The 72089-nt window shown below is 36.1% G+C and overlaps 2 long non-coding RNA genes across 2 annotated transcripts; both read left to right on the top strand.

The window, feature by feature from the left end:
- Positions 1–30470: 30470 nt before the first annotated feature.
- Positions 30471–33367, top strand: LOC143673136 (uncharacterized). Its single transcript, XR_013170199.1, has 3 exons — positions 30471–30682; positions 32811–32875; positions 33275–33367. It is a non-coding gene; the product is annotated as an uncharacterized LOC143673136 (long non-coding RNA).
- A 1386-nt stretch (positions 33368–34753) lies between these two features.
- On the top strand, positions 34754–40624 carry LOC143673135 (uncharacterized). Its single transcript, XR_013170198.1, has 3 exons — positions 34754–34873; positions 37654–37699; positions 40148–40624. It is a non-coding gene; the product is annotated as an uncharacterized LOC143673135 (long non-coding RNA).
- Positions 40625–72089: the final 31465 nt, after the last annotated feature.

The following is a 72089-nucleotide window of genomic DNA, read 5'->3' as shown; positions in this document are numbered from 1 at the left end:
GATATTCTTTGGCAGAATGTAATGAATTTGGGCTTGAACACAATAGGAGATACTTCATATGCAAAGAAAATTGAACATGGAGATGGGAAGGGAAGAGCCAGACATTGAAGCCAGAGAAGGGAGAGAGATCAACATGTGACAGAGGAATTCCATCACCACAATTCTACCAATCATGACAGAAAGCATGGACTTGCTGACACTTTGATTTTAGTCTTCCAACCTTCAAAACTGTGAGACAGTAAATGCATGTTGATTAAGACCGTATTTGTCATGGCAGCTCTGTTAAACTAAGACTGCTAGTATTAATGAAATTTTTGGATGTAAAACCTCTTTTTCTCATTGTGACTTGGAGACAATTGCATGGGTTATTGGGAACAAAATATATAAAGATGTAAGTTGTGACAATAACATATAGAGGGGTTGATTGTGCTATGTAAGACTACTATCAGTAATAGAGGACTTAATGCTATAAACCACCTAGATCTAGGAGAACTATACAGAGCATGTCACAAAACAGGAACAAGTATCCATCCTTTTCAAGCTCACATGGGATATTCTCAAGATTAGACCATATACCTAGTTACAAAATAAGTCTATAAAATTTTTAAAGACTGAAACACACAAAGTATATTCCCAAACAATAATGAAATGAGCCATAATTCAGTAACAGAAGGAAAACTAGAAAATTCACAAAAGTGTGGAAATTAAATACACCCATTTAACAAAATGTGGATGAAAAACCAATTACAAGGGATATTACAAAAGATATTGAGATGAATGAAGATGATAATACAACCTGCTAACTTTGTGGGATGAAAAGAAAGCAGTGTTCTAGCAAATTATATCTTGAAATCCCTACTTTAATAAAGAAAAATGATTCCCAATTAAGTATCTAACTTTACATGTTATGCATTGTATAGATCTATAAAAAGGAGAGCAGACTAAGCACAAAGTTCTGAGAAAGGGGAAAATATAAAGATTAAAGTGGATAAGCACAGAATGCAGAAGAGAAAACAAAAGACAAAATCAACAAAACCAAAACATGGTTCTTTGAAACATCAATAAAATTGCCAAGACTTTACCTCAACTGAAAAACACCAGTAACAAAAATGAGAAATTAAACTGAGGGATTGAATGAGGATCCTATAAATAATTGTAATCAAACAAGTTAAATAGTGTGAATGGCAAAAATTCCTAGAAATAAACAAATTAAAAAAGTTGACTCAGGAAGATATAAAATTTTAACAGGAGTATAATAAGCCAAGAATTTGAATCAGAAACCAAAAAACCTTCCCATGAAGAAAAAAATCAAGACGTCTTCACTGTTGAAATCAATAAAACACTTAAAGAACTGGCACCAATACTTTTCAAACTCTTCCATAAAACAGAATAGAAGCTGTATTATATCCATACAATGGAATACCATTCAGCCAGAAATAGGAAAGAAGTAATCACATCATATAACAATGAACAAATAAACAAACATGCTAAGTTAATGAAGGCAGACCTAAAAGTTCACATATCTTAATGACTATTTATATGCAATAGCCTGTGTAGGTAAATCCATTGAGGCAGAAAGAAGATTAATGTTTAATTGGGTTTGATAGTGGTAGATATGGGGTTTCCTTTGAGGATTACAAAAATGTTTTGGTAATAGATAAAGTGAATACACAACACTGTGAATATAGCAAATGCCACTGACTGTATACTTCAAAATAGTTCATTTGATGTTATCTGGATTCAACTCCATCAAAAAAAGGGATAGTCACAAGTCAAGGAAATCCAATTTACTTTGGAAACATAGAACATATTTTAATGTATCATGTTAAAATGAACATTAACAGATTAAAATTTCAATTAACTTTTGTTTGTCATATTCACATCATGCAAAAAACCCCACCAGAGAAAAAAAATGAAAAATACCAAATGAAGAATAAAGCTCTAGAATTCATTTCAAATGTTAAACTTGTGAATGAAATGACTATAAACTTATGTACTACAACCATGCTATGTGCTAGAATTTTCACTTAATTTCTACTTATCAAAAACAATTGCAGACAATAAAAAATGAAACACAGAAAGAAAAGAAAAATAAAGATAAAACAAAAAAATGCAAAATGCAATTATAAAATTATCATCCCATTTTGATAGAACAGACAACATTCATAACTTGATCAAGGGAGTGCTATTTGGCTTTTAAACTACTACATCCATCCTCCCTTCTTTATCTCAGAAACCTGTTTTATTTTGTTCACATCATTTTACGTTCTGAAATGTCCTTATTTATTCATCTTTATGCCAGTTTGAAAGTATTATACATCCCAGAAAAGCCGTGTTTTAATCCTGATCTAATCTTGTGGGAACAATCATTTCTTCTAATAGAATTCAATACTGTAGGGCACAAGCTTTGATTAAATAATCTTCAGAGAGCTGAAACATGCCTAATTGTGGGTGTCACCTTTTTATTAGATGGAGATGTAACTCTGTCCATTCAGGGTGGTTTTGATTAGTTTACTGAAGTCCTTTAAAAGAGGAAACATATTGCAGAGACAGAAATGACAGAAACCTCAGAGTTGACAGAGAAAGCAGATGTAGATGCTTGGAGAACAGTTGCTTCAGAGAATAGAGACAAATGTTTGGAGATTCTTGGAACCTAGCAGATGTTGCCATGAGATGTTAAGCAAGACAAAATCTGGAGAAAGCCAAGAGAAGCCAAGAGATTAAAACCAGCCCCAGAGCAACAGTAAGGAATCCATGCATGTAGTGACTGAAAACAACAGAGCCCAGGAGCAAGGGACAGCAGTCACCAGCTACATGATGTCCCAGCCAGCAGGTATTCCAGACAATTTGGCCTTTCTTGAGTGAAGCTACCTTCTTGTTGGCACCTTAATTTGGGCATTTTCATAGACTTAGAACTGTAAACTTGTAACTTATTAAATTCCCCTTTTGAAAAGCTGTTCCACTTTTGGTATATTGCATTCCAGCAGCTTGCAAACTAACACAATCTTCTGATTATTGATATTTCAAAATTTATTTGAGGGAATTCTGGCATGTTGTCTATAGGGTATCTAGTCAGTGTCTTCATCTCCTTTCTCTATCTCCAGGAATAAAATGATTCCTTACATGATAATCAAGTCAGAAGCACTTATGAAGGAATTAAGGAATTTATGAATCTCTTTCCTGCCCTTCAAAATGGCCTTATATCCATATTATCCAACATCATATACGGGTTCTAATTTTGCAATATTCTGGCAAAGCCTATCAAGATGAAGAGTGTGCATCCACAGAATGAAGCCCTAACTGGGTTTATTATATTTGTAATCAGGGTGTGACCCCTGGAATATAGCCCTTCTTAGATTTATTAACTGTTTTAAAGTAGAATGCAAAATAGAGGTTTATGTATAATGAAAATAAGCTGGAAAGTGGGGAAACTAGAGAGAAGAGCAAAGTGCTTTCCTCTGAAATCTTTTTGAGAAATTGGTTGACCTGTGTCTTAAAATTTGGGGGATCATCTGAGTTCTCCAAACAGTGAGCTGTGAGCATACCACATTCACCTATACTTTATAAGCCCTGCTTATATTCAGACATTTGTTGTATCAAAGCAACTTTTACCTCATTTTCTACATTTCCTATTTTTAATGAGTCCTTTTTCCATTTGAGCTTTGAATCTTTCAGTAATTTAACTGTCCCCTCCAAGATTCTATGCCTATACTGTGCAATACTGTAAGCCCTAGATTTGAATTAGTGTTAAATTTGCATTGATTTAAAAAAACAAACAAAACTAAAAGCTCAGCTCCTCAGAAACATGTTTTAACAGTTCCCTCCAAGATTCTAGATATGTGCTGGGAAATACCGTAAGTACTAGCCTCAATTTGCTGTTAAATTTACATTGATGTTATCACAATCAATTCAATCTAAAATTTAACCTCCTCAATACTGCCAGTCAAATTTTAAGATCTCATTATGCACATGTGGGAAGTGGTTTCTGTGATGGACTGTGCAGAGATATATGAAAGGATGGAATACTGTCTTTACTGCAAAGAGCACTATTTTGGCAAGTTGTCTGCATATTAGTATTTCCTTCAATTTTTTTGTACATAAATAATTTATTTTCTCCTTCTCTCTTAATTGCCATCTATGTGTTTCTTCAAATGATATTTTCATTGTATTTGTTTTAACTTCATAAAGTGAGTATGCATATTGTTTACCCAGTATTTTCCACAAAATAAGGCAAAACTTGTCCTATAGTATTGGTTTAATTGTATTCACCTTTCAGATATACTGCTTTCATGTATAAATTTCTTCTATACTTGTGGATTCCATTCTATCTTTAATATTACTACATTTTTGGATATATCAGATGCTGAACATCAATAAGGGTTTTGCTTTGATATAGGATTGTTCTAATTTGCTAGCTGCCAGAAAGCAATATACCAGAAAATCAATGGTTTTTAGAAAGGAGAATTTAATAAGTTGCATGCTCACAGCTTTTAGGCTGAGAAAATGTCCCAATTAAAACAAACTTATAGAAATGTTCAATCTAAGGCATCCTGGGAAAGATACTTTGATTCAAGAAGACCAATGAACTTCAGAGTTTTTTTCTCAAATAGAAAGGCAGATGGTGAACACAGTCAGGGTTTCTTTCTTGTCTGGAAGGGCACATGGTGAACATGGCATGATCTGCTAACTTCCTCTCTAGCTCCATGGAAGGCATTTTTCTTCTTCATTTCCAAAAGTCACTGGCAAGTGAACTCTGCTTCATGGTTCTGTGGCATTCTGTCATCCTTCTCTGCTCTCTATGAATCTCCAGGTTACTGCCAAATGTTTCCTCTTTTATAGGATTCCAGTAAAGTAATCAAGACCCACCTGTAATGGGTGGAGACATGTCTCCACCTAATCCAGTTTAACACTCACTCTTGAGTGAGCCACATCTCTATGGAGATAATCTAATTAAAATTTCCAACATAAAGTACTACATAAGGATTAGAAGAAATGTCTGCCTTTACAAAATAAGATTGGATTAAAACATGGCCTTTCTAGGTTACATGTATCTTTTCAAACTGGCACAATGATCCAGTATGAGAGTGTAGATTCATAATTTATAAATTGAGTTATTACTTCATTCGGGTTAAAGAGATTTTTTTTTCTACAGGATTTGCCTTTATTTTTTGAGCTGTGCTTTGCTAGAATGTAAGCAGAAAGGAAGAAAGAATTTTTTTGTTCAATTGTCCATTCTTTTCCCTTTAATACCTGGGCCAACACCAAGCCCATTGCTGCTACTTAGATTTCAGAGGAACCACTTAATAACATCTCTTTAAAACATTGCATTATTGAGTAAAAGGAAGACAAATGACTGGTGTGTGGATAGTTGTTTTTTTTACTAACAGATCAATTGGTAACATGTTTTGGTGTGGAAACAAAGAGATGCCTAACACTGAAGTGCAGCACTAAGCAGATCTGCCCAGAGAGAAGAAGAGCTGGGAAATGAAAAGCTTGCTTTCACATGAAAATGAATGCTTTTATGTATTAAAGTGTTGTTGAGGATGTATAACATCTACTTTTGTTGGCTCTTTAAGAGATTCAGATGGAGAGCCTGAGCAGAGCACTCACACATACTAAGGACACTAAGGACTTAAATCACTACATTTACTCTGTGGATAATTTGTATAATTTTTTTGTAGAAAATATTTTTGAATGAATGGACACTTGAATGATTTACAAGCATTAAAATGTTTGTTACATCTCCTCAAGATGAAGAGGGTAGGTATGTTCTTTGTAATATATTTCATCTCCCTCTCATCACATAGCTTCTATTGACTCCAAACTGCAGCCCACTATGAAATGTGTTCACTTTGACTTCCTTCACTTAATATATGTCTTCATCACAGTCTACATTTTTATTCATCTATGGCTAAATCCTACATGAAAGAATTCCTGTCCATCTCTTACTGTTATATTTTGAAAGAATGTATGTGTTTATATTATGAACTATGTTTAGGTTAACTGTCAGTTTTGTAGACATTCTCCAGTATTTCATCAAGTTGGGGAGACTTTTCCCACTATTGGACTTGTTTCTTTTTTTTGTACTAACCCTAAATATTTGTATTTGAATTACAAATAGTGAGAAGGAAATTTATTTTAAAATTGTTATGTTTTTATTTGTTTATTCATACTTAGAGTGAGCATTCCAAAACTCTAAAATGAAATTTCTTAATTTCTATTGAATTACACCATAAAATTATTTTTCATACTGTGCACTTTTTCTTTACTAATGACATTAATTTCTTCTGTTTTAGAAACAATAAAAAATAAGTGGGTCAAAGAAGGAATTGCAAGAGAAATCAGTAAATATTTCAAGACAAATGAAAATGATAACATAACACATCAAAACTTATGGAATGTAATGAAGGCAGTGCTAGGAAGGAAAATTGTGGTTCTAAACACCCACAATAAAAGTAGGAAAGAACTAAAATAAACACCTAATTAAATACCTTGAATAAACTAGAGAAATGATAGCAAACTAATCTCAAAGCAAGCAGAAGGAAAGAAGCAAAGATTAGGGCAGAAGGAAATGAAATAGAGAACCAAAAACAATAGAGACTCAATAAAAGCAAAAGTTGATTCTTTGAGAGGATCATTAAAATTAACAAACTTCACTAGACTGAAAAATAAAAAACAGAGAAGATGCAAACAAAGAACTCAGAAATGAGAGGGATGACATTATTACTGACCCTACAGAAATTAAAAGGAGCATATTAGAACAACTGTATGCCAAAGAATTAGTCACCTTAGATAAAATGGAGAAATTCCTAAAATTATATGAAACTTACCATGACTCTAGAAGAAACAGAAGACCTCAACAGACCAGTTACAAGAAAAGAAATTGAGTCAATCATCAAAATCCTCCCTACTAAGTAAAGCCCAGGACCAGATGGCTTCATAGGTGGATGCAACCAATCATTCCATGAAGTACTTAGTATCAATTGAGTGCAAACTCTTTAAAAAATGAAGAACACTAACAAATTTATTCTACTATTCCAGTATCATCCTAAGACCAAAGCCAGGTAAATATGCTACAAGAAAAAAAGAAGTATAAACCAATTTATCTAATGAATATAGATTCAGATATCCTCAACAACATACTTTCTAGTCAAATCCAACAGTATATTGAAAGAATTAGATACCACAACCAAGTGGGTTTCATCTGAGAAATAAAAGGTTTGGCTCAATACAAGAAAAACTATATAATGCATGTAAAATTTGAAGGCAAAAATTCACATGATCATTGTGATGTGCAAAAAGCATTTGACAAAACTGAATATGCCTCAGTATAATACTTCCAAAAATAAGAATAAAAAAGCTCTTCGACATGATAAAGGACATATATGGTACACCCACAAAAACATCATATATAATCATGAAAAACTGAAAGCTTTCCCTCTAATGTTTAACAGTGCAATGATGATCACATCCACTACTATTATTCAACATCGTGCTTAAAGTTCTACTAGAGATATTAGGAAATGAAAGAGATCCATATTGTAAAAGGAGAATTAAAACATTCACTCTTTGCAGATAATATGATTGCATTTATATACATTTTTAAAAAATCAACAAAATTACCAGAGCTAATAAATGAGTTCATCAAAGTGATGAGATATGAGAGCATCATGCAAATAGCAGTAGTGTGTTTATACACTAATAGTGAGCATTCTGAAGAGGAAATCAAGACTAAAAATACTCCATTTACAATGGCAACTAAAAGAATCAATATCATGAAATAAATTAACCAAATATATAAAGGACCTGTACTTGGAAAACAACAAAATACTGTTAAAAGGAATCAAAGAAGAACTAAACAAATTGAGGGGCATTCTATGTTCATGCATTAGAAGATTAAATATTGTTAAGAAGTCACTTCTACCAAATTGATTTATAAATTCAAGGTAACCCTGATCAAAATATTAACAGCTGATGTTGAAGAAGAAGAAAAGGAAATTATCCAATTCATTTGGAAGATTAAGAGGTACAGAATAGACAAAAGCATCTTGAAAAAGAGGAAAGAATTTAGGGGACCCACACTTCCTAACTTTAAAGCTCATTACAAAATTCAATGTTGAAAATAGCCTGGACCTGACATAAAGATAAACATATTGATCAATGGAAGCAAAGGAAAGTTCAGAATTAGACCTGCACATTTTTGAACAATTGATTTCTGACAAGTCTGACAAGTCCACTCTACTAGGACAGAAGAATCTCTTCAAAAAATGTTGGAAAAACTAGGAGACATCTATATCCAAACAAAGAAAGAGGATGACTATCTCACAACTGATACAAAAATTACTTCAAAATGGATAAAAGACCAAAATGAAAGTGACAGGACCATGAAGTTCCTGGAAGAAAATGTAGGCAGAGCTTGTGGTGGATAAAGCTTTATTAGACCTTATAACCCAAACACAAGCAATGAAAGAAAGAATACATAAATGGAACCTCCTTAAAATTGAATAGTTTTGTGCTTCCAAGGACTTTGCCAAGAATGTGAAAAGTCAGCATACTCAATGGAAAAAATATTTGGAAATCACAAATCCAGTAAGAATTTATGATCCAGGTTATACAAAGATATCATACAACTCAATGTTAAAATGTCAAATCCAACAAAAAAATGAGCAAAAGATGTCAATGGACATTTTTCAAAAGAGGAAATATTAATGGCTAAAATGCACACAAGGATATGTTCAGCATTACTACCTATTAGGAAAAGGTAAATCAAAATTATGAGCTATCCTTTCACACTTACTAGAATGGCCAATATTTAAATAAAGCAAGAAAAATACAAGTGTTGGATAGGATATGAAGAAATAGGAACGCTCATTTACTGCTGGTAGGGATGGAAAATTGTGCAGCTGCTGTGGAAGACAGTTTTGCCATTCCTCGGGAAGCTAAATAAAAAACTGCCATATGATGCAGTGATACCATTAATGTGTATTTACCCCAAAGTACTGAAAGCAGGGACATGAACAGACAATTGCACACTGGTGCTAATAGCAGCACTATTCACAACTGCCAGAAGATGGAAACAACTCATGCTTATCAACTGATGAGGGATAAACAATAAACATGATTGAGTATCATTCAGCTGTAAGAAGGAATGAATTCCTGATGCCTGTAACAACACACATGAACCTTGAGTACATTTTGCTGAGTGAAGTAAGCCAGACATAAAAGGACAAATATTTTATGATCTCCATAATATGAACTAATAATAAACAAAATCAGAGTCATAATCTAGAATATAAGAAAAAAGACACAAGGACATAGGAGGGTAGAAGATGGGGAGCTGATGCATATTTTTGTTAGGACTTTCTATTATATTGATCCATAATAATTTGAAATGGATAAAAGGTGATGATGGTACTATATTATGGTGGTTCTAATTAGCACTGCTGAATTATGTGATTGTGGTTAAAAGGGGAAATTTAGTGTAATGTGTGTCACTAGGAGGAAAGCTAGATAAAACAGATGATGACAGTGGTTGGTAGTAAAAAGGTAAGAATATTCTTTTATGAACTAGTACAAATGTATGTCATTATCATAAGATGCTAATAGGGTGATAGTTGGGAAAAACTATACCTAAAACAAACTGTTCTAGTTTGCTAGCTACCAGAATGCAATGTACCAGAAATGGAATGGCTTTTAAAAGGGGGAATTTAACGAGTTGCTAGTTTATAGATCTAAGGCCAAGAAAATGTCCCAATTAAAACAAATGTATAGAAATGTCCAATTTAAGGCACCAGGGGGAGATACCTTGGTTCAAGATGGCCAATGAAGTTCAGGGTTTCTCTCTCATCTGGAAAGGCACATGGCAAACACAGTCAGGGCTTCTCTCTCAGCTGGAAGAGCACATGGCAAACACAGCATCATCTACTAGCTTTCTCTCCTGGTTTCTGGTTTCATGAAGCTCCCTGGGAGGTCTTCCTTCTTCATCTCCAAAGGTCGCTGGCTGGTGGACTCTGCTTCATGATGCTGCTCTCTCTGAATCTCTCATTCTCCAAAATATTTCCTCTTTTATAGGACTCCAATAAACCAATCAAGACCCACCCAAATGTGTGGAGACATGTCATCCCTTAATCCAGTTTAACAACCACTCTTGACTAAATCACATCATCCAGGGAGATGATCTGATTACAGTTTCAAACATAAGTATTGAAGAGAGATTATTCTAACCATATGAAATTATATTTTGATTAAAACATGGCTTTTCTAGGGTGCATACTTCCTTTCAAACCAGTACACAAACTATGGGCTACAGTTAACAATAATATTTTAATATTCTTTTATCAACTGTAAAATAGACACCACACCAATGCTGTTTCAATAATAAAGGGCTATAAGGTATATCAGATTTTCCTTTGGGAGGAGTGGAAGTATTTTAAAATTGCCTGTGATGATGAATACACAATTCTTGCTGATTATACTGTGAGAGCCATTGATTGCATACTTTGGATGGATTGTATATACACCAGTATGTACTGGAATATACACCAGTATGGTGTGTGAATATATCTCCATATAAAGTGCTTTAAAAGCAAAAGAAATAAACCTTGGACACCATAAGGCACTGGAAAAAATATTTATAAAGTACAGAAAAAAATTATAAAGCAACACTGTTTATATCTACAGAAGCTATTTTTCAAAACTGAGGGAAAGACTAAGATATTCTCAGATAAACAAAATCTGAGTATGCATCATTTGATCTGTCTTATCAGCAAAACCAAAGTGAGTTCTTAAGACTGAAAGGAAAGGACACAAGATAGATGATTAAAGAAGCATGAAAAGATCTCCAGTAAAGGAATTATGTTGATAATTTTAAATTTCAGTACTATTCTATTGTATTTTTGGTATGCAACTCCACATGCAGAATATAACAGTCAAATTCATTAAAGTAATGAAAAATGCATGGTTTCAGATTCAAAATGAATAAACACATAATTTGGGACAAGTACTTTATAAAGAAGGGTGAATAGAGAAATACAGGAACAAAGATTGTGGATGATCTTGAAGTTAAGTTGGTATCAAAATCTAAAAAGATTATTAGATACAGGATGTCAAATTAAACTCCATGGTAATCACAAAGAAAATACCAGAAAAATATGCAAAAAAGGAAAGGGAAAGTATTTTTGTAGTGGTTCATTAAAAAAGATCAACCAGGGCGGGCCGCGGTGGCTCAGCGGGCAAGAGTGCTTGCCTGCCGTGCCGGAGGACCCCGGTTCGATTCCCGGCCCCAGCCCATGTAAAAAACAAACAAACAAACAAAATATAATAAAACAAGAAAATGTTTAAAAATGTTTCCCTTTCTTCCTCACTTCCTTCCTTCCATCCTTCCTTCTTTCTCTGTCTTTCCTTCCCTTCCTCCCTCTAAAAAAAAAAAAAAAAAAAAAAAAAAAAAAAAAAAAAGATCAACCAAATTAAAAAGGAGGAAGTAATGAAATAATTGATGTACAGAAAATTATGACTTACAAAAACCAAATACCAAAATTTTCAGAAGTCCTGAATTACCAGGAGTTATTTTAAAACTAACTGTCTTAGAGCAGGCCACAATGGCTCAGTGGCAGCATTCTTGCCTGCCATGCAAGGGTCCTGGCTTCATTTCCCAGTGCCTGGCCATGTATTAAAAAAAAAAGTAAATGTCCTAAATATTCAAGTTATCCCATCTACATCATGACTTTCTCCATCATGTATTCAATATATCAAAGGTTAGCATAAGAAATTAAATGGGACCTTAGTGGAGTTATACAGATGCTGCAACTGACACATGAAGGCCACTAGACAACATAGAAGCTGTCTAACAACTCAGAAATGCATAAAATTTATGTATAGTATTATATAATATCAATATGTGTTATCTTTCAATGCTAATAAGTTATTGTAAACAGAAAAAAATTCAGACTCCTTCTCTGGTATGAGTAGAAGACCAAAAAATTTTATGCAGATTTTATACATTGTGGGGGGGCAGATTTTATTCATTGTGAGGGCACCACTTGCTTCCTAACCCCTGTGATGTGGAAAGGAGTACTCTATTCTACTTACAAGTGACACACCTTAAATTCAAAGACACAAATTAATCAAAAGTGAAAGGATGAAAAAATATCCCATGAATATTGTAACCAAAACAGAGTAGGAATGGTTAAATAATCAGCAGACAAAACAGACTAAAGGTCAAATATTCTTAGGAGGAACAAAGAAAGACCTTATATATATATTGATAAGAGAATCAATTACAAACATAAATAAAATATGTAAACTCAGTCTTAAAACATAGAATATAGGGTACATAGAAATAGCCAGAAGTTAGAGAAAGGGGGGACTATTACTTATTACACAGAGAATTTTTAACAAGGTTGAACTTAAATGTTTGGAAATATAGAGGTGAGGGTAGCTTCTTATTGGGATTATAAGTAACAGTTTTCTACTGTAGGTGAATTTGGTTGAAAGGGGCTGATAGAGAAATAGGAAGTCACCAGTTAACTGTACAAATATAATCAATTTCTTTTATGAACTAGTACAAATATATAATGCTTGTATAAAGAATTAATATAAGTGATATATGGGGAAAATACCTTTGTCAGCTATGAACAAGAGTTAACAGTAATATCTTATTATTTCATCAACAGTGACAGGCATACCGCACCAATACTAAAGGTCAACAGTAGAGGAGATAAGGGATATGGGATGATTTGTTTTTTCTTTTTTATACATCTATGTGTCATTTTTCTTTCTGGATCAATGAAAATGGTCTATGACTGATTGTGATGATGATTGCACAATGAGGAAATGCTACTGTGAGACATTGTATACATATATGATATGTCAATATTTCACAATAAAATTTGAGGTTGAAAACATGTAAGTAAAAATTATGAGGCCGGAAATATGTGAAGCAAACATTCACAGATTGATGGGTGAAAGAGGTGATTCCATATTAATAGTAGAAGACTTAAAAAAATCACTGTAAATAATGGCTAGCGCATCCACACTGAATGCCAAAAGAAAAAGGGGGCTTGAATAAAAATATGTATCAAATAGATGCAAGACACACATATAGTTGTATATAACGTATATAGAGAGGAATAGTGTGAGAAATGGGCAACACAAATAGTCTGAAAACAACAGAGTAAATATTTTTCTGAAGTGAAGAAAGATTATACCCTAAGACAGACTGTATATTATATCACAAACATATTGGAATTCAAGCTTCAACAAATTTTAGAAGATTGAAAACATATAAAGGAGCTTACCTGAACAAAATGAAATGAATCTAATTATCAGTAACAAGAGAACATGAAAATTTACAAATATGGGGAAATTAAACAATGCACTCACAAGAAACCAAAGTAGCAAAGAAAAAATCACCAGGAAATTTGGAAATATCTTAAGATGAATGAAAAGGAAATACAAAATACCCAGACTTGTGACAAAGATTAGACATATTGATAAAGAAACAAAAAGAGAGGGCACAAACAACAAAAATCATTTGAACTGAAAGGGGAAATAGTGAAATAAAAGGGACTGTAAGAAGATATTAAGAATGACTGTATGCTAATAAATTAGATAGCACATGAAATGGACAAATTCCCAGAGACACACAAATTAATTAAACTGACTCAATAAGAAATATAATCTCAAAAAGACCAAGAACAATTAAGTACTATATTAGTTATCAAAAACCTCCCAATGCATTAACATCTAGGACAGTATAGCTTCACTACTGATTTAAGTAGAATTTCTCCAAAGAAAATACAAATAGCCAATAGTACATGAAAAAATATTCAACATCATAGGTTATCAGTGAAATGCAAATCAAAAACAAAATGAAATACCACTTTCCATCCTCAACATGGCTATTGCTATCCAAGACAAGAATAATAAATTTTGATGAAGATACAGAGAAATAAGGATCCTGTTATTGTTGCTAGTAGCACTGTAAAATGGTAGTCACCAGCCAATTAAATCAAACACCATTCATTACAGCAGGCACACCTCCTACCCAACTGCAGATGTAATCAGCAACAGATGAAGTTCACATACCATTGGCTCATGTCCACAGTAACATAACTAGGCACCTTCACCTGGCCAAGTTGACAACTGAATCTAACTACCACACCTCCTTAATGGCAGAAGAATGAAAGCTTTCCCTCGAAGATCAGGAATCGGAGAAAGATAACCTCTGCCACTACTGCTATTCAATATTGTACTACAAGTTCTTATCAGAATAATTAGGCAAGAAAGAGAAATAAAAGGCATCTACATTGGAAAGGAAGAAAACATTTTCCCTGTTTGCAGGTCACAGACAATAAATACAGAAAATCCTAAGAAATTCACAACAAAATTCCTGCAACTAATAAATGAATTTACCAAAGTGGTGGGGTACAAGAACAACAATCAAAGACCAGTAACTTCTCTATGTCTGCCTGTGCAAAAAAATAAAAAAAGAAAGGAAAAAGGCCAGGAGCATTTCTATACAGAAACAATAAACAATGAAAGAAGAAATCAAGAAAAAAATTCCATTCACAATAGTAATTAACAGAATCAAATATCTAGTGATAAATCTAACCAAGAATGTAAAGGACTTTTGTACACAGAAAACTAAAAAACATTGCTAAAAGAAATTAAAGAAGACCTAAATAAATGGAAGGACATTGTGTTCCTGGACTGGAAGATGAAATATTGTTATGCTATCAATACTACCCAAAGTAATTTATAGATTCAATGCAATCCCAATAAATTTCCACCAACTTTCTTGCAGAAATGGAAAAGCCAATCATCAAATTTATAATGAAGTAAAATGGGTCCCAAAGTCATCTTTGAAGAAGGCTGAAGGTGGAGGACTAACATTTCCTGATTCTAATACTTATTATAAAGAAACAGTAGTCAAAACGGCATGGTACTTGCACAAGAACAGAAGTGTAGACCAATGGAATTGAATTGAGAGCTCAGAAATCAACCCTCACATTTATGGCCAGCTGGTTTTTGACAGGGAAGCCAAGGCCACCTAATTGGTAAATAACAGTCTTTTCAACAAATAGTGCTGGGGAAACTGGATCTCCAGTTACAAAAAAAAAAGGAGGATTCCTACCTCATACTATATACAAAACTCAACTCAAAATGGATCAAAGACCTACATAGAAGAGCCAGACCATAAAACTCCTAGAAGAAAATTTAGGGATGCATCTTCAGTACCTAGTGTTAGGCAATAGTTTCTTAGACTTTATACCCAAAACACAAGCAACAAAAGGAAACTAGATAATGTGTCCTCATCAAAATAAAACACTTTCTTTTCTTCAAAGGACTGTACCATGAATGTAAAAAGATAGCTTACACAATTGGAGAAAATATTTGGAAACCACATTTTCTGATAAAGGATTAATAAACAGTATATATAAAGAAATCTTCCAACTTAACAACAAAAATGGGCAAAAACTCAAACAGACATCTCTCCAAAGAAGATATACCAATGGCCAGAAAGCACATTAAAAGATGCTCAACATCAGTCATTTATGAAATGTGAATCAAAACCACACTGAGAGACCATTTCACATAGATTAGAATGGCTGCTATTAAAAAAATGAAAAATATTAAGTGTTGGAGAGGGTGTGGAGAAATAGAAACACTCATTCACTGCTGGTTGGCAATGGTGCAGCCACTGTGGAAGACAGTTTGGTACTTCTTCAGAAAGCTGAGTGTAGAACTACCATATGACCTGGCAATCCCCTGATTAGGTACATACTCAAAATAATTGAAAGCAGGGGCTTGAACAGGTATTTACACACTGATGTTCATAGTGACATTATTCACAATTGCCAAAAGATAGAAGCAACCCAAGTGTTCATCGATCATGGATAAATAAAATGTGGTATACACATACAATGGAATATTATTCAGCTATAAAAAGGAATAAAACCCTGGTATATGTGATAATATGCATGAATCTTGAAGAAAACCCTTTGAGTGAAATAAACCAGACACAAAAGGACAAATAGTGTATGACCTCACTGTTTTGAAACAATTAGAATAAGCAAATGTATAGAGTCAGAATCTAGGAGATAGGTCAGTAGGGGACATGTTGGAGATAAAGAATGGAAAGTTAAGGCTAAATGTACAGGATTCCTATTTAGAATGATAGAAATGTTTTGCTAATGGATGGTGGTGATGTAGCACAATATTGTCAATGCAGGTAACAGCACTGAAATATATCCAAATATGATTAAAAGGAGGAAATGTTAGATTGTACATATGACAACAGAGTAACAATTTTAAAAAATCAGTGGAACCACACAACACAAATAGTAACCCTAAGTTAAAGCATGGTCTTTATTAATAGTACAGATATAAAGATGTGCTATCATAAATTGTAACAAATGTTCTACACCAATGCAAGTTATGGATGGTTGGGTGGTATATAGGAATCTTATATTTTATGCAAGATTATTCTGTAAACCCACAACTTCTCTAATAAAGAAATAATTTTTAAAAAATTTGCTGTGGTGGGTTGCTGCACTCGAGTTACATGAGGGCTAGAGTTAGACTTTTTTAAAGCTCAGTTCTTCTTCCAAAGCTGTGCCAAGAAGGAAAATTAGTTTTTGATAAGTGCCTTTGATGATGAAATTCTCTGTGGAGTTAAAGAGAATTGATGTAAAACTAAAAGCACAGTTACAATGATGATATACAATATACATTTGTTTGTTTTCATTCCAGCGTGCTGTGCTGCCCTCACTGAACTGGTGCTCAATGACACCAATGCCCACCAGATAGTTCAGGTGACAAAGCTTCTTGAAAAGGTGGAGCATCTTCTCCAACCTGGGTCCCAACTGCCATGTCACTGTTAACCCTCCTTATGGTACAGTTTGTATCCCAGAACTATGTATTTTGGGTATCCCATCATATGATTTTTGAAATATTTTAATATGTCATTTATCTGTAGAAATTTATTTTATATTATTCTCAGTCCTTCTTTAAATCAGCAAAAAAAAGAATCATCAAGGTTAATTGATGTTTACTTTTGAATATTCATAGTCATAAAACAAAATATTTATTACACAAAGCAAAATTCACTAATCAATCTTAATCAATCCACTACATATACACATAAGTATGTGTGTATGTGTGTGTGTATATGTGTATATATACATATACATATATATATATATTTATGTCTCCCTCTATCTCTATATCTATGCATACAAGCCTTGAATGGGTTTCTGTTACAAAAGTTACCACCTATTTATTGAATTTTCAGAGGATACCCTTTTCTTCTCCCTTCTGATCAGTGCAATATATACAACTTCAAGTTCAGATATATAAATATATCAAAGTTAGTAATGGATAAGATCACTAACCATCACAGCCCCTAATGTAAGCTCAGCAAATCAGAAGGTAGTTGGTGGAGAAAGATATTTGGAGTTGGCCAGATTGAGGTTCCATTACTTGCATCACTACTTGCTAACCTGGCACCTGAATAAATAACCTCTAAATTCTGGTTTGCTCCTCTGTAAATCATGGAAATTCTATAGTAATACACAGAATAGCTATAAGGATTAAATGCAGTAAGGTATTTAATTAAAACTGTAATTTTAACATATAAATTAAATCTCTTTACAGTCAAACATAAATGCCTGCACAGGGTAGAGTTCAGTAGATTATACATTTAATAGTTAAATAGAAAATTATCAGTGTTTTAGTTTCTTAACTACTAAAACAAATACCATATAATGGATTGGCTTAACAGCAGGAATTTCTTGGCTCATAGTTTCAGAGATTAGAAGGCTTGCTTCCTCACAGGGTTGGTATCTTCTGGCTGGCAATCCTTAGGGCTCCTTGGCTTTTCTGTAATATGGTAGTATATCTGGCAGCATCTTCTTTCTCTTCTGGGGTCTGTTTATTAACTTCCACTGCTTCATGAGGCTTTCACTTTCTTTTCCAATCTCCTTTGCTTATAGGGACTTTACCCTTATGGAATTCAGACCCAACCTCATTCAGTTTGATCACACCATAACTAATAACATCTTCAAAGTATCTACTTACAAATGGGTTTAGACCCACAGAACTAGGGATTGGGACCTGGACATGCCTTTTATGAGGGACGTGATTCAATCTCTAACAGTCTGCTCCCTGGACTGTCCAAGAATATGCAAACATGTTCTTCCATATAAAAAAAATTCTATCACAACATCCCAAAAGCCTAAAGTCATTTCAGTAATAATACTAAGAACAAAGTCTCATCAAAATCATATGTGTGTGTGGTCCATCCTAGGGCATCTGTCTGATGGACCTATAAAACCTAGAAAACAAGTTATCTGCTTCCAATATACATGGTGGGACAGGCATAGGATAAACATTCCCATTCCAGAAGGGAGAAATTGGAAGGAAACTGGGATCATGGGTGCCAAACAAGTTTGTAACCAGGCAGGTCAAACTCCATTAGATTTTATGTTTTGAGAGACATCAGTGGAAAGATACCTTGTTCTCTGGGCCTTCTAGAGTAGCAGCCCCACCCTTTCCAAATGCTTATATTACAGTCTTGCTCTTCCTGAACACTGAGATGAAGCTGCATTGGAATGGCAGCCAGGAAACTGACCCAACTCTCTCCAATCATTGTGGTGGCAGCACATTCCCTAAACAAGAAGTCATAAGATCTGTCTTCTCCAAGAAGTCATAATATCTGTTTCCTCCAAGCTTCAGAGCAGGTGGTCCACCCCTTTGAAGTCAGAGGCAGACCAACCCTTTCCACACACATGGGAGGGCCCACTCTCTTGGCCTAAGAAGGTCTTTTTGGTCTAGACTTTTGCTTCCATGGTTCTGCCCTTGAGGTCATTTCTTTCAGTTTGTCCCTTTTCTGTCCCTTTCAGTCCAGGCTGGCTGTAGTTCTGCTCATATAAATTTTGCAAAAACCTGGTTGAATCTGTGTGCAGTTACAGTGCACAAACATCAGACAATAGTAATTTCCAAAGATCCTTCCTGGAAAACTGCATTTCAAATCTTGACTTCCACTGATATAGCTGACTAGACCCATGTTTAACTGCACCTTCATTGCAAAGGGTTGTACAGTCAAACCCTCATATGGAATCCTGTCCTTTAGATACATTTCCCAAAAGGTTTCTGATAGAGCCACATTAACATTTAGTCTTACTCTCAGAGCATCCAACTTTGATAGGTTGAGATTTTCCAAATCAGTTGCTGGCTTCTTTGTGCTTGAAAGTTCAATTCATAGTTAATCTCTTTCCTCTCTCATTTCATTATTAGCTGCAAGGAGAGACCAGGCTGAATCTTCCACATTCAACTTGGAAATCTCCTCAGCTAAATAATCAAGTTCATCACTTTCAAATTCTACCTTCCATCTGACTCTGAATACAATTTTGCCAGGTTGTCTGCCACTTTATAACAAGGATCATATTTCTTCCTGTTTCCAAAAACACATTCATCTTTTCCTTCTAACCCTTCAGTGGAAGTACCTTTAAGATCCATATTTCTACCAATAATCTCTTCAAAGCAATCTAAGCTTTTTCTATCAATTACCTCCCAATTCCTTCAGCCACTACCCATTACCCAATTCTAAAACCATTTCCACATTTTTAGATATTATTCATGCACCATCCCTACTTTCTGAAACCAAAAAGTATTTTAGTTTCCTAGCTGACAAAACAAATACCATACAATGGGTTAGATTAATAGGAATTTATTGGCTCACAGTTTCAGAGGATAGAAGGCTTGCTTCCTTCCAGTATTGGTATCTCCTGGCTGGTCAGTAATCCTTGGGGTTCTTTGGCTTTTCTGTCACATGACAATATACCTGGTGGTATCTTCTTCTGCTGACTTGCAGCTTCTTGCTTCTTCCATGGCTTCTCCCTCTGTGTTCAATTTCCTTTGCTTATAAGAACTTCAGCTGTATTGGATTAAAGCCCACCCTCATTCAATTAGGGCACAGCTTAACTAGTAACATCTTCAATCCTACTTACAAATAGATTCACACTCACAGGGCCAGGAGTTGAGACCTGAACATGCTTTTTGTGGGGGTCATCATACAGTGTCCAACAAACAATAAACTGACATTAAAAGTTTTTGTTTATTCTTGTATGTATACATGCTTGTTTGAGGTTAAGTCTAGAAGGACGTGAACTGTGTTTTCATGGATAACTTTATTTTTCTTTTTTAAATCTGTTATTGTTTTCTGTATTTTTTTAAAATTTTCCTTTTTACTTTATGATTCATTTATAGACAGTCTTTAATTACCTCTCATAAAGGGAGGAATTATATTCCATAATTAGGTATTTAAAATGCAAAGACTAAAGATGTTTATTGGGAGTCCTTCTTTCTGTCCCCTTTTTTTTACTTTTTAAGTTATGGAATGTTTTATTTATGGTTTTGTACATATATTCATGATGAAATTAAGTTGCTGTTTTTCTCTTGGTGATTTTTCAGGTTTTGCATTAGTGTTATTCTGGTTTCATGCAGTTAATTGAAAAGTTTACATTAGTTTCTTATACTTTGAATTAGTTGAAATAGCATTGGATATAATTCATTCAAAGAATGATTTGGTTTGAACACTTAATTTGGAGGAAGCTCTTTGATGACTTTTATCATTTTCTACCATGGTTAATGATCTTTTCATCTCTTCTACCTTTTCTTGAACATTTTGGTAATGTATATTTTCTAGAGGTTAAGCATTTATCAAAGAACTATATGTTATAAGGCACATAGTTACATCAAATTTCACTGGATTAATTGAACTCATTCTCACATCTGCACATGTATCTTGTTTTGCATATGTAATATTGTACATTTTTTGTGTTTTGATTTTGTCTTTTTTAGTACTTCCGGAGTCACATTCATTTCTTTACTCTTTTCTAAGAATTGGTTCTTTGTTTTAGCAATTTTATTGTATTTACTTATTAAACTTTTATTGTAAAATGTAACATATACATAAAGCAAAGAAAGAAAAGAGCAATAATTTTCAAAGCACACCTCAATGAGTAGTTATGTAATAGATTCCAGAGTTCATCATGGGCTACCATTCCACCATCTCAGGTTTTTCCATTCTAGCTGCTCCAAAACACGGGAGACTAGAAGTAATATTAATATAGTGATTCAGCACCATACTCATTTGTTAAATCCCATTTTATTTGTTATATTCCTCCTTCTCCTTTAATCCTTCTCTCAGTTTATAGGGATCTTTGGGCAATGCCCATTCTGACTTTCTCATGTTGAGAAGTGGTTTCCACAGTAAAGGGTAAGAGGAGGAAATTAATTGAAAATCCTAGAGAGGCTGGTCCCTCTCAGTTTCAGGATTTATCTTATTTAGGAACCCTCCAGAAATTTCATGTTCCAGGAAGGCAAACCTAGTTCCTGAAACCTTTATAGGGTCTCAGTTCGAGCCCCAGGTGTTCTTAAGCATCAACAGGAGTGATGTTAATTGGGATTTAGCAAACTATGGCAATTAGCACTATCTAATTGAATCTTGCATAAGAGTAGCCTCCAGAATAGCCTCTTGACTCCATTTGATCTCTCTTGGTCACTGATGCATTATTTTATCTCATTCTTTCCCCCCTTTTGGTCAGAAAGGCACTGTTGATCCCATGGTGCCAGGACCAGACTTATCTCTGGGAGTCCCTCCCCATGTTGTCAGGGAGACTTCATCCCTGAATGTTTTGTACTATGTATGGGGGAGAGCATTGGGGGAGGGCAACAATTTTCCTTGCAGAATTAGGTTGAGTGAAAGAGAGAGGCCACATCTGAGTAACAAAGAGTCTTCCTTGAAGCAACTCTTAGGCCTTGTTATGGGTAGTCTTAGCTTCTCTCCTACAGAGGTAAGTTTCATAAGGGCAAGCCTCAAAATCTGGGACTTGGCCTATTTTCTTGGAAGTCCCCAATGGTTGAGAGGTTACCCAGGATTTCCCAAATGGGAAAGTTTAATAATTCCATATATACATATATATTTTCTCTTCAGATCCTCAAGAGATTCTACCTGTACTTTAAATATTTTACTCCACCATAGTCTGAGATGTTTCCTGTTATTATATTAAACTATACAGAATTATAAAGCCTCATTGCTGTTCTGGACTCCAGGAGTTTGGGTTGTTTAAATGAGCCATCCAGAGAGGTTAATTTATGTTATGTGTTACAGAAAATTTAGTCCAGACATAATAAACCTCTCTGCCTTTGGTCTCATACAGTAGTTGAAGGTCTAGAGTACATACATAATCATTTCTTACCGTGTATTCTAATTTACCTTAGACCCAGCCAGATTGACTTCATTTTAAACTCTAATGAAGTGTGATCTCTTTTACAGTTACTTTAATTGTTATTATATATAACTATGCTAAATTTCAGAAATGCAGCACTCCATTTCCCTCAAAGTTCCAGGGATATACCAATGATGCACATATAGCTCAGTGTCTCAGAATCTGGAAATATATTTACAACTTAAGACTAAATGCTGCTGCTATAAGGGACAATCTAGGCTGCAATTTTCTTATAAGTATTTTCTGAGGGAACCTTAGCACATTTTTTCTTTTGTTTCTATCTTATCTTGCACAGTACATTGTCCCCAAGGTTTATTCATTTTGTTGTGTGCCTTTTGACATCCTTCCTTTTTGTAGCTGCACTATATTCCATCATATAATTTTACCACCATCCACCATTGTGCTTCTCAGTCAATATAACCTTTGACTCCTTCCATCTATTGGGTATTATGGATAATGTCCAAAATTAACAAACCATGTCTTAACTGTATCACTTGGTTTTGCAATCAGCAGCAACTCTCAACTTTAGATAATTTTCATTGGTTTGTAATGACAAAGAACCAGCTATCAAACTATCAAATCAAAACTGCTCCTTTTATCACTTGTCCTTCCCCACCCCAATCAGTTGCCCTGGTAGTACTGTGATACTGTTGATGTTTTCCAGTTAACTTTTGGCCATAGCATGCATTTTTAGTTTTCCTTCTATATCCCTCTACTATTGACTCTTTTTCCACTACTGAACATTGAAATAGTTCATATGAGAACTTATTTACAGTTGTAGATTAAATCATTGGTATACATGGCACTATGCATCCCTTTTCAATCATATTCACCTTTGACATGGCAATATTACTTATAAACCCATTAATTAGTTCCCATCACTTCTATTTGTTCCCTTGCATTTAGGTTCAACCTCTTTGGGTAGCCCTTCCTCCATCTCTAGCTTTTGTATAGCTGTAGGTCTGCTGTATTCTATAAAGTAACCTCTGAGATGACCTTTTCCAGATTCATAATAGCAAAATCATGCAGTATCTCTCCCTTTGCATCTGACTTATTTCATTCATAATTCTGTCCTCAAGGTTCATTGATGTTGTCATATGTTTCAGGACCTCATTTTGTCTTATTGCTGCTAATATACCTTCATATTTGTATACACATTTTGTTTATCTGCTCATCTGTAGATGGGCACTTGGATTGTTTCCATCTTTTGGCAATTATGAACATTGTTGCTATGAACATTGGTGTGCAAGTGCTTGTTCTTGCCACTGCCCTCAGCTCATTTGGGTATAGACTGAGTATTGGTACTGCTGGGCCATAGAACAACTCAGTATTTTGTTTTCTGAGAAATTGCTGAACTATCTTCCCAGAGGCTACACATTTATACATTCCCTCTAACAGTGAATAAATGTTCCAATTTCTCCACATCATCTCCAACATTTGTAGTTTCCTGTTTGTTTAGTAGCAGCCATTCTTATAGGTGCAAGGTGATATCTAATTGTCATTTTAATTTGCATTTCCCTTATAGCTAATGAAGATGAACATCTCTTCATGTGTTTTTTTGCCATCTGTATTTGTTCTTCAGAAAAACATCTGTTTATATCCTCTGCCCATTTTATAATTATGTTGTTTGTTGTTTTGTTGTTGAGCTGTACAATTTCTTTATGAACACAGGATATCAAGCTTTTATCTGATATATGATTTCCAAATATTTTCTCTGAGTTTCTCCCTCTTCACCTCTATGACAAAGCCCTTTGTGGCACAGAGACTCTTGTTATTAAGGAGGTCCCATTTATCTATTTATTCTTTCACTTGTGCTTTGGGTATAAAGTTTAAGAAACTACCTCCTATTACTAGATCTTGAAGATGTTTCCCTGCATTTTCTTCTAGAAGTTTTGTACTTAGGTCTTTAATCCATTTTGAATTAATTTTTGTATAGGGTGTAAGGTAGGGGTCCTTTTTCATTCTTTTGGTTATTGCTATTTAATTATCCCATACCCCTTTATTGAAAAGTCTCCTCTGTCACAGTTCAGTAGATTTGTGGACCTTATCAAAAATCAGTTGTCCATAGATTTAGTGGACTATCTCTGTAACTCTTGATCCAATTCCACTGGTCAATACTTCTACCTTTGTGCCAGTACCATGTTGTTTTGATCACTGTAGCTTTATGGTAAGCATTTAAGTCAGGAAATGATAGTTCTCCCACTTCACTATTCTTTTTTAGTATGTCTTTAGCTATTCTGGGTCTCTTTCCCTTCCAAATAAATTTGATAACCAGCTTTTCCAAGTCTTTTCCAAGTAGATTCTTGGGATTTTGATTGGTATTGCATTGAATCTGTAAATCAGTTAGATAGAGTTGATATCTTAATGACGTTCATCCTTCTGGTCTATGAGTATGGGATGACATTTCCATCTATTTAGGAAATTTTTTATTTCTTTTAACTTTTTTTGTAATTTTTATGTTTAAATCCTTAACATCCCTGGTTAGGCTTATTCCTAGATACTTGATTATTTGGTTGCTATTCTGAATGGAATTTTTTCCTTAATTGTCTCCTCAGATAGGTTATTTCTTGTGTAGAGAAACATTACTGATTTTTGTACATTAATTTTGTATCCTGACATTTTGCTGATTTTGTTTATTAGCTCAAGTAGCTTTGATGTAGATTTTTCAGGGTTTCCTAATATAGGATCATGTCATCTGTAAATAATGAATGTTTTACTTCTTCCTTTCTTATTTGGATGGCTTTTATTTCTTTCTCCTATCTTATCACTCCATTATCAGTAAAGGATACTGGATTTTGTCAAATGCTTTTTCAGCATCAGTTGATGTGATTGTGTGATTTTTTCCCTTTTGATTTGTTAATGTGTTGTATTATGTTGATTGAGTTTTTTTATGTTGAACCACCCTTGCATTCCTGGTATTAATCCTACTTGGTCATGGTGTATATTTCTTGTAATGTGATTCAGATTGCTTGTATTTTGTTAAGAATTTTTGCATCTATATTCGTTAAGGAGATTGGTCTGTGGTTTTTCTTTCTTGTAGCATCTTTATCCAAGTTTGGTATTACAGTGATGTTAGCTTCATAAAATGTGTTAGGTAGCATTTCTTTTTCCTCAATTTTTTGGAAGAGTTTGAGCAGGATTGGCTTTGTTCTTTTTGGAATGTTTGATGAAATTCCCCTGTGAAGCTGTCTGGTCCTGGGCTTTTCCTTGTGGGTAGATTTTTGATGACTAATTGAATCTCTTTACTTGAAATTGGTTTACTGAGCTCTTCTATTTTTTTTTTTCAAGTCACTATAGGTAGTTCATGTGTTTCTGGGAATTTGTCTATTTCATCTAGTTTGTTGGAATATAGTTGTTCATATGTTATGATTTTTTAAAATTTCTTCAGGATCCATGGTGATGACCCCCTGTTCATTTCTGATTTTGTTAATTTGCATCCTCTCTCTTTTTTTCTTTGTTAGTCTTGATAGGAGTCCATCAATTTTATCAAAAAACCAACTTTTGGTTTTGTGGATTATTTCTATTGTTTTGTTTTTTCCAGTTTGTTTATTTCTGCTTTAATCTTTGTTGTTTGTCTTCTTTTATTTGCTTTTGGGGTTGTTTGCTGTTCTTTCTCTAAATTCTCCAGGTGAGCAGTTAAGTCCTCAAGTTTTCCTGTTTTTTTGTTTTTTAATATAGGCATTTAGTGCAATAAATTTCCCTCTCTGCACTGCCTTTGCTGCTTCCCATGAGTTTTGATGTGTTGTATTCTCATAATCATTTGTTTCCTGATATTTATAGATTTCTCTATCAATTTCTTCCTTAACCCAATGATTATTTAAGGGTGTGTAGTTTAATCTCCATATATTTGTGAAAGCTCTGGTTCTTTGGTGATTATTAATTTTCAGTTTCATTCTGTTGTGGTCAGAGGAAATGCTTTGGATAATTACAATCTTATTACATGTATAAAAACCAAGTTTGTGTCTCAGCATATGATCTATCCTGGAGATTGTTCCATGTGCACTAGAGAAGAATGTATACCCTGCTGTTTTGGGATATAATGATCTATGTATGTCTACCAGGTCTAATTCATATATCCCATTGTTTAATTTTTCTATTTCCTTGTTGATCCTCTGGTTGTTCTATTTGTAGTGAAGAGTAGTGTAGTCAATTCTTCCACTATTACCATTGAAACATCTATAACTCCCTACAGTTTTGCTATGTTGCCTCATGTACTTTGGAACTCCTTGATTGGAAACTTAAACATTTATGATTGTTCTTTCCTTTTTTATTTTTAATATCTGGTGTCCTTCTTTGTCTCTCATGACATTTTTACATTTGAAGTCTATTTTATCTGATATTAGCACAGCTATTCCTGCTTTGTTTTTGGTTACAGCTTGCATAGAAGATATTTTTTCATCCTTTCCCTTCAACCAATTGTGCCCTTGAATGTAAGATGTGCCTCTTATAAACAGCATATAGATGGATTATATTTTTAATCCATTCTACCAGTCAGTATCTTTTAATTGTTGAGTTTAGTCTGTCTTCAAAATAATTGCTGTGAAAGCATTCTTGAATCTGTCATCTTATTCTTTAGTTTTTATCTGTCAGATCTATATATTCTTTTCCTTCTATTTTTATCCTTCAAGTTACCATTACTGGTATTCTTCAATTCTGTACCCTCCTCCAGACCTTCCTCTCCTGTCTTTTTTTTTTCAGCTGATAGGACTCCCTTTAGTATTTCTTGTAGGGTAGGTCTCTTGTTGACTATTTCTCGCAAAAATTGTCTTTGAAGATTTTAATCACTCCCTCAATTTTGAAGGATAACTTGGCTGGATAAAGAATTCTTGGTTGGAAGCCTTTCTCATACAGGATATTAAATATATCAAACCACTGCCTTCTTACCTCCGTGAAGCCTGTTGAGTAGTCTGAAACCAGTCTTATGCATTTTCTTTTGTATGTAGTAGGTCACTTCTCGTGCTGCTTTCAGGACTTTCTGTTTCTCTTCAACATTTGACAGTTTGATTAATCTATGTTTTGAGGTATACCCATTCAGATTTATTCTATTTAGAATTTGTTGGACCTCTATGATTTGTATATTTATGTCTTTTGTAAGGTTTGGGAAGTTTACCCTGATTATATCTTCAACTATCTTTCCCAGTCCTTTACTCTTCTCTTCTCTTTCTGGAACACGAGTGACTCTTATATTTGTGTGCCTTTTGTTGTCTATTATTTCCTAAGATCCAGTTCCATTTTTTCTATCTTTCTTGCCATTTGCTCTTTTGTCCACTTGCCATTTGTTCTTTTGTGCACTCTAGTTCAATTTTTCTGTCCTCTAGCTCACTTATTCTTCCTTCTGCTTTTTCAAATATGCTATTGTGTGTCTCTAGTATATTTCTACCTTGGTCTACTGTATCTTTCATTTCTGTGATATCTGCCACTTTTCTATTTAATCTTTTGAATTCTTTTTTATGCTCTCTAGTATATTCCTGATATCCTTTATTTCTTTTTGAATACCCTTGAGTAGTTGTTTCATATTCTGTGTCCTCTCTGGACTTTCGATTTGATTGTTTGGTTAGGCCATTTTTGTTTGGGTCTTCACATGCTTTGTGGTTTTGTGTCGTGCTTGGGGCATATGATTATCTTAATAAGGTTAATTTGCAGGTTGATTTCCTTCACTCATCTAAAGTTTTGTATTTACTGGGTTTTGGATTGAAGGTTTCCTTTTGCACTTTGTTTGTCACTTATTCCCCACCAAACCAAGACCCAGATCTAATATAGGAGATACAGTTCAACATGAGAAGCTAGTAAAAGCTAGTCTGAGAGTGATGCTCTGATGAATCCCAGAGTGATTTGATCACTGAGTGGAAAAGTATTTGCAAAGTCCCCTTCAGGGAATGGTGAGAATGGGGGAAAATTCAACCTAACCAAGTTGAATTATTGATAGTCTCACAAGTAGTGTGGACAACCAAAGCTAAAGGCTGAGCCCAGTCTTGGGGTTTGTTCATGTGAAACTTAACCCCACCAAGGATAGGTCAAGTCTACTTAAAATTTAGGCCTAAGAATCACCCCCAAGAAAGCGTTTTCTGTTGCTCAGATATGACCTCTCTTTCCAGTCAACACAACAATCAAACTCACCACCCTCCCCCTGTCTATGTGGGACATAACTCCCAGGAGTGTGGACCTTCCTGGAAACATGGGACAGAAATCTTAGAATGAGCATCAAGGGATTGAGAAAAAACCTAGAATGAGCTGAGACTCAGCATCAAGGGATTGAGAAAGACTTCTCAATCAAAAGGGGGAAGAGTGAAATGAAACAGTGTCAATTGCTGAGAGATTCCAAACAGAGTTGAGAGGTTATCCTGGAGGTTATTCTTATGCATTAAGTAGATATCACCTTGTTATTCAAGATATAATGGAGAGGCTGGAGGGAACTGCCTGAAAATGTAGAGCTGTGTTCCAGTAGCCATGTTTCTTGAGGATGATTGTATAATAATATAGCTTTCACAATGTGACGTGTGATTGTGAAAATCTTGAGTCTGATGCTCCTTTTATCTACCTTGTCAACAGATGAGTAGAACATGTGGAATAAAAATAAATAATAGGGGGAACAAATGTTAAAATAAATTTAGTTTGAAATGCTAGTGATAAATGAAAGAGAAGGGTAAGGGGTATGGTATGTATAATTTTTTATTTTCTTCTGTTTTCATTTTATTTCTTTTTCTGTTGTCTTTTTATTTCTTTTTCTGAATTGATGTAAATGTTCTAAGAAATGATCATGATGATGAATATGCAACTATGTGATGATATTTTGAATTACTGATTATATATGTAAAATAGAATGATCATATGTTAGGAGGGCTTGTGTTTCTTTGTTGTCATTTTTTTAATTTAAAAATTAAAAAAAAGCTTGTCTGAGGTGTATGGGTACTTCAGTGGTAAAATGGTTGCCCAGAGACCCAAGCTCAATTCCCAACCCATGCACCCAAAAGAGATGAAAATAAAACAAAATATGAATATAATAAAAATATGAAACAAAAATAACAACAAAACACATCTCAACAGTTGTAGGCCCCAAAGTCAGAGGAAGACACCCCAAGATGTACTGGGAATGACCTCAGGCTGGTGCCCACCAAGGGAAAGAAAATTTAAGAAAAAAATAAAAAATGGAATAATAAAAATGTATATATATGAAATAAAAAGTAATAATCAATAAAATGTAAATATATAAAATAAAGATAAACAAAATAACAATTCTACTGACAGAAATATTTATATAGTAAAAAAATATATTTTAAAAAAGCAAGGGAAAAAGAAAAAATAATGCCTGGAAAAAAATAAGAACCCAAGCAATAAGAGTTAGCCTGCTTGCACTCACCACTTCTCAGCAGCAGGTGGTGCGCCTAAGCTCCTCCTCCTCAGGCCTGCCCCTCCCAGACTACAGCGGCTGCTGGAAGATGGGCATTCATGGAAGGGGCTGCTCCTGGACCACAGTGGTGGGACAGCTGGCCCCGGCCCATGGGGTGAGGAGCTGATCAGTGCTCAGGGTATCAGCCAACTTGCAGCACCCATCACCTGGTGGGTCTGCCAGACATTGCACCTGTGGGACCAGCTGTTACCGGCACTCAGTCAGGTAATTGCTTCCAGTGCCCAGCGGTCCGGCCTACTACAGTGGATAATCAAATCTGCTTCTGGACTCCCTGTGGATGCTGTCAGCTGCTGAGTTGCTCAGGGAGTTTTCCCCAGTCATCAGCTGGAGCAGGCTGGAGCAGGGGGATGACCAGTTCCCTTTGATTCGCACTTCCCCTCACGCTGCATCCTACCCTGGTGGGGATCACGGTTGATCGACCCACCCCACTCTCCCCGTCCTAATCCCCCCATTTCTCACCTCCCCCAAATCCCCTAGAGGTTTTTTTGTTTACTCACAACCCGGGACCACAGTCCTGTGTATTCTCTCCCCATCCTCTATCTTGGCCAACAGAGCAGGACTGAACTTAATCCATTCTGCTCTGTCATCTTCCTGGAAGTCTTGTTGTCCACTCTCCTTTTTATCTCCCACTCCTAAAAGTATTTAGGCCACTTTAAATTTTCATACTTTATTATTTTAATCTCTACTCTAAAGAAAGTTGAAATTTTAAGTTTGTGATTACAGTCTTCCATATTTAAATGTATTATGTTGATATTTTTAGTATTGTACCATAATAATTTACTATTTATACTAACATTTCTTCTTTAATACTAATTTGTGATACTGTTTACTTGCTTCTTTATGCTTTTGTATCTCTATGTTAATGTCACTGGCCACTGATAACCTGACTTCTTTTATCTTCCAGGAAAATGGTGTATATACAATAGCAAAATTAATTTTACCAAACAAGCAGAAAAGTGCAGCAAAAACACATCTGTTACAGGTAATAAAATATTCATTGTTCTTCTTCATCAAGTTACTGAAATCTGAGGAAATTCTGATAATGTAACTGATGATTTGAAGAATTTTCAGTTTAATGCTGGTCTCTATTGACTGTGGGATAAAAATATCTGCTGAGGGTGGTACAGCTGACATGGAAATACATGGAAACAATATAAAAGGCTTAACTTCCTTTATTTATGTGTAGGGATTTAGGTGATTTTATTTATTTATTTTGTTTATAAGTCATTTCTATTTTTTTAAACATAAGTTTCTGTGTATCAGAAAAGTGTTGAGGAAAATAATAAGCTGTGTTTAAGCATGAGCCACAGCCACTAACATTTCTTTAACAAGCAGGCCTGTAAAGTGAATCTTGACAGATGAGAATGGCTTGCCATGTGGATAAAGGAGTATGGGTGGAATATCAGTGGCATCTGCTACAGGGCAGGGAAAGGTCATTCCCTGCAGAGGGAACAACATCAGGAAAGTATGGAAGCCCAAGAATGTAGAGCTTTTTAGGAAAAGCTGGGCTGGGGTATGTGGCTGAGGGAAGGAGAGCCCCCTGGCAAGGAAAACTCAAAGGAAAGATTGTGACACATCATGCAGGGTCCTACAGGTTTTTCTGAGGAGTGCATATCAGAGACCCAGTGCTCCCAATGAGGCAGGAAGGACAAAAATAAAATTTAAGGTATGCCTTGGCATTGGTGCATTTCACCTTTTTTGTGGGAGTCATTTGGGAAAGGGAATAATCTAATCAGATCACCTGTAATCTGATTTAGGCACTATCACTTGGAATAATGATTAAAACTTGCAGAAACTTTTTTCTTTAATATTTTAATTGCAAAATCTCCACACACATACGGTCCAACCATATTATGAAATCAGTGGCTCACAATGTCATCACATAGTTGTGTATTCTTCACCATGATCATTTTTAGCATTATTCCAAAAAAAGAAATAGAAAGAAAAAGAAAATCTTATGCATCCTATACTGCTTACCCCTCCCTCTCATTGACCAACAGTATTTTAATCTACCCATTTTTTACTCTTTATTCCCTCTATTATTTGTTTATTTTTTATCCTTATTTATTTATTTATTTATTTTTTTACTCATCTCTCCATACCCTTGCAGAAAATTTTGGTGTCATCTTGTGTGCTGGCAGGCAGAGGTTTTTTTTTGAGAGCTACCAATGTAAACATACAGGGTGTGTCTTCGTTTTTTTAGTACACCACCAATGCATGACACTGTGCTGGAACAGATGAAGTCAAATTCAGTCTACAGTTACATTTTTTAAGGTAGTAGAGTGTTTATAAGTTCAAGTTAGGATAGATTTTGAAGTGCATGTACACTCTCCCTTTCTCATGTTTTCTCACCAGATTCCTTCACATAATTTTGTTTTCTGTGTAACCTTTCTGGGCAATTTTATTTGTGATCTTATGTACTCAGATCATTAATTTTATGAAATAATCCTGGATTCAAATTCATTTGAATGAACCCAGTCATTCCATTGGCAACTCTTTGTACAACTACAGGCTTTAGCTCTCTTTTTACCTTGGCACTATAAAATAATGTTTATTTTTCTTAGTTATAGTATCACAGGACACTTTCTGAGTGTTCTAGGGAGTTATTGTAGGTTTATATTTGGGGAATGCTTAAAACTCTTTACTCAAGAGACCAATTTATCAAGTTTGAGCCCAGTGTGCCTGTGGCTATTTTTAAATATCACCATTTTTAGTGTTTATTTTCTCACAGAAACCATATAAATTTGAGGCATGCAGAGCAGGCTAGAAACCATTGAGCTTCTGGAAATCTCTGGGCATTTGTTTTTCTCAGAACAGGAATTTTGTTTCTTGTCTCTGTTCTCATTTTGTGCATTCTAGAAAGGAATTAATTTAAGTACTGAGTGAAACAAGGCCAAGGTCCCTAGTGTTTTACAACATAAACACTTTAAATATAAGAACTACTGCAGATACTGATGGTTTAGTTTTCAGTTTTAATCTTTAGTGCCAACATTTTCCAGCCACTTGCCAAAAGGCCTCTTAATATTTATTTCATAATAATTCTACCCTGAGATTGTTTTAATTTGTTGAGTTCTACCATGTAAGAATCAGGTACCTTTTTTGCTTTCTAGTGTTATTCTTTCAGAGCTTTGAGGTTTCTCTTCAGTATGGAAAGAAACAGACCACTCTTTAAAAGGTACAGACTTAGGGAAATTTAAGTGACTGTAAACCACTAGATTCAACTATATTCACATGTCTGATTTAGATGCAAACAGTAAAATAAGAATGTTGCAAAATGCAAAATATATGCCTTCAGATTTCAAAGAGTCTACAGATATGACTGAGCTAACTTAATGTATCTTACAACTGAAAATGGTGAGGAAAGGGCAGAAATCACTATATCAGTATAACGCCTCTTAATTACATGTGTCTGGCATGGAATTTAGTTTTTTTCTTTTTTTTAACATTAGTATTTTAAATGGATGGCATCAAAATATGTGCCTATTTTTGTCCATCCAGAAAATTCAAAGTTGTTCTAATTATTTCCCTTTAATCAATGGAAAAAATAATACTTTTCTTGGATATCTTTTAATAGGGTAGGAGCTCACTTGAAGAGGACAAGGCTGGATGTTTGTGGGCCAGGAAGCCATGCTGGTGGGTGTGATGGAAAAAAAATCACCATTTGGGAGACTAATCACACCTCTGTGTGTTAGTCTGCATGCTCTTTAACAGTGTGGGTTAGCCAAAATCATAGGCCCAATTTCTTACTAGAATTTTATTGGTAAAGCAGACTCAAAATAAAGCCTTGAGTTAATATAGCATCTTTTGTTCAGAAGCATTTTTTTGTTATTGCTTCATTTCTATACAGTGCTTGAATTAGAGGAAGAAAAATGAAGTAAAATTGTTCATTATAACCTTTCATTTCAGGGCCCTAAACCATCCATTTTAGTGGACTTAAACCATTTTAATAAGCCCTTGAAACCATTGCCTTGGAAATGAAGCATAAATCTCTCCATGAGTTTTCCTTATCCCTCTAAAACTGTAATTATAGTGTATTTTTGTCAGATAGGTTGGTATTATTGCCCCCATTTTGTTGACAACCTAACAAAGTCATGTTTGTTTCATAGAATTAATCTGTCACTGATCTAGATCCAAAGGGGGGAGTAACAACCAACAGTTTCCAACTCCTACTTTTAATGTATGGTGTATGTATTTTTTGTGTAGACTTTTCCCCACCGACCTGTTTGAGATCTTCATTGATATAGGACATTGTGTTTGGGATATCAGTGCTTACGAAGACCTGGTATCAAAGCAAAATTTATTAGTGGTAAGGTCCATTTTAAGTATTTTGGCAGGCTGACATGTCCTGGATGGAATTTATGTGGCAACCCATTTCCTTTGTATGTTTTATTTAGGAGGATGAACTGAAGCAAATCTCTGAAAATACTGAAAGCATTAATCAAAATAATCCTCCTTCAAAATATATAGACAACTATGTGATTTTGGACCATCTTGGAATTGGAGCTTTTGGCTGTGTGTACAAGATGACTTTCCTCTTCAGGAGACAATTCCCAAACAAACTAGACATTGCACTTTCACAACCCCACTCAACTGGATCGAGCTCTACTCATTGAAAATAATGAACAAACAGATATAAAAGTTTGAATGATTATTTTGTCCATCAGCTAGCTATGCTGATAATGTCTTAGCTCTCAGTTCTAGAAATTGGCTACTGACCTTTTGAAGACAAAAGTTTTCATTAACTTCTCACTAAAGATGGTAAGAATGGCTTATCTCAATGCATGCTGCATTCTCTAAATTTATACCAGGGTTTCTGTATTTGCCTAATAAAATCCTTTTAAATATGGCAGACTGATCCAGGAGACTCCAACCTTTTGAGCTAAGCTTAGTATAAATATATCTACAATTTAAAGTTCTGTAACTTCTTTAGAAGAGTTGCTTAATCATGTGACAATTCATCTCTTTCTTCCCCTTTCTACCCTTGCTCCATTCTTATTTTTCCTCCTTTTTTTCTCCTCTATCTTCCTTATCCTAGGTTAGAAAACAAAGTGGTCAAAATCTTTTAGCAATGAAAGAAGTTAATCTACATAATCCAGCATTTGGGAAGGATAAAAAAGATTGAGACAGCAGTGTAAAGAATATTGTCTCTGAATTAATGATAATTAAAGAGCAGGTAAATGTTTTTTTATTTATGATGTTTTCCTTAAATAAATGTCATCAAAAGAAAGTAGAGCTTTTTGTGCTACCTTTGTCCGTGCTTTTTTGGTTACTGGATCCTTTTTAAACAAGGCATTGAAGTGATTCTTTTTTAGCCAGCTTTTCTCCTAAGGTTTGATGATCATAAAAATGCATTCTGGAGTTTATATCAGGGCCATGTGTACAAAGTGACTGGATTTTCAGCACAAAGGGTCATATATGAGATATCTTTCTCTTTTCATTGACAGCATATCGATTCTCATTACATTGTAGAACATGCATAAGAATATGACTAGGAGTTCCTTAACTTCTGTCAAGTGGAACTAAGCTGTTAACTCAAATATGGCTCATTATGGGTTTTCAAGATGGGTTATTATCTATTGGTTGAGTGAAGAGGCATGAGCAGAATATTCTGACATAATGCCATGACTCAATTACTATTATTATGGACGTTTGTTTGGGGAGAAAGAATAAATGGGTCAGAGGAGAAATGGGCCTTCTTTTTTTTTTAAAGGGCAGGCACTGGGAATTGAACCTGGGTCCCTGGCATGGCAGGCAAGAACTCTGCCTGCTGAGCTACTGTCACCTGCCCCAATCGTGGCTTGCCCAAGACTTTTTTTTATGATCCAAGAACACATTGATTTCTTTTTTAGCCTTTTTTATCTTTCCATTTGTTACAAATACTGTTCATTTATAAGTCCTGTGGAGAGCTATCAGCTTCATGGCTCTTTATTCTCTGCTAGTCGAATTTGCCTAGCACTTGTGCTGGAAACAAAGAATACCTTAAATATGATGCTCTCTATTCATTGAAATCTGCAGTTCTACTCCAATTTAAAATTTTTCTACTCCTATGTTAGAACATTAACATTAATAACTTGTTTTATGGTTAACCTTTATGTATTAATAGATTATATTTAAAAATAAGTTATTATTTTCTCATATTTAGGATAACTTAGCCTTCAACAGTGAACTGTTTTATTATAGCACAAGGGCAAAATGTGGCTTTTGACTTAAGCTGAATGAGTATCTTCATTTGGACCAAAATCTGGCCAATGAGCTAGGTCCAAAACATGGCTCTGATTGCCTACCTGGTCCCATATTGTTTAAAATATACTAGGCACTTGCTAGTTGATGAAGTAGGCTGTTTGTTTTAGCACATTTCATAAGGAAAGTGTATTAGGGTGGGGCCATGTATAAGAGGCATGTACTTGGACTTTGAGATAACTCAAAATTGAACATCTGCTGCCTCAGTAAAGGATTGAACCAAAGGAAAGGATAATGATATTGGATAAGGTAATGGCAGAGATGAGCACCAGGAATGGGATGAGAATGAGAGTTTATTTGTTAAATTTGAGAGTATGCTGCTGTAACAGAGACTTCAAAATATAGTGGCTTGGAGGTGTGAGGATAAATCAGTGGTAGAATTCTCACTTGCCATGAGGGAGACCCAGGTTCAATTTCCAGCCCATGCACTTCCCCCCAAAATAAACAAACCAAGAAACCAACAAAAGCAAGCAAAAATTCAACAAATGGTGCTGCAATAATGGAATACTCATATGGAAAAAGAATGAAATGTGACCCCTGCCATACAGCCTACAAGCTAAGGAAGCAAGCATACAGCTTAAGGAAGAGGGATCACAATATACTAGGATAAGGAAAATGGAAGTTGTCTCTCTCATGTAACAGTCCCAAAGTGAGTAGACCATTTAGGTAGACTTTGCTTCATACACTCATTCAGAGATGCAGGTTCTTTTTCTCTTCTTCCTCTGCCATCTTCTAAAGCAATTATCTTCACTGCACAACTGAAATTCCCAGAAGCACATTCACATCCAAGGTGGGGGGAGAGGAAGAGCATCTAATACTTAGGACTTAGACACAGGACTACATTTGGCTTCCACTCACATTCTGTTGGTGAGAACTGAGTGATAGGCCAACACTCCTGGCTATAAGAGAGGCTGGGAAATGTTATCTTTAGCAGGGAAGACTTGTCCAGCTTCAGCTCCATTGTGGTAGAGCAGTGGGAGAGTAGGTTTTGGTAAACAGCTAGAAGTGTCCCCCACAAAAGGTCACCAGGAAACAAAAATAAGAGAGATAAGCCATTTATAGGTGTAATGGTAATTGTCTGAAATAAAATAAATTTAAATTTTCCTAGAAAATCAAACTAGAAATAACTGTAAAAATTTTAATGCTCTTGTAGAGTATGATGATTTCTTTTAAAAAAGTAGAATTTTCTAACCACATCCTTCAAGTAAACTATTATTATGATTCAAACTAAGTTAATTCAGATTATTTCAGTTTCATACTAACAATTTTGGAGAACCTAGGAAGTTTGGGTAAATAGACACAAATCAGTGTATATGAATATATAGGTGTATGGGGGGGATTAAAAACAAAGAATATATGAAATCAATGTAAATTACTTTATTTTAGTTTTCTTCCCTATACAATCTGTGGCATTAGAGTATAGAGTGTTAAATAAATTCTAAGGTTCTTTCTAGTTCTACAGTTCTCTGTTTCAGTTAAATTAGGTGATGAAACAGTTTTCAATTCTGTTTGATAAGGCTATTTAGGAGATTGCTATTTTCACATCACTTTTATAAGTAAGAAAAAATTCTGAAAAATCTCAATTAGATAGTATTTTGAAATTCTGTTTTACAAGCTTTTTTTTCAAATATGAAGTCCTACTAAATAAATAGTCTGTTAAATAATGTTTTGGTATTTTTAAATAGTGTAACGTTTATTTCTTTTTTCTTGTAGCTTTATCATCCCAATGTTGTATGCTACTACAAAACATTTCTGGAAAGTAAGTGAATTTTCATTGATATTTCCTATTTAGGAGCAGTATCTTAGTTACTCAATATGTTTTTATATTAGAGTGTTACTAAAAAGCTTAATCAACTATTTTAACTTCTTTAAAAAGTATTTGGACTATCTTATGCCTCATTTCTTTGAACAGTGAAACAATGATTTAATCAATGGCCTGCAAATAGTCACAAAATACTGAGATCCCCATATGAAAGACACTAAATGAATAAAAACCAAAATAGTTATCAAAGTTATTTTTATTAAAAAAAAGAATCAGGAGAAAACAAAACTAAAGGAAGGTGGTTTCTTTTTTTAAAAAAGTTATTCTGTTGAATCAGATTACGTTTTCCATGCCCCAAATAAATTGGATGAGATTTATTTTAACTGAAATTCATGTAAATGCCACAAGATGGCGCCGGTGTCTTGAATGATTCTGCAGGCAGGTAAGACGGGCTCTTTCTCAGCAGGGACTGAGTCAAAAATGCTGAGATAAAGCCAAACTCGGTTACTTGTTTAAAACCAACAAATTTCAATAACATACATCTTTATAAACCTTAATGATCTGTGTCACGTATGAAATTTCAAAACAAAATATATTTGATGAATGATTTAAAGAAATATGAAGCAATAATTGGGGCTTCCTCTTTCCTCCTCATAAATGTTATTGCCATTCAAGAAAAACTTTTGTGTTCTTTGGTCTTTGTTAGGTGATTTGATCCATTTTCCTTACCCCAGGGGAGTTGATCAGATTTAATGCTGAAACTCTCCAGGAGTAAATCCTGCCCATTTGGCCGTTTGCTCTTGGTAGTAGAATAATTACCCTTCTCTTAGTGCATATCCCATCAGAAAGAGATGAATATTGCACAACCAACAGAGAATGGCATGGATCAGTGTGCACTGACATAAAAGGCTGTTGAATGAAAAAAGTATAAATTTCTGATCAAGTATAGCATGATTACATTTTTTAAAATATTGTGTGTGTAAATACATATCATTAAAAGAAAAAATTTTCATTACTTTAGGATCTCATAGCTTTATTGAGTGATTCATGAATCAGGTAGCATCCCATTCAGAAAGTAGAAGGGAGTGCCACTGAGGGAGTGGAAAATGGGAAACTCATATAAGGCAAAAGCAGAGGCAAGCAAGGAAATATTCTGATTAGCTGATGTTAAATTTCCATTTTACATAGGGGGTCTTACAGAATGGGGAACAGAATGGTTAGTATGATATGTCCAATAGGGTAAACCATCTCTCTTAGACCAAAACTGGTTTATCACCAGGCCTTGCTTATCAGCAGTACTGCAGGGTGTGTTCCATTGTTCCATTTTCTTGGAAAGCCCCTGCAAGTCAATTGTTTTTGTCTTTTGGAAGATCCTTTCTTAGGAAGGGGTTCCTTCTGGCAATGCTCAATGCAGGCTGCCATTGTATTTAAGTTAATAACATGCATATTTTATCTACATCCAAAAAATCAAAGAGAATGCATGTCACATATCATTGTTAATAGTTAGGTATTGGTTTTAAAGGAGGAAGTAAAATCTACTTCTTTGTCTTCTGGCATTTGAGGCAAATAGACAAACACAATCAGTTATGAGATTACCTGTATCCATAAAATTAACCGGGTGAAAGCTGTCTCTGCTCTTGAGCGGCATAACAAGTTTCTATCATGGGGTGGGGTGAGGTCTTCACTTGTCAGTGTAGTACTGTTGCATAATTCCAATAAACAATTCTGTACAGTATTCTAGAGACTCCAAAACAATGCAGTTCAAAATGCAATTTATGGACACTTAACATGATATAAGGATAAATTTTTAAGTTCTGAGAGGAAAGATGGGTTAATGTTATTTCGGGAATCTTCCATGACTTGGGATTACTTGCTTATTCTCTTTGCAACCTTCCAACCATTCTACATCCTGGTTTACCGAGAAAATGGTACTTTATTTCCCAGAGTAAATTTTTGCTAAGAGGTTACTCTAGCTAGAAGCAATTGTCCCTGCATTTCAGTTGCCCTAAGGCCCCTTTACTCCATACCCTCCAAGCCTGAGCGGCTCCCTAGTGTCGCACACCTTGAATTCCTTATGTGCTGTGTCTCCCCTTGGGAGACTTGGATTATAATTTGTTTTTTCAAGATGTCTGTATTAAATTTGAGTTTCTGTTACCCTTTTGTGTTCTTTTATATAGATGACAGGTTATATATAGTTATGGAGCTTATAGAGGGGGCCCCTCTTGGAAAGCATTTCAGTTCTTTGAAGGAAAAACAACACCATTTTGCTGAAGAGAGACTATGGAAAATATTTATACGAGAGTATGCTTTTAAAAAAATCTTCATTAAATTTTTTCTATAAAACAGTAAACTCCCGAGCTGATTTGTTAGAGACATGTGTAGTAGTCACCATTGCTTATGCATGTATGGGGAAATAAAATTCATTTTTTAATTTGCTGTTTCAAGCTGTGCTTACCTCTTTGGTATCTACACAAGGAAAAGAGGATTGTTCATAGAGATATGATGCCAAACAACATTATGTTGGGGAATAAGGACAAAGTAAAGGTAAGTATGAAAATCTTAACATTTTTAACTGAAGAATTTCTGATTATTATTCTTGATGAGCTCTGTTTGATAGAACTTCATGTCTGGATGGAAGTATTCTTGAGATCTGTACCATTCAATATGGTAGCCATGTGTCACAGGTGGCTATCAGGCACTTGAAATGTGGCTAAGTGCAACTGAGGAATTGAATTTTTAATTTTATTTAATTTTAATCAATTTAAATAGTAGCCATGTGTGATTAGTGGCTACCATATTAGACTGTAACTAGTATAGTTCTAAATGATTGAATTAAACTTTGCCCATGGGAGAGAGTAAAGTACTCTTAGGATACTTGAGTATTTAAACCCCATATTAATGGGTTCCAGGATTTTCCTTCTGTAGAACACTGTGGAGAGCCGCCACCCGGGTCAGGCCTAGTGGACGCGCTGCAGCCTGCTCTAAAGCTCCCCCCGCCCATCGAGTGAGCCAAGATGGCGCCCACATCCTGCTTCCGCGTATGACACACACGCCCACCAACCCGATCTACCAATCACCCTCTTAGACGCGGCAACAACCTATTGGGCTTGAATTATGTATATAAGGTATTACCCGGACGAGGCGGGGAGACGACCCACAAGGAGCCGTGCCTGATGGCCGCACAGAGGTCGCTCCCCCGCGGGATGTATTCACCCGGCCGGGGAAAGTTATAGATAATGCAAGCTTAGACCCAGTAAAGATTTGTGCTTACAACTGCTGCGTATTCTGGACTCGTTTTCTACCGCCAGGACCGGTTTGTCTGCGTCTCTTTCTCTCTCCCCCTTTTCTTGTCGTACCCTCCGCCGGCCGGGGGCCTGACGTTGAGCGAGGAGACACGGACAGAACACTACTTCATCAATAAAAGCTTTTATAATCACCATGTGAGCACATTGTTTTGAATTGTTTTACCATAGCCTGCTGTGTCTTATGGGTGACAAATGTACATGTCAAGAGATAAAATCCCTGCCATTTATGTACATCAACAAATTGTTTTTATCACAATATTTTCATCTGTAGCAAGTAAGCCTAAGAGTGTATGAAATGTTCAAATGATTCCCTGCCCCGCCCCCCCCACTGTTGTCTAATTCTTAATTGTAATTTAAATTTAAGATTAGTTTTTGGCTTAGAGTTATATATACACTCTTACCTATCTTTTACTCATATACTTTTGAACACTGTGTTCCTCTCATGGGCTATTAATGACTTACTGGTAACAAGTAGGGAGACACATCCTTAAATCAGTGGTTTCTGATTAGTTTTAATCATAGCATCCTATCAGTAAAAATTTTTTTAAGGCTACACAGCCAATATATATATGCTTATTTATAATTTGATATGTATATCACTGTATTGGATAGTGCATAAAGTCTATAGAAATAAAATACAAAATTATGTATTGAAATGGAGGTTTTATTATTTTTTCCTGTCTCCCAGTGGATTGCCCTGGGTACCCATCTTTGGAGACCACTACCCTAAATGTCACTGATGTGAAAGACATACAATGACATCTAAAGCAGAATCTCTTCTTTTAGGAGAATCTAATTTCCCATGAAATCCATTCCACATGTACATATTCACCATAACCATGCCTGCAGTAATAGCCATCAGTTTTATAGTTCAGATACTTACAGGTAGAACATCCTATATTAGTTTTAAAAAAGCAACAACAGAAACTCCATAGATAACCTTCAATTAAAAATGCTTGGAAATGTTTCTAAGCCATAACTTTGTGAAATAAAAAATAAGGCCAAATAATTGTGACTTTTCATCTTGGACACTTATTTGATGATTCATTTTGCTTACTGTAAGCTTTCTACACTCTCTTTTAATTGTACTTGTGTTTCCTTAAACGATTTTTGCTTTGTATCTACATATGTACATTGGTCAATTTGTAAGTTAATAAGGGTTATTAAAAATTCTGTATGTGTGCCAGTTTGAAGCAATTATGTACCCCAGAAAAACCATGTTTTATTCCTGATCCAATCTTGTGGGGGCAGTTGTTTTTTTAATTCTGATTCATTACAGTAGGGTAGAAATTTTTTATTAGACTATTTCCATGGGCATGTGACATGCCCAATTTTGGGTATGGCCTTTTGATTCAATGGAGATATCACTCCACCCATTCAAGATGGGTCTTGATTAGTTTACTAGAGTTCTTTAAAATGGGAAACATTTTGGAGAAACCTTAGAAATGACAGGTGCTTAGAGATGCAAATGCTTGGAGAGTAGAAGTGACAGAGCCCACAGAACCAGAGAAACCTTTGGAGATGAAGAAAGAAAATGCCCCCAGGGAAGCTGTTTGAAACCAGAAGTCAAAGACCCCAGCAGATGCCAGTCACTTGCCTTCCTAGCTGACAGAGGTTTTCTGGACCCATTGGCCTTTCTTGAATTAAGGTATCTTTCCATGGATGCCTTAGTTTTGGCTTATTTTTAAGGTTTATAACTGTAAACTTGTACCATATTAAATTCCCTTTTCAGAAGCTGTTCCATCTCTGGCATACTACTTTCCAGCAGCTTAACAAACTAAAACAGATTTTGGTATAGGAAAGTGGGATGCTGGTGCTGTTTGCAAATACCAGACATGTCAGAACAGCTTTTTAAATGGATAATAGAAATATTCTGGAAGAGTTGTGAGGACCTTGATAGAGAAGGCTTAGAATGCTTTGAAGAGACTATTGATAGAAATGTGGACTCTAAAGATAACTACGATGAAGCTTTAGACAGAAATGATGTGGTGTCATTGCAAACTGGGAGAAAGGCATTCTTTGTGGATGGAAAACAGAATTTGAGAGTGATATACTAGGATATTCAGCAGAAGAAATTTCCAAGCTAAATGCAGAAGATTCAGTCTGGCTGCTCCTTGCTGCTTATAGTAAAATGTGAAAGGAAAGAGATAAGTTGAGAACTGAACTCTTGCATACAAAGAAAGCAAAAATTGGTGGTCTGGAATATTCTGGGATTCCAGAAAGTGAGAGCCCAGTAAATAGGATCCCACAGAAGGATTTAACTAAACATGGAAGCAGTCAGCCATTACAGGACAAGCAAGGACTGGAGTTGGAGTTATTAAGAAAGAATTTGTGGAAAGTTCAATTGTCTGATGGCTATGATCCCTGCATACTGCATAAGAAATCAATAAGAGTTCTGTAGTATAACAGAACTCTGTATAAACAGAACCACTGTAAGCCTGGACTAAAAGGGACAGAAAAGGGGCAAACTGAAGGAAAAATATCTTCAGAGACAAACCATAGAAGCTAAGGTCTGGAGCCAGGATGCCTCAGGCTGGGAGAGTGGACCCATCCATATATGTTCAGAGGGTGAGTTTACCCCAGAAGCAGAGGGTGGGCTATCCACTTTGTTGCTTAGGAAGAGTTGTGCTTCCCAGGCATTGGAGAGGGTGGAACACATAAACTAGGGATTGGGGGCAGTCTGGCTGCCATCCCAATTTTCTGGTGGGGTTGAGCATGTACCCTGGAGATGGCAGAAATGCCAGGTGCTGTCCTGAAGCTTAGGGAGGGTGGATCTGAAAAAAAGTGGTCCCCTCAATGCACCCCAGTGTTGCAACTTGTCATGGTTAGGGACAGGTGTCAACTTGGCCAAGTTGTGGTACCTGTTCATGTGATTGGGCAAGCGCTGGCCTGTCTGTTGCTATGAGGACATTTCATAGGATTAGGTCATGATCACGTTAGCTACATCCACAGCTGATTCCATTTGTAATCAGCCAAAGGGGAGTGTCTTCTGCAATTAGTGATGCTAAATGCAATCATGGGAAGCCTTTTAAGGAGGACTCAGAGGAGACAAGTTCCATTACTGCTTTGGCTGGTGAGCCTCTCCTGTGGAGTTCATCCAGGCCATCCATCGGAGTCATCGGCTTTGCAGCCTGCCCTGTGGATTTTGGACTTTGCGTTCTTACGGTCACGTGAGACACTTTCATAAATTTTATATTTGCAAGTGTTCCCTGTTGATTCTGTTTCTCTAGAGAACCCTAACGAATACATCTTGGTACCAGGAGTGGGGTGACCCAAACCTTCATTCCTGAAGTCTCAGAGCCATTAGAGGTCCTGCCTGGATTGTGTTGTTGCAGTTTTCCATTGATTTTAATCACAGGGCATGGTAGCACTAACAGACGCCCCAGGGGATCTCCTATATTCCAAGAAAACTCTTCTTTACCTCCATTATGTAGTTGCAGTCTTACTTCCTTCTGATAGTCAGGGTCAATTACCCCAAACAATAATGTAATCCCCTTCTTGGTGTGTTGATCCAGAGGCATAAGTAGCCCAAAGTGACCAGGTGGCAACCTTAACTTCCAGTTCAGTGGTATCACTGTTGTTTCTCCTGGAGAAAGCACACCCCGTTTTGGAACTAAAACCTGTAGACCAGCAGAACTCAGGGATATAACTAATACAAGTGTCTTCTGATTTTTTTCAAAATGAAACCTAAGCCATTAAAATTTGTAATTGTTTTTTACTTTTGCTAGGGGATTCTGTATATTTGCAGCCTGTATACATACTAGAATAGAAACGGTGGTTCATAATGATAGGGCTTATTTTGCTTCTTTGCTCAGACAGCTTAGCCTTCTTGGAAATGGTTTGCTGCAAGAAGATAATTTAAAGCTATAGTCAAGATATCTCCTAGAGCTTCATTTTCCTTAAAAGGTTCACATAACTATGGTCACAAAATTGTTGCTGAATCTATAATATTCAAATAATATAATTCTCATTTTGTACTTCCTGATTTTGCTGCCTTTTAAGGAAATCCATGACAATTTGGGTACATTTTAAGCTTTTGCATGGCATTCTGCAGAGGAACTTTTAAGTACCACAGGACGTACATAGGTTTTGTCAAGAATAGTATTGATGCCATGTTTTATTGTGTTGTCAGTCTACACACAGTGGCAGGTTTGAGTCAAGTCTGTAGCTCACTTGGGTATCATCTCCATGGTAACTTGTTTACAAGGGCTAAAATATAAGCTGAAAATTCAAAGTTAGCTTTTCCTTTGTTGCTGTTTTGATGTTTTTGGCAATTGGAATAATATGGGTAGAGGATTTGATTTAAACAGTTTAATGACAGGCTGAGTCCAGACAAAACTCTATACAAAATGTGCTTTCTTCATCTCCATTAAAAAAAAGATAGAATTCAAAATGATCTTTAATCAGAACCATCGGTTATATCTCTCTTTCATATTCCAAAACAACGGGCCTCCTGCTGCACTTTGGAATCGCATCTTGGGAAACAGGTTTAAGGCTTTGTATCTTTTGAAGCAATAATTTTGTGTTCCTATGTTCTTCTTTAGATGAAGGATTTATTTTGTACCCTGATTGCATTGAGGGAAAATGAACCATTTTAGAATCTGTGCTAAAATACTTCATCCTCCAAGCGGATAAGCCTTTTGTATTCTGATCATTGATTGCATTTTCTATATTATGAAAAATAGTTGCTACTCAAGATTGCTTTTCCTGGAAATAATTATAAATGACTTATTATAAAATTAGTTTGGTTGAATGTTTCATATGATCATGGAAAATTTAAAAACAACAGCAATTTTTTTCAAAGTAAGTGATAACCCAGTGTGATCTTGAATCATGAACATGTGATCTTTCAAATGAATTTCCACTAAATAGCAAAGGTATAAAAAATGATGTTATATATCTTACCTGCTCTTTATAACTTCTTTATGAATCTTCATGAATATTAAATTAATTCATTATAAATCCCCAAAAACATGCCAAGATGTCCACTCCAATTCTTTTGCTAAAATTTCCATCATATAGAATGTTGACATAAAAATACAGAAATGGGCCTATTAGAATAATGGTGGTGATTTAGGGAACATGGAATGGGTAGTGGAAGAAGGTAGTGATAAATATGAACTTCGACCACGTGATCAGTTACAGAAATGAGGACTGTAATACTGTTTTGTTCGTGTTATGCTATTTAAGTTGTAAGATATCAAGTTTAAGAATGAATGTTGCCCAAGGATTTGCACCCTATTCTTGAGAGATTTAATGTGTTTCCAGTTATATTCAGGACAGTTGAGTATTGTCAGGTAAAAGAAAAAATGTGTACTTATTTGTTTTCATTTGGAAATTAAGTATGGTCTAAGGTGATATATATATAGGTGCCAAGTTGACAAGTGGTGGACTGTCATGGTTAGGGACAGGTGTCAACTTGGCCAAGTTGTGGTACCTGTTCATCTGATTGGGCAGGCACTGGCCTGTCTGTTGCAATGAGGATATTTCATAGGATTAGGTCATGATCACGTCAGCTACATCCACAGCTGATTCCATTTGTAATCAGCCAAAGGGGGGTGTCTTCTGCAATTAGTGATGCTAAATGCAATCATGGGAAGCTTTTTAAGGAGGACTCAGAGGAGACAGGTTCCATTTCTGCTTTGGCTGGTGAGCCTCTCCTGTGGAGTTCATCCAGGCCATCCATTGGAGTCATCGGCTTTGCAGCCTGCCCTGTGGATTTTGGACTCTGCATTCTTACGGTGACGTGAGACACTTTCATAAATTTTATATTTGCAAGTGTTCCCTGTTGATTTTGTTTCTCTAGAGAACCTTAACTAATACACAACTCATCCCATTGTTTGGCAAGAGAGCAAGACTGCTGAATAAGAAAGGATAGGACTGCCACTTTCTAAAGCTTCAAGGAATAATGACTCTCAGATTTTGAAATCCAATGGAGTTTGCCCTACAGGTTTTTGGAATTGTTTAGGTCTAGTGACCCCTGTGTTCCTTCCAATTTCTCCCTATGGAAATGAAACATGTATACTATAACTGTCCCCTCCTTTGTATATTAGCAGTAGATAACTTGTTCTGCATTTCACAGGTACAGAGCCAGAGGAAAATTTTTGCCTTAAAATAGAACATGTCTGTAGCTGACATTGATGAGATTAATGGTTTTCACTTTGCATCATATTAGTATTGCTGCTGAAATGATTTAAGGCTTTGTGATATTGTAGTGGGATTAACATATTTTGTATATGGAAGGAACATATCTTTGGGGGGATCCAGAGGATGGAATGTGCTGGTTTGAAACTATTATGTACCTCAAAAAAGCCATGTTTTAATCCTGATCCAATCTTGTGGGGGGCAAATGTTTCTTTAATCCTGATTTAACACCAAGGGTGGAAACTTTTGATTAGATTAACTCCATGGAGATGTGACATGTCCAATTGTGGGTCTGGCTTTTTGATTCAATGGAGTGGTGACTCTTCCTATTCAAGGTAGGTCTTGATTAGTTTACTGGAGTCCTTTAAAAGGGGAAACATTTTGAAGAAGCCTCAGAGCAGATGCAGAGACTTGAAGAACAGATGCTTCAGAGCCAACATGCACCCCAGACATTTGGAGATGCAGGGCCCAGCAGATGTTGCCAGGTGCCTTCCCATGAGATGCTAACAAGGCCTGAAGCCAGAACTGTGTTTCAGAGGAGGTAAGTGAAGGTCCAGAGATGTCAAATGAGGAACCCACACAGGAATCAGGCCAAAAGAAACAGCTCAGGAGCAAGGGACCAGCAGATGCCAGCCACCTGCCTTCCCAGCTGACAGAGGTGTTCCAGATGGCATCAGCCTTTCTTCAGTGAAGGTAGCCTCTTGTTGATGCCTCAGTTTGGACATTTTTCTCAACCTTAGAACTGTAAATTTGTAACTTATTAAATTCCCTTTTTAAAAGTCATTCCATTTTGGATGTATTGCATTCTGGCAAACACATTTTTACACAGTGTGTTTGAATTTAATAGCTAATAGTATATATATAAAAATACAAAACAAATCTATTTAGGGCCTGAATAATGCTTCTGAATAATGGCTGTTCACACCATATTTTCTGAGTACTGTACAATCTGCATTTCATTTTATTACTAAGATTAACAGTAATCATCTTCTGTGGTTACATTTACAGATACTGAACTTACTTTCTTGTTGTGGTAGCCTGGTTCTTTTTCTTTCTAAACTTGTTTAAATTAACTTTTATAATTATATTCAGTTTCTTTAATCAATATCACACATCAAAATAGTTTACAAAATAAAATAGTACTAAAAAGCTTTTAAAGAAAAAGAAGTTTCCTGCCTTACCCGTTTGCAACCTCCAATTCTTTTCTCCTGAAATAATCAGTTTTAATAATTTTTAGCTTTTTATTCTAGAATTTACTTCCATATTTCTAACTACTATGCTTTTATTACCATTTGTTTATCAATTTTGTTACATATTCATATAACAAGAACATGTAACAAAAATTAATTACAGCTGAAACAGTAGAATTTATAAGTTTGTAAATTAATTACTAACCTGCATCTCTTTAATGTTAAGCATCTGTATTATGAAATTATCATTATAATAAAACATTGTGACTTTATTTATATCTAAGTATTTCAAATCTATTCATCTTTCTATTACTTTAAGAAAAAATGTCAGGACAATTCCCTTATCCTTTCCTCCCACTCAAAACATTTAATTAATATCATTTGACCATTAACACACATTGGTTGTTTGATTTTTAATTTATCTTCTGGATAGAAGATCAGGATTATTTAGTTATTTTTCTACATTAAAAATGATTTGATATTCAGAACCAATATTTTACCCAATAATACAATGTCACTTCTTGTTTTTATACCAATACTTTAAAATTATTGCAGATATTTATAAACCATATTTCAACAAATTTTTCACAGCAAACACTTCTATTATCTCCTCCAAGATCATTATTCTTTCTGTTTTTCAAGTTCATATTACAGGATTTTCTAAACCTAATAAGTTCATGCAGGGGTGATTTTAATTATAATTAATTATTTTCTGATCCCAAGTTTATTTCTGTACTATTTTGCACTTTTCTCTTTTCAATTCTGAACTCCTCTTGTTCAAATCCAACTTAATTTGTTGTCTCAAAAATATATATTTGACCTCTTATTCCTATGAAGATTATTTTCATTGCTTCTTTACCCTTTCAAAGATCATGCTATCTGTAAAGACATAACTCACTTTAATACACTTTGTTTTATGGTACTTGTACTTCACAGATATTGCATTTTTTACAAGCTGATGGTGTGTGCAAACCTTACATCAAGCAAATTTTCAGCACTGTTGTTCCAGTGCTGAATGGCATCTGCTTAATTTGTATCTCTCTGTCACATTTTGGTAATTTTAACAATATTCCAAATATTTTCATTGTTATTATATCTGTTATGCTGATCTGTGATCAGCTATGTTTGATATTGTTACTATAATTGCTTTGGGAATCAAATAATCATGCCCATAATGATGGTGAAATTAATCAATAAATGTTGTGTGTACTCTGTCTTCTCCCCCAGCCGGGAATTCGCACTTCTCCTTACTCCTCCTCAGGACTTCCTTAATCACTGAGATACAATAATATTAAAATTAGGCCAGACATTACCCTATGATGGCCACTAAGATTTCAAGTGAAAGGAACAGTTGTATGTCTTTCCCTTTATATCAAGAGGTATAAATGATTAACTTAGTGCAGAAGACATGTCAAAAGCAAGGAAGCTCTAAAGTAGAACTCTTGAACAAAGCAATTGGCTAAGTTGTGAATACAGAGTAAAAGTTCTTGAAGGATGTTAAAATTCCTGGTCCAGTGTATGTGTGATAGAAAAGTGAAACAGCCATATTGCCGATATAAAGTTTTAGAAAAATTATATATAAAGTAATAGAGTATTTTTATTTGCCTACTTTAGCTTGTAGAGCTATGTGTGAAAATTATGCTGCTATTTTCTTCCTTTAGAAAAGTGAAACAGCCATATTGCTGATACAAAGTTTTAGAAAAATCATATATAAAGTAATAGAGTATTTTTATTTGCCTATTTTAGCTTGTAGAGCTATGTGTGAAAATTATGCTGCTATTTTCTTCCATTAGTCCAATTTTATAATTAGAAAACAATATTTTTAACACACACTCATTATGAGATTATATATATATTATCTTTATATTAACTCATTATGAGATTATATATATATATATATAAAGGTATCAAAACCACTAAAATAATGTTTAGTGCCCAAGATTCCCTGTAGCAAAAGACTAATGTGGAGAAAGGCCTTAGCTTGCCTACATTATGTGGAGGCTAGGAAAGGTGTAGAGGCTTCAGAAGAAAAGTTTGAAGCTCATAAAGATTAGTTCAGGAGATTTAAGGAAAGAATATTTTCCCATAACGTAAAAATGCAGGGTGTAGCAGTTAGTGCTGATGTGAAAACTACAGTAAATAATCCAAAAGATCTAGCTGAGACAATTGATGAAGGTGGCTATGTAAAACCATAGATTTTCAATGCAGTGGAAGAAGCCTCATATTGGAAGAAGGTGACTTCTAGGTCTTTCATAGCTAGAGAGGAGAAGTCAATGATTGGTTCCAAAGCTTCAAAGAGAAGCTGACTCTTTTGTTAGGAGCTAATGCAGCTGATGAATTTAAGTTGAAGCTAATGCTCACTTACCATTCTAATAGTCATAGGGTCCATAAGACTCTATTCTGTATTTGCTCTATAAATAGAACAACAAAGCTGGAGGACAGCACATCTGTTTAAAACATGGTTTACTGAAGATTTTAAGCCCCTTGTTGAGAACCACTGCTCATAAAAAAAATTCCCTTCAAAATGTTACTACTCATTGGCAAGGCAGCATATCATGCAAAAATTTTTTGGAGATATACAATGATATTAATGTGGCTTTCATGCCTGCTAACACAGCATCCATTCTGAAACCCCTGGATCAAGAAGTTATTTTGATTTTCAAGTGTTATTATTTAAAAACACATTCAATAAAGCTATAGCTGCCATTCATAGTGATATCCCTGATGTTTTGGGAAAATTAAATTGAAAATTTTCTGGAATGAGCTTATATTCTAGATACCATTAAGAACCTTCATGATTCATGAGAAGTGGTAAAAATATCAACATTAACAGGAGTTTGGAAGAACTTGATTCCAACCCTCTTAAATGACTCTCAAGTGTTCAAGACTCTAGTGAAGGAAGTGACTAAATATATGGTGGAAATAGCAAGAGAGCTAAAATTAGTAAGGGAGTCCAAAAATGAGAATTCATTGCTGAAACCTCATAATAAACTATGAATGGATGAAGTATTCCTTCTTATGGATGAGTAAAGAAGGTAGTCTCTTGTGATGGATTCTACTCCTGATGAATATGCTATTAACATTGCTGAAATGACTACAAAGGATTTAGAATATTAAATAAACTTATTTTATGAATCAACGGTAGAGTTTGAGAGATTGGCTCCAATTTTGAAAGATATTCTACTGCGGGTAAAAAGCTATCAAATGGCATTACTTGCTACAGAGAAATCTTTTGTGAAAAGAAGAGTCAATCAATTCAAAGTGTTATAAGAAATAACACTTTGTTATTTTTTTTATAAGAAATTTCCACAAACACCCCAACCTTCAGCAATTATCACCCTCAGGAATCAGCATTTATCAACATCAATGCAGTACCCTCTGTGAGCAAAGAGATAATGATTTATCGAAGGTTCAGAAGATGGTTAACATTTTTTAGAAGTAAAGTATTTTTAGATTAAGGTGTGTAACTGTTTAATTTTTGATGTAAAGCTTTCACATGCTTGATTTATTAGATTGTAGTAGTGTAAACATATCTTTATATGCGTTGGGAAACTATAAAATTCATGTGACTCACTTTATTGTGATATTTGCTTTAGTGTGATGGTCTGGAACTGAACACACAATATTTTCAAGGCATGCCTATAATTTACTCTGACTGTTTACAATTATTTTCCAGAAAATTCCTATGTCTTTAATATTTCTCTTGTTATATATGCTCTAAGAAAGATTACCTAGGCTTTTTCACCTCTCCCAAGAAACTGAATAATGTACTCTTCTAGACTTTAGAACAGATTGGAGGGAATCACATTCATTGTTCACTTATTCTCTGTACTGGGCAAATTAACTAACCCTTCTGTACCACATTTCCCTCCTCTGCAAACTAGAAATGCTACTTGTACTTGCTTCTTAGGAGTGCTTCTAATTTTAATTAAAGTTATTACACCTGAAGTGTTTAGAACAGTATCTGGAATATTAGAAATGAATGGTCATCGATTTTCATTCTTCCCCCTAGAGAGAGATAATGTACAAGTTATGTTGAAGGAAAATTAAGAAAGTTTTTGGTAGAGGTTTGGTTTAGGCATAAAGAATATCATTCTGGAGAAGGTTGGATTAAGATTAAAACTGATTTGCAAGTGATTCAGTATTGAGGCTGGTAGAACTAGTTGGGAGATTTTGGACTAAGGGTAAATTTGGGTAATCAACATAAAACTATAAACCATAATCCTTTATATTATAATTTGTGTTAGAGAATCAAGCAGGGGCACATTTCCAAAATGAAACCTCGACTTGCACCCCATATGTTTCACAGACAGATTTCTTCTTAAACATTTTCTAAACTATGTGTTTAATTTCCAGGTTGCTAAAGCAAATGCTATGCAATGGGTTGCTTTAAACATGGGAAATTTATTGGCTCACAGTTTCGAGGTTAGGAAATTTGCAAAATTAAGGTGTCATCAAGGTGACACTTTCCTACAGAAGATAATGGTAAAAAAAGGGGCTTAAATATTTTCTTTATCATCACAATCGACTTTTTTCCTTCCTTTTTTTGTGAACAATAGCATATACAAAAAAATCTACAAATTTCAAAGCACAGTGCCACAATTAGGTGTAGAATACATTTCAGACTTTGACATGGGTTACAATTTCACAATTTTAGGTTTTTTACTTCTAGCTGCTCTAAAATGCTAGAGACTAAAAGAGATATCAATTTAATGATTCAGCATTCATATTCATATGTTAAGCCCTATCTTCTATGTATAATTCTTTTCATCTTTCCACACCTATCTTTGGAGTTGTTTGGGCTATGGCAATTCTAACTTTTTGCTATTGGAAGGGTCTGTCACTAATATGGGTAGGGAGATGGAACTATCTGATATTCTGGAGAGGCTGGGCTAGGTTTCAGGACTTATCTGGACCCATGGAGGTTGTGCATTTCTGGAAAGTTACTCTAGTGCCTGGAAACCTTGTGGAATCTTATATCTTGCACTAAATGTTATTTAGGATTGTCTGAAATGGTCCTGGTTGTAAGTTGGCAGGTTATGACAGGTAGCAAGGTCTACCTGAAGCTTGCAGAAGAACAATGTGTCCTCTCGACTGTATTTGAAATCTCTCTGCCACTGATACTTTATTAATTATGCTTCTTTTCCCCCATTTGGCCAGCATGTAATTGCTGATCCCAAGGTGCCAGATCTGGATTCATCCCTGGGAGTCCTCTCCCATGTCACCAAGGAGACTTTCATCCCTGGATGTCATGTCCCACATAGAGGGGAATACAATTATTTCACTTGCAGAGTTGTGCTTAGAGAGATTGAGGCCACATCTGAACAACAACAGAGGTCCTCCAGAAGTAACTCTTAGGCATGACTATAGGTGGTCTAAGTTTCTCCACTACCTATATAAGCTTCACAAGAATAAGCCTCATGATCAAGGGTATGACCAATTGATTTGGGTATCCCTAAGGCTTGACACAGTATCAGGGGATTTCCTGATGGTAAGGTTTAATAGTTTCATAGTCTTTCTTCCCTCCTTCGGGGACTTTGCCAATACATTTTGATCATCTGTTTAATATACTCTTGGATGTTTCCTGGCATTATAATGATTATACAGGATTAAAGGACCTCTTTCTTATTCTGTGCTTCCAGTGTTTCGATTTTTCAAATGAGCTATACAGATAGGTTGTATTAGATTGTATACTACAGAAAATTTCAGCTCCAGATCAAATAAACTTTCTTCCATTGGTCTCAAAGAGTATGTGTGGTTCTAAAATATAGACACTGTCTTCCTTGCCCCTATGTTCTGAATTACTTTATCCCCAACCTGTTCAGTTTTGTTCTTATCTCTAAATGTCAGATAATATATATATAATTCAGTCTCTCAAAATCCAGAAATAATAATCACCACTCTAGACTTAACGTGTCTGGTCTAAAAGCTTACAATTTAAGCCCCTGTTTTCATAAAAGCATTTTCTGAGGGTGACCATACCATTGTTGTTTTTTTGCTTATGGCTTATTTTGTCTCACCAAATATCCCACATGCTCATTCATACCATTGCATGCCTAACAGCGTTGTTCCTTTTTGAAGCAGCATACCCTTGATTTGCAAGTGTACACCATTGTTCGCCAATCTACTTCTCCATCAGTGCATCCTTCAGCCACCTGCATTCATCGGGCATCAAATAGAGGGCCCAAAGTTCAGTCCATCAACATTCTCAATTTCAGATAATTTCTTTGTTACCAAGAGTCAGAAAACCAATAAACACACCCTCACCAAATAGGAAATCTAAACCTCCTTGTAACTCTTCTCCCTCACTCCAGTATTTACTTCTGCTGTTGTTGTAGTAGTGCTGATGGTTTCTTTTTGAACATAGTTCATAGCGTGCAATAGCAGTTTTCTGCTTGTGCCCTGGATCTGAACACTCTTTATACAAGAATCATATCTTTAAAGTAATTCATATGAGAACTCACTCATATTTCTTGTGTGAGTCAATGGGACATGTAGGTCTATTCAACCCCTTTCAATCTTGTTCATCTTCAATATGGTAATATTACTTCTAGACCCACTAGATCACCTTTGCTCCTATCTATTCCCTTGCATTTGAGTTCAACCTCATTAGCTAATGGTTCATCCATCTCTAGCTTCTATGTATCTCTATGTTCTAGTTTGCTAGCTGCTGGAATGCAATATACCAGAAATGGAATGGCTTTTTAAAAGGGGAATTTAATAAGTTGCTAGTTTACAGGTATTTTTGTTTTCTTTTTAATTTTTGTATTAATTAAAAAAACAAACAAAACATTTAGAAATCATTCCATTCTACACATATAATCAGCAATTCTTAATATCATCACATAGTTGCATATTCATCATTTCTTAGTACATTTGCATCGATTTAGAAAAAGAAATAAAAAGACAACAGAAAAAGAAATAAAATGATAATAGAGAAAAAAAACTATATGTACCATACCCCTTAACCCTCGTTTTCATTTACCACTATTTCAAACTGAATTTATTTTAACATTTGTTTCCCCTATTATTTATTTTTATTCCATATGTTCTACTCTTCTGTTGATATAGCAGCTAAAAGGAGCATCAGACATAAGGTTTTCACTTTCACAGAATCTCATTGTGAAAGCTATATCCTTGTTCAATCCTCATCAAGAAACATCGCTACTGGAACACAGTACTACATTTTCAAGCAATTCCCTCCAGCCTCTCCACTACATCTTGAACAACAAGGTGATATCTACTTAATGCGTAAGAATAACATCCAGGATAACCTCTCGACTCTGTTTGGAATCTCTCAGCCATTGGCACTTTGCATCATTTTACTCTTCCCCCTTTTGGTCAAGAAGGTTCTCTCAATCTCTTGATGTTAATGCTCAGCTCATTCTAGGGTTTTTCTCAGTGCTTTGATACTGAGTCTCAGCTCATTCCAGGATCTTTGCCCCACGTTGCCAAGAAGGTCCACACCCCTGGGAGTCATGTCCCATGCAGAGAGGGGGAGGGTGGTGAGACTGCTTGTCATGTTGGCTGGAGAGAGAGGCCACATCTGAGCAACAAAAGAGGCTCTCTTGGGGGTGACTCTTAGGCCTAAATTTTAAGTAGACTTGACCTATCTTTTGTGGGGTTAAGTTTTATGTGAACAAACCCCAAGACTGGGGGCTCAGCCAATAGCTTTTGCTGTCCACACTGCTTGTGAGAATATCAAGAATTCAACTTGGGGAAGTTGAATTTCTCCCCATTCTCACGATTCCCCGAAGGGGGCTTGCAAATACTTTTCCAGTCACTGATCAAATCATTGGGATTTATCGGGGGATCACTCTGGACAAACCAACAAAATCTCATGTGCTACCTGAGATTCCAAATACTTATGACATTCAATCAAATTATCTACATGAGTTACATTAGGAAATGCTCTAGTCAAAATCTAAATTTTGTAACAAATAAATATTTTTTGTTTTAGTCTCACACATAATGTGACATTTTAAAGTATTAGTTATCATCTATTTTCAGCACCCTGCAATAATGACAATCCTTTGTTCTTCCTCATGCAAAAACATTTTAAAAATTTGTACATTGTATATTTCACTATTATTATACACTCTAGGCATTCCTAGATTATACCATCTTGATCTTTAACATCTATCTTTCTTTCTGATTTCATTTATGTCCCCAGCCCTCCTCCCTCTATCATTCTCACATGCAGCTTCATTCAGTGTTTTAACATAATTACATTACAGTTAGGTAGTATTGTGCTGTCCATTTCTGAGTTTTTGTAATCAGTCCAGTAGCACAGTCCGTATCCCTTCAGCTCCAATTACCCACTATCTTACCCTATTTCTATCTCCTGATGGTCTCTTTTACCAATGACATATTCCAAGTTTATTCACTAATGTTGGTTCATATCAATGAGACCATACAGTATTTGTCCTTTAGTTTTTGGCTAGTCTCACTCAGCATAATGTTCTCTAGGTCCATCCATGTTGTTACATACTTCATAAGTTTATTCTGTCTTAGAGCTGCATAATATTCCATTGTATGTATATACCACAGTTTGTTTAGCCACTCATCTGTTGATGGACATTTTGGCTGTTTCCATTTCTTTGCAATTGTAAATAATGCTGCTATAAACATTGGTGTACAAATGTCCATTTGTGTCTTTGCCCTTAAGTCCTCTGAGTAGATACCTAGCAATGGTATTGCTGGGTCATATGGCAATTCTATATTCAGCTCTTTGAGGAACCGCCAAACTGCCTTCCACAATGGTTGCACCATTTGACATTCCCACCAACAGTGGATAAGTGTGCCTCTTTCTCCACATCCTCTCCAGCACTGGTCATTTTCTGTTTTGTTGATAATAGCCATTCTGGTGGGTGTGAGATGATATCTCATTGTGGTTTTGATTTGCAATTCTCTAATGGCCAGGGACATTGAGCATCTCTTCATGTGCCTTTTGGCCATTTGTATTTCCTCTTCTGAGAGGTGTCTGTTCAAGTCTTTTTCCAATTTTGTAATTGGATTGGCTGTCTTTTTGTTGTTGAGTTGAACAATCTCTTTATATATTCTGGATACTAGACGTTTATCTGATATGTCATTTCCAAATATTGTCTCCCATTGCGTAGGCTGTCTTTTTACTTTCTTGATGAAGTTCTTTGATGCACAAAAGTGTTTAATTTGAGGAGCTCCCATTTCTTTCTTTCTTTCTTCAGTGCTCTTGCTTTAGGTGTAAGGTCCATAAAACCACCTCCAGTTATAAGATTCATAAGATATCTCCCTACATTTTCCTCTAACTGTTTTATGGTCTTAGACCTAATGTTTAGATCTTTGAACATTTTGAGTTAACTTTTATATGGGGTGTGAGAAACAGGTCTTTTTTCGTTCTTTTGCATATAGATATCCAGTTCTCTAGGTACTATTTATTGAAGAGACTGTTCTGTCCCAAATGAGTTGGCTTGACTGCCTTATCAAAGATCAAATGTCCATAGATGAGAGGGTCTATATCTGAGCACTCTATTCGATTCCATTGGTCAATATATCTATCTTTATGCCAGTGCCATGCTGTTTTGACCACTGTGGCTTCTTACTATGCCTTAAAGTCAGGCAGCGTGAGACCTCCAGCTTCGTTTTTTTTCCTCAAGATACTTTTAGCAATTCGGGGCACCCTGCCCTTCCAGATAAATTTGCTTATTGGTTTTTCTATTTCTGTAAAGTAAGTTGTTGGGATTTTGATTGGTATTGCATTGAATCTGTAAATCAATTTAGGTAGAATTGACATCTTAACTATATTTAGTCTTCCAATCCATGAAAATGGTATGCCCTGGCATGTATTTAGGTCTTCTGAAATTTCTTTTAACAGTTTCTTGTAGTTTTCTTTGTATAGATCTTTTGTCTCTTTAGTTAAATTTATTCCTAAGTATTTTATTCTTTTAGTTGCAATTGTAAATGGAATTCATTTCTTGATTTCCCCCTCAGCTTGTTCATTGCTAGTGTATAGAAACACTACAGATTTTTGAATGTTGATCTTGTAACCTGCTACTTTACTGTACTTGTTTATTAGCTCTAGTAGTTTTGCTGTGGATTTTTCAGGGTTTTCGATGTATAGCAGCATCTCATCTGCAAACAGTGAGAGTTTTACTTCTTCATTTCCAATTTTGATGCCTTGTATTTCTTTTTCTTGCCTAATTGCTCTGCCTAGAACTTCCAACACGATGTTGAATAACAGTGGTGATAGTGGACATCCTTGTCTTGTTCCTGATCTTAGGGGGAAAGTTTTCAATTTTTCCCCATTGAGGATGATATTAGCTGTGGGTTTTTCATATATTCCCTTTATCATTTTAAGGAAGTTCCCTTGTATTCCTATCTTTTGAAGTGTTTTCAACAGGAAAGGATGTTGAATCTTGTCAAATGCCTTCTCTGTATCAATTGAGATGATCATGTAATTTTTCTGATTTGATTTGTTGGTATGGTGTATTACATTAATTGATTTTATTATGTTGAACCATCCTTGCATACCTGGGATGAATCCTACTTGGTCATGATGTATAATTCTTTTAATGTGTTACTGGATTCTATTTGCTAGAATTTTATTGAGGATTTTTGCATCTATATTCATTAGAGAGATTGGTCTGTAGTTTCCTTTTTTTGTAATATCTTTGCCTGGTTTTGGTATGAGGGTGATGTTGGCTTCATAGAATGAATTAGGTAGCTTTCCCTCCACTTCAATTTTTTTGAAGAGTTTGAGCAGGGTTGGTACTAATTCTTTCTGGAATGTTTGATAGAATTCACATGTGAAGCCGTCTGGTCCTGGACTTTTCTTTTTGGGAAGCTTTTGAATGACTGATTCAATTTCTTTACTTGTGATTGGTTTGTTGAGGTCATCTATTTCTTCTTGAGTCAAAGTTGGTTGTTTATGCCTTTCTAGGAACTTGTCCATTTCATCTACATTGTTGTATTTATTAGCATACAGTTGTTCATAGTATCCTGTTATTACCTCCTTTATTTCTGTGAAATCAGTGATTATGTCTCCTCTTCCATTTCTGATCTTATTTATTTGCGTCCTCTCTCTTCTTCTTTTTGTCAATCTTGCTAAGGGCCCATCAATCTTATTGATTTTCTCATAGAACCAACTTCTGGTCTTATTGATTTTTCCCTATTGTTTTCATGTTCTCAATTTCATTTATTTTTGCTCTAATCTTTGTTATTTCTTTCCTTTTGCTTGCTTTGGGATTAGTTTGCTGTTCTTTCTCCAGTTCTTCCAAGTGGACAGTTAATTCCCGATATTTTGCCCTTTCTTCTTTCTTGATATAGGCATTTAGGGCAATAAATTTCCCTCTTAGCACTGCCTTTGGTGCATCCCATAGGTTTTGATATGTTGTGTTTTCATTTTCATTCACCTCGAAATATTTACTAATTTCTCTTGTAATTTCTTCCTTGACCCACTGGTTGTTTAAGAGTGTGTTGTTGAGCCTCCACGTATTTGTGAATTTTCTGGCACTCTGCCTATTATTGATTTCCAACTTCATTCCTTTATGATCTGAGAAAGTGTTGTGTATGATTTCAATCTTTTTAAATTTGTTGAGACTTGCTTTGTAACCCAGCATATGGTGTATCTTTGAGAATGATCCATGAGCACTTGAGAAAAAGGTGTATCCTGCTATTGTGGGGTGTAATGTCCTATAAATGTCTGTTAAGTCTTGCTAATTTATTGTAATATTCAAATTCTCTGTTTCCTTATTGATCCTCTCTCTAGATGTTCTGTCCATTGATGAGAGTGGGGAATTGAAGTCTCCAACTATTATGGTAGATGTGTTTATTTCCCTTTTCAGTATTTTCAGTGTATGCCTCACATAATTTGGGGCATTCTGGTTCGGTGCATAAATATTTATGATTGATATGTCTTCTTGTTTAATTGTTCCTTTTATTAGTAGATAGTATCCTTCTTTGTCTCTTTTAATTGTTTTACATTTGAAGTCTAATTTGTTGGATATTAGTATGGCTACTCCTGCTCTTTTCTGGTTGTTATTTGCATGAAATATCTTTCCCCAACCTTTCACTTTCAACCTATGTTTATCTTTGCATCTAAGATGTGTTTCCTGTAGACAGCATATAGAAGGATCCTGTTTTTTAATCCATTCTGCCAGTCTCTGTCTTTTGATTGGGGAATTCAGTCCATTAACATTTAGTGTTATTACTGTTTGGGTAATATTTTCCTCTACCATTTTGCCTTTTGTATTTTATATATCATATCTAATTTTCCTTCTTTCTACACTCTTCTCCACACCTCTCTCTTCTGTCTTTTCGTATCTGTCTCTAGTGCTCCCTTTAGTATTTCTTGCAGAGCTGGTCCCTTAGTCACATATTCTCTCAGTGACTTTTTGTCTGAAATTGTTTTAATTTTTCCCTCATTTTTGAAGGACAATTTTTCTGGATATAGAATTCTTGGTTGGCAGTTTTTCTCTTTTAGTAATTTTAATATATCATCCCACTATCTTCTTGCCTCTGTGGTTTCTGCTGAGAAATCTACACATAGTCTATTGGGTTTCCCCTGTATGTAATGGGTTGCTGGTCTCTTGCTGCTTTCAAGATCCTCTCTTTCTCTTTGACCTCTATCATTCTAACTAATAAGTGTCTTGAAGAACGTCTATTTGGATCTATTGTCTTTGGGGTGTGCTGCACTTCTTGGATCTGTAATTTTAGGTCTTTCATAAGAGTTGGGAAATTTTCAGTGATAATTTCTTCCATTAGTTTTTCTCCTCCTTTTCCCTTCTCTTCTCCTTACAGGACACCCACAACAGGTATATTTTGCACTTCATATTACCATTCAATTCCCTGAGCCCCTGCTTATATTTTTCCATTCTTTTCCCTATGGTTTCTGTTTATTTTTGGATTTGAGATGTTCCATCCTCCAGTTCACTAATTCTAACCTCTGTCTCTTGAAATCTACCATTGTAGGTTTCCATTGTTTTTTTTCATCTTTTCTACTGTATCTTTCATTCCCATAAATTCTGTTATTTGTTTTTTCAGGCTTTCCATTTCTTCTTTTTGTTCATTCCTTGCCTTCTTCATGTCCTCCCTCAATTCATTGACTTGGTTTTTGAAGAGGTTTTCCATTTCTGTTTGTATATTCAGAATTAGTTGTCTCAGCTCCTCTATCTCATTTGAACTATTGATTTCTTCCTTTGACTGGGCCATATCTTCAATTTTCCTGGTATGATTTTTAATTTGTTTTGGCATCTGGACATTTAATTACCTTAATTAGTTTATTCTGGAGATTGATTTCACTTATCTTACCTAAGGTTTTCTTGCTAGATGAGTTTGTTGTCTATCTGTTCTTTGACCTTCAGTTCAGCTTTTTCTGGGCTTCTAGCTTTAGTTTTATTTAACAGAGGATAATTTTTCAGTTCTTGTTTTCTTATTTCTTGTCCTGCTTGTAAGGTGCCTTTTCCCTCCCCACCCTTAGGAGGGTCTACATAGGTATTACAGACTCCAGCCAGGTTTTACCGTACTAAGCTGGCCTCCTTTTGGGGGAAAGGAATCACCTGCATCAGTTTTCCCTGAGTGTGAGACCCAGCAGGTTGAAAGACTTTCCTGTGAAGCCTCTGGGCTCTGTTTTTCTTATCCTGCCCAGTATGTGGCACTTGTCTGTCTGCGGGTCCCACCAGCAAAAGAAGTTGTGGCTCCTTTAACTTTGGAAGGCTCTCTCTGCTGGGGGCATGGTGGAGACAGAGGAAAGATTGTAGGCTGGTTTTAATGGCTTCAAATTGCGAAGCCCTGGTGTCTGAATTCTTTGAGAGAGGGATTCCACCTGAGTTGTGTTTCACCCCTCCCATGGGGAAGGTTCAGGTGGGAGACAGCACTGAAAGCAGCCTGTTTCTGCGTTTGGGGCAGTTGCAGCCTGTGTAATCCCACTGCTGAATCCGGAGGCAGCCAAGCCTCCGTAGAAACAGCCACAGAAGGCTCCATTTTGTCCCTTTTCCTCTTTTTTGGTTAGCCCAATAGGCGACCTCTGCCTTGACCAGTTTCATCTGAGCTGGGGGCCTATTTTTAGTAGTCAAAATTTGTTTATTAATGCCACTATTGGTGTTTGTTTGGATTCAGCCCCTGCTACTGTTAGAGACTGTTTCCTTTCCCTCCAGGAAGCCACCTGTGGGGGAGGGGCACTGGGCACCAGCCGCCGTGGCTTGGGGAACTGCGCATGGCTTGGGGAACTCACTGTTCTGGAGACTCGCAGCCAGTCCAGCTGGTCCAGACTGGGGTACGCTGTTTGTCTGGTCACTGTCGTGGCTCTGGGAGCTGTTCTGTACTCTTTCTGGTTATTTAGTAGTTGCTCTGGAGGACGAACTAAAACACGCACACATTACTAAACTGCCATCTTGGCCCCTTAGTTTACAGTTTTGAGGCCAAGAAAATGTCCCAATTAGAACAAGTCTATAGAAATGTCTGATCTAAGGCATCCAAGGAAAGATACCTTGGTTCAAGATGGCCGATGAAGTTCAGGGTTTCTTCCTCAAGTGGAATGGCACATGGTGAGCACAAAGTTCCTCTCTCATCTAGAAAGGCACATGGTGAACATGGTATCATCTGCTAGCTTCTTCTCCTGGCTACCTGTTTCATGAAGCTCCCCTGGAGGCATTTTCCTTTTTCATCCCCAAAGGTCACTGGCTGGTGGACTCTGCTTCTTGTGGCTATGTCATTCTTCTCTAGTCTCTCTGAACCTCTTTCATCCTCCAAAATGTTTCCTCTTATATAGGACTTCAGAAACAAATCAAGGTCCACCCAAATGGATGGTAACATGCCTCTACCTAATCTATCTGAACAACCACTCTTGATTAAACCACATCTCCAGGGAGATGATTTAATTATAGTTTTGAACATATAACATTGAATAGGGATTAAAAGAAACAGCTGCCTTTATGAAATGGGATTAGGATTAAAACATGGCTTTTCTAGGGTACATACATCATTTCAAACCAGCACACTCTAAATCCCCTTTATTCTTTATTATATGCCTCTAATTATACCTTTATGCTGGTCATAAAAGTGGAATTATATGGTATCCATCCTTTTCTGTCTGGCTAATTTCACTCAGCATTATGTCCTCAAGGCTCATCCATTTTGCCATATGCTCAGGATATCATTTTGTCTTAGTACTGCATAATGTTTCATCATATGTATTGTTACTTCTGCTTTCTTTTGGTTAAAACTTGCATGGTAAAATTTTCCCACCCTTTCACTTTCAATCTATTTGTATCCTTATATTCTAAATGAGTCTCTTGTAAGCAGCATATAGCTGGATTGTGTTTCTTAATCCATTCTGCCAATCTATAACTATTGGTAAGTTTAGTCCATTAACATTCAAAGTTATTACTGAAAAGAAATTTTTTTATTCCACCACCTTATCTTTTTTATTTTATTTGTCAGATCTATATTTTCTTTTCCTTCTTTTTCTTTGTATTATTTAAATTACCCTTAGTTGTATTCTTCAATTCTGTGCCCTCCTCCAGACTGCCTTGCCTTTTTTTTTTTTCAGCTGGCAGAACTCCTTTTACTATTTCTTGTAGGGCTGGTCTCTTGTTGACAAATTCTTTCAGGACTTCTTTGTCTGTGAAAACTTTAATCTCTCCCTCAATTTTGAAGGGCATTTTGGCTGGGTGCAGAATTCTTGGCTGGAAGTCTTTCTCTTTCAGGTTCTTGAATATATCATACAACTGCCTTCTTGCCTCCAGGATGCTAGTTGAGTAGTGTAAAGTCAGTTTTATTTGATTTCCCTTGCATGTAGTAGATTGTTTTGCTCTTGTCACTTTCAGGATTTTCTGTTTTTCTTCAACATTTGACACACTTAGTAGTATGTGCCTTGGGGAAGGATTTATTCTATTTGGAGTTCTTTGGGCTTCTTTGACTTGTATATTTATGTCTTTTATGAGGGTTGGGAAGTTTTCCCCCATTATATCCTCAACTATTCTTCCTCACCCTTTACTTCTCTCTTCCCCCTCTGGGACACCAGTGATTCTTATATTAGTGTGCTTTGTTTTGTCTTTCATTTCCCTGAGTTCCCATTTGATTTTTCCCATCTTTTTTGCCATTTTCTGTTTTGAGTCTTCAAAGCCAATTGTCCTGTCCTCTATATCACGTATTATTTCTTCTGTCTCCTCAAATCTGGTGCTGTGTGCCTCTAGTATGTTTTTTATTTGGTCAACAGAGTCTTTAATCTCTGTGATTTCTGTTTTTTTATTTATTCTTTCAAATTCCTCTTTGTGCTCTTCTACCGTCTTCTTGATCTCCTTTATGTCATTTGCTATCCCACTTATTTTATTAAGTAGAGTTGTATGAACATCTTTGATTAGTTGTTCCAGCATCTGTATCTCCTCTGGCATCTTACTTTCATCATTAAGCAGGACTATATCTGTCTGCATTGTGATATGCTTAGTGATCTGTTGTCTTTGTTGCATGTAAATATCTTGATCGATTTGCTTTGTGAGTGGATTTCTTTCAGTAGTCTAAGGCCTGTTTGTGGGATGGTTGTACAGCAGGGAGCAAGGCACGGGTTGGAACACTCAGTATGGTTGTTTCAGGGTGGATATGGGCACAGGTTGGGAATGTTATGCTGATGCTTGTAAACATGGGTGCCCAGCAGCCAGAGAGGAGGTAGTTGTGTGGATGAACCAGTCCGGGAGGCATATCCCTGGTGTGTGCTGGTCTAAGGCGTGGGATCCTTTGTGCTCATGTATAGAGCTGTAGTAGCAGGTTGGCATTACACCTTCATGGATTGGGGGCAGATGTGACCCAGCTGCACAGGTCAGCACTTTCTGAGAGCTGGAAAGTGAGGTTGAGGGCTGTGCACATGCACGGTTCTAGGGCTGTTGTAAAGTGCAGTTCCCAAAACTAAATGATGTCATTGGGGACTTGTGTGCGTGCATGGGCCTGGGAGTGCCATAAATGGATTTGCTGAGCTCAGGGAGGATGGGGTGAGGCTGTGTGACACTATGGATGGGGAGCAAGGGTAGCCTAGGTATGGAGTTTAGTGCCCACAAACTTTATGTGCTGGCAACAGTCTGAAGGGAACAGGGAGGGGTAGGTAGTGCTTGGGACAGCTGCAGGAGAAGTAGGTTGGGCTGCACTTGGAGTAGGGGTGTGGGGCAGTTATGTGCACTGGGTACAGGTGAGGTGGGTGTGCCTGGAGCATGGGGAATGGGAGTAAGTGAAGGGGTTCAGGTGTGTGGGATGTGGGGTGAGTTACCAGTCATGGGGCTTTTCTAATGAGGGTAGCATGCCCAATGAATGCAGCCTGGCTTACTTCCTAGTCCTGCATTCCCATCCATGCACTCCCATGGGCTCTGCACCTCCATGCCTCCACACCAGGTTCCAACTTTCTGCCCCTTAGTTCCTCAGCCTCTGCAACCAGAGGCTGCCCTCCTGAATTGCCACTTCAGTCACCCTCCTGTCCCTTCTCTAACTTTTCTGTGGAACAGAGATAATTTCAAGCTACTCTAGTTGGTCATCTTCCTGGAAGTCTCAATGGCTTTTTAAAAAGGGGAATTTAATAAGTTGCTGGTTTATGCAGTTCTAAGGCAATGACAATGTTCCAGTTAAATCAAGCCTATAAAAATATCCAACTTAAGGCCCCAATAAGAGATTACCTTCACTCAAGAAAGTCCAATGAAGTTTAGGCTTTCTCTCTCACTTGGAAAGGCATATTGTGAACATGGCAATGACCACTAGCTTCTCTTCAGACCTCTTGCTTCATGAAGTTCCAAAGGAGCCTGACTGTATGGGCTCTCATGATTCATGTGACTCTGTCATTCTGAAGGTTTCTCCAAAATAATTCCTCTTTTAAGGGATTCTAGTAAACTAATAAATACCCACTGGAATGGGTGGTGTCACATTTCCCTATAATTAATATTCACAATTGGGCAGGTCACATCACCATGGTGGTAATCTAATCAAGCCTCCATCCCAGCATGCTGAATAAGGATTAAAAGAAACTGTTGTTCCCACAATATTGGATCAGGATTAAAACATGGTTTTCTAGGTTGCATGATCCTTTCAAACCAGCACACATAGTTTTATATATAAATTACTGTTCTTGTAATCTTGTGTGCTGTACGCATTTTTAAAGCCCTGTGGGAATTCTGTGATTCCCTTGCTTACCAGAATGATCCATATCACAGTAAAACATTATCAGCCTTCCACATTATTTTCAGAATGAAAATTAATCCCTAGTGCCAAAAGACATTATGTGCTATGAATTATTCTCCTGTATATATAACATGTTATTATTTATATAACATCTTTACTAGAATTTGATACTGTCAGAAAACATGGTCTTCAATAGTTAGGTCCAACTGATCCCACATTAAACATAGAAATAAATATCTTTGTTTTGGTGAGAAGACAAATTTTATTACAGATGCACTTTAAGGAACTGGACAGAAATCATCTGAAGACCAGCTTTAAATGATAAAGATTATTTGGGCCTTTATAGTCCAAACAGACAAAAGAATGGCTAGGATCCAGAAGAAAACAAGAAAAAAATTTAAGTAGAAGTTACAGGATTCATTAAAATTGAGTAACAATCACCTGCTTCATTTTTTGATCACCATATCCTGGGGGAATTGTATAATTGCCCTTCTCTTGTTTATAATTCAGACTTTGATCATGTTCTTAGTAGAGAGGAAAGGATTGATAATTTAGCCCATATGGTGTTCCTGGAATAATTTCATCCTGCCTCTGAAAGTTATCTTATCCCTGCAAGGAGAGCTGGAAAGTCTTATTAATCTTAATTAGGAATAGATAGCAAATTTTTGTTGTTCATTCAACATCCAGCTATTCTAATTATGCTCTTTTAGCCTTAAAATGAATGTAGACTGCTCCACTGAATTGTTAAGAAATTTCTTATTGCTAAGGACTATACTGAGCATTTTCCATCTAAGGGGTTATAGTGAGCCTTTCCCCAACTATTCAGTGATCAAATTGAGAAAATAAAAACTTAAGTCATTTCTGCACATGTGGTTCAGATTATTTCCCACAGAGATTCTCCCAAATTTTAAAGATCTTATTTTGGCAGGATGAAGATCATGACAGAACTATTTTTTCTTTCTCTTGAATAAGCTGCTGCCACCCTTACATAATGCATGCCCCTATCTGATTCTTCCCCCTGTCCTGACTATACTGAACCCAATCTTGCAACTATGAGACTGCAGAAAAGAACAACTCAGATGTCAGGAATAAAAAAGAAAAAACTGATAACTTCAAATGCTAACTATTCAAATATCTAACTTTCCCCTTCTCTTTCCATTTCCTACCAGCCTTTGTCATCCCCAGACACCTAAGAGGCCTACCTAGTGAGTTCTTATCTCCCTACTCTCTCTTCCACCCCTTACAGACTCCAGTTTCCTGATTAACTTACAAGAAAACATTCTGAACTAAACGGTCCCAATCCTAACCTCAGTAAATCTCTCACATAACCTAATGGTTTCACATAACAATTTTCCCATGCTTTTCCTCCAACCTAGTTCTGGCCCTTAAAAAGTTTGCTGTAGTGCAGTGCAACAGTGGCTCAGTGACAATCCTCACCTGCCATGCCGGAGACCCAGGTTTGATTCCTAGAACCTTCCCATGCCAAAAATAAAAAATAAAAATAAAAAATGATTTCTGTAATTTGTTTCAATACAGTTGAAGTTTACTCTCTCTCACCTACTATAGCAGTACCATGAATAAATTCATATTACCTGTTTCATACTTTCCAGAGGAATTTTTCTCTTTGACAGGTATACCCCTATTTATTTCAAATCCTTGTATTTCCTTATGTGTACTTGCACTTTGCAAGTACACATAACTAAAACGGAAAAACTAAGAGAGATTTTGTTTAACTTGTATATATACAACCATTTTATTTCATGAAATTCAGAAGTAATATGGAACTTACTGACTAGGAAACTGAAAAGTGTTTTTTTGTTAACAAATAATCTCTGAATTTCTTTCCTTCTGTCCATGGCCAATTGCATGGTATCTAATAGCATCTCTTACCTAACAGAGGAATTAGTATGCTCCTCACCCTGTCCTTGCTCCCTTCTTCAAGCCTCCCTCATCCTAAATCACTGGAAGCATGCCACACGTTATGTTCTACAACCTTGAAGTCATCCTGTATTCACATTACTGCAGCTAAAGACACAGGCTATTGTGAAGGCTCCCCATTGGGAGACATTCCACTTTCAAAAGTGGAATGAGTCCAATAAGTAGGTGGAGTTGAGCAGCAGGGATGATGAAGGAGGGGAAGCCTCTCTGTGCACTCCTCCCTTTATACAGAATTGGGTAAAACAGATGATGTGAGACAGGAGCCTAGAGCCACAAATTGGGACTCTCCAACTTTTCACCTTTCTCCAGCCTCCCTTGTGCTAAAGGCTTTTGACTGATTGTTGCTAGGAATGGCATCCATTCACCACCCCATCACAGCAACCCAGGAAGCCATGGGAAGTGGGTCAGTATCAGGGGTCCTACTCTGAGCCATGGCAGTGACACTGGCATTGGTCATGGGAAAGTTGGCCTAAAGTTGAGTGGCACCCAGGTGTGGTACTCCAAACCACTACCCATTGCCTTACTGGACTGTGGCTTGGCCTGGCTGCCCAGGCTTTACCCTAATCCACTCCCACAAAGGCATTGAGAAGCACATGCACTGGCAACAGAGGTGGCTTGGTACCCAGTTGTGACAGTGACTACTTTATCCACTACACATTGGACATCAAAACCAGGCTAGAGACAGATGAACTAAGGGAATTATGCCAGTACATAAAGGCCTTTAAAACTGGTAATGGTTCAAGCTCTCTCATTTCAAGTTTGACCAAAATCTTTGCCTATGGATCTGGCCATATAAACAAAGAAACTACAATTTTTGGCACACCCCAAAATTGAGAAGGTTATACCTGTGCCTGACCCACAGACCCTCCCCTGTTCCTCCACTGATTGGGTACTTGAGAGGTTACAGCCTGTCCAGGAAAACTAACCAATTTGAACTCCCACCAAAGTTTCCCCCTTTAATTGTGTTTTACATTTTTAGTGACCCTGGCCCAGTGTCATTTCTAATGTCCAAGGGTCCCACTTCATTGGCACTCTAATATAAGATTGGTCATAAAGAGAAAGGGTAACATGGTGATCTCATTTGCTCTATGGCCTTCAAGGGGCCAGACTAAAAGAGAATGTAGCAACATGTCTCTAAACCTATCATGCTGTCATGGGTTTAGCCAATGCTTTCTTTACTAAACCAATAGATAAACTGTCATAGAACATATTTGCCTTTACACAGGAGGGATGAGAGGTCTTTCTTTTTTTAACTTTTTAAAAATTGTGTAACATATATACAAAGCAAATAAAGGAAACAGCAATAGTTTACAAAGCACTCTTCAAGAAGTAGTTACAGGACAGGTCCCAGAATTTGTCATGGGCTCCCATACCACCATCTCAGATTTTTCTTTCCAGCAGCTTCAGAACATAGGAGACGAGAAGGAACAAATATTGTTTTTATCATCACAATTGCATCACTTTTTTTCCTTATTGTGAAAATCCCATATATACAAAAAGATCAATAAATTTCAAAGCACAACACAATTAGAACAGATTTCAGAGTTTAGTATGGGTTCCATACTTCAAGCTACTCTAAGATACTGAAGACAAAAAAAAATCAATTTAATGATTCAGCAATCATATACAATTGTTAAATGCTACCTTCTCTGTATAATTCTATCAGTTTTGAGCTTTCTATACCTCTCTTTAGGGGTGTTTGGTCTATGGCCAATATAACTTTTTCATGTTGGAAGGGGGTAACAATAATATGGTGTTGAGAGATGGAACTAGCTGATGTTCTGGAGAGGTTAGGCACTCTAGGTTTCAGGATTTATCTTGTCCAGGGACCCATCTGGTTGTAGATTTCTGGAGAGATACCATAATACATGGAACATTTGTAGAATATAATGCCCTAGGTGTTCTTTAGGATTGTCTGATGTGGTTTTGGTTGGGGAGTGGCAAGTTATGACTGGTGGCAATGAAGCTTGCATAAAACAGACCTCCAGAGTACCCCCTACACTATTTGAACTCTCTCTGTCATTAGTTACACTTCTTTTCCTACCTTTGGTCAGGATGGCAGTGTTTATCTCACAGTGCCAGGGCCAGACTCATCCCTGGGAGTCATCTCCTACAGCAGCATAGAGACTTTCACCCTTGGATGTCATGTCCCACATAGGGGGGGAAGGCCATGATTTCACTTGAAGAGTTGGGCTTAGAGAGAGTGTGGCCACATCTGAGGAATAGAAGAGTACCTCCACAAGTAACTCTTAAGCATACCTATAGGTAGGCTAAGCTTCTCCAATACATACATAAACTTTATAACAGTAAGACACAAGATCAAGGGCTTGGCTTTTCTGATTGACATGTCTCTAATGTTTGACACAGTGTCAGTGGTTTCCCCAATGCTAAAGTTTAATAGTTCCACATTTTTCTCCCATCCCTCAAGGGATTTTACCTACTTTTGATTATCTGCTTAATGTAGTCTAGGATGTATCCAAACATTACATTAATCTATACAAGAATAAAGACTCTTATTCTTATTCTGGGCTCACTTTGATTCAATTGTTTAAATGAGCTATTCAGACAGGTTGAGTGACATTATATGCTACAGAAAATTTAGATTCCAGGAAAAATAAACATTTCTTCCTTTGGTCTCGAAGACTAGCTGTGGTTTTGAATTATAGACAATGTCTTCCTTACCCCTGTGTTCTGGATTACATTAATCCCAAACTGATTGGCTTCACCCTTATTCCTAAATACCAGGTTATACATATATAACACAGCCTCTCAAAATTCAGAAATATTAATTACCACTCCAGACTAAATGCGTCTGCTATAGGACCTTACAATCTAGGCCCTTGTTTTATAATAAGCATTTTCTAAAGGAGACCATAAAATAATGGTTCCTCATTTCTGGTTTATTTTGCCTCACCAAATGTCCCTCAGTCTCATTCACATTGTTGCATGCCTCATGACTTCATTCCATTTTGTAGCTGCACAATATTCCACCATAAATATACAGCATCATTCACCAATCTACTTCTCAGTCAATGGATCCTTCAGCCACCTGCATTCATTAGGCACCATGTATAATGCCCAAAGTCCACAGTTCAACAACACTCTCAATTTTAGATAGTTTCATTGTTCCCCCAAAAAGATAACCAATAAACACATCTTCACCAAATAGGAGATCTAAACCTCCCTATAACTCTGGTCACTCCCACTAGTACCAGCAGTACCAGTTGTGGTACTGCTGATATTTGCCTGTTAAACATAGTCCATAGCATATAATAGCAGTTTCCCCCCTTTACCCTGGATTTAAACACTCTTTGTACATGAATCATACCTTCAAATTAGTTCTTGCAAGAACTTATTTATATTTCTAGTGTTAATCAGTGGGACACAAAGGTCTATACAACCTCTTTCAATCATGTTCACCTTCAATATACTTATAGATCCACTAAGAAGTAGGCACTAGAGAACTGCCTTCACTTCTATTTATTCCCTCATTATACAACCTCATTAGTTAACCCTTTCACCCAACTCTAGCTTCTATGTATCACTCTGATCCCTGTATTCTGTATTATAAGCCTCCCATTTTACCTTTATCATGGTCATAAAAGTGGAGTCATACAGTATCTATCCTTTTGTGTCTGGTTTATTGCACTCAGTATTATGTCCTCAAGGCTCATTCAT

This window comes from Tamandua tetradactyla, unplaced genomic scaffold (assembly GCF_023851605.1).
Source record: "Tamandua tetradactyla isolate mTamTet1 unplaced genomic scaffold, mTamTet1.pri scaffold_137_ctg1, whole genome shotgun sequence".
Lineage (NCBI taxonomy): Eukaryota > Metazoa > Chordata > Mammalia > Pilosa > Myrmecophagidae > Tamandua > Tamandua tetradactyla.
The sequence above is the reverse complement of the archived record's forward strand: the minus strand, read 5'-3'. Positions and strand labels throughout refer to the sequence as shown.